At 38.0% G+C, this 72,089-nt stretch overlaps 2 protein-coding genes across 2 annotated transcripts; both read right to left on the reverse strand.

The window, feature by feature from the left end:
* Nucleotides 1-8,560: 8,560 nt before the first annotated feature.
* LOC131158696 (uncharacterized) lies at nucleotides 8,561-9,273 on the reverse strand. The gene is made up of 2 exons (XM_058113561.1): nucleotides 8,909-9,273; nucleotides 8,561-8,807 (listed from the first exon to the last, which is right to left on the reverse strand). The coding sequence occupies exons 1-2, from the start codon at nucleotides 9,271-9,273 to the stop codon at nucleotides 8,561-8,563; spliced, it is 612 nt and encodes a 203-aa protein (XP_057969544.1).
* A 2,801-nt stretch (nucleotides 9,274-12,074) lies between these two features.
* LOC131157310 (glucan endo-1,3-beta-glucosidase 13-like) lies at nucleotides 12,075-40,561 on the reverse strand. Its single transcript, XM_058111363.1, has 4 exons — nucleotides 40,119-40,561; nucleotides 13,622-14,893; nucleotides 12,725-12,755; nucleotides 12,075-12,616 (listed from the first exon to the last, which is right to left on the reverse strand). The coding sequence occupies exons 1-4, from the start codon at nucleotides 40,177-40,179 to the stop codon at nucleotides 12,502-12,504; spliced, it is 1,479 nt and encodes a 492-aa protein (XP_057967346.1). The 5' UTR covers nucleotides 40,180-40,561; the 3' UTR covers nucleotides 12,075-12,501.
* Nucleotides 40,562-72,089: the final 31,528 nt, after the last annotated feature.

Here is a 72,089-nt window from a genome sequence, read left to right on the forward strand (position 1 = left end):
GCTTGATGTACGCAATGGTATGTACGAGACCAGACATTGCCCACGCTGTAGGTGTTGTGAGCAGGTTTCTTTCCAATCCAGGGAAAGACCATTGGGAAGCTGTGAAATGGATTCTCAAGTACTTGAAAGGTACATCGGGATTATGCTTATGTTTCGGGGAAGCTGAACCAATCTTGGAGGGTTACACTGATGCAGACATGGCTGGTGATCTTGATGGAAGAAAGTCCACATCAGGTTTTTTGTTCATCTTTGCAGGGGGAGCTGTATCATGGCAGTCAAAATTGCAAAAGTGTGTTGCCCTATCCACAACAGAAGCAGAATATATTGCCGCAGCGGAAGCTGGGAAGGAGATGTTGTGGTTAAAGCGGTTTCTTCAAGAGTTAGGAGTCAAACAGGAAGAATACAAGGTACATTGTGATAGTCAGAGTGCACTGGACTTGAGCAAGAACTCAATGTACCATTCCCGAACAAAACATATTGACATTCGCTATCACTGGATACGCGAAGTGATGGAACAACAACTGTTGAAGTTAGTCAAAATTCATACTAAAGAAAATCCGGCAGACATGTTAACAAAGGGAGTAACCTATGAGAAGCTCCAGCTATGTAGGGATATAGCTGGGATGGATGTCAATTGAAGGTTAACATATTATTCTCCTCCTATGGGTATGGAGGGGGAGAATTGATGGATCCATACCCAGTCAAAGCAGATGGCTGCTACGGCTGCTGCTTCTTCAACATCTACGGCGCCGGCAGGATCTCCGTCAACCTTTGCTGCTCCACCTGCTCTGCCGGAAATGTTGACATTTCCGGCCGCCCGTTGAAGTTTTTGCTCCCGCTTGTGTATATATATGTGCTGTGTGTGGAGTTGTAAATGCAGTGTAGTGAGATATGTGAGTTGTGAGAAGTGAGTGTGGTGTGTTGCAGCGTGCATAAGAGAGTTGAGTGAGAGTTGAGTGATTGTATCCTCCTCCTCCTCTGTATCTTTCCGAGTAAATAGTAACCTCTCGCTCCCGTGGACGTAGGCCGGAATTTGGCCGAACCACGTAACTCCGGTGTCAATATTGGTATGTGTTTGTTTATTTATTTTATCCATCAATTACTTGATCTGTAAAACCCCAACAAAATCTAAATCCCTTTTTTTGCTCTCACTTTTAGCTCTTAGAGGTGCAGGAGACCATGTTTGCCTTGGGAATGGTGAGACTTCAACTCAATGGTGAAATTTTAGTCATGGTGACGATCATCGTTGGATTTTCAAGGGGTCTATTCATTTCTCAAAGATACCAACAGATAAGTTCTTTCCTAATTTCGATTTTAGTTTTTGTTTGTTTGTTCAGATTTTGTGTTTGGGATACTGGATGTGATTATAAGATGTGTTGCTCGAATTTGTTAGACCTAGGGTTCATGGTTAGGAATTCTGGCTGCGAGTTCAGGGGTGAAGAGGGAGACGAAGACGAATCAACTCGTCTTCGATCTGGTGAGTGGGTAACTGTTGACTCATATAAGCCAACTCAGCGAGTTGTGTGAACTCGAGTGACCCCGAGTGGGCCATGTGACCTCATTTACGTGTGGGTGTAGGTTAGTGTGGGCTTTTGGGTTAGATTTTGAAACAAACTGGGCTTGGGCATTCAAAATTGGGCTTAGTTCTTAAAAAGTAAATAAGCTTCAGGGGGTGATTTTTTGGGCTTGGCCTGGTTACCTTTTTTAAAACAAAACAGGCTTGAGGGTGATTTTTCAAAAGGGTTTGGCCCGGTTACATTTAAAAAAAAACAGGCTTGGGGGTGAGTTTTCAAATGGGCTTGGCTCGGTTACCTTTTTTTTTTAAACAGAACGGGCTTGGGGGTGAGTTTTCCAAAGGGCTTGACTCGGTTACCTTTTTTAAAACAAAATGGGCTTGGGGGTTCTTCAAATGGGCTTGGCCTGGTTACCTTTTTTAAAACAAAACGGCCTGGTTTTTAAAACAAAACGTGAATGGGCTGGATTTGACAGTGGTTTGGGCTATGGGGCTTCAATTAGGATGTTAGGTTGAGTGTTCGAGTTCAGAGAGTCCCCCCCCCCCCACCAGGCCTGGGTTCAAACCTAGATGTGGGGAGACTTATTTCTGAAACTTGAATCCTTATTTGGGTTTGGGTAGTTTACTGGGGCTAGTTCATACCCAATTTCAGACTTGGGTTAGAGCTAGTTTGTCTCTAGGTCAAAGGTTCTGACCCGAACATGAGGGGAGCTTACGTTCAAAACCTGAGAAGATCGGGTATATATATATTCCTAATTCATAATAAACGCGTAAATTGAACAATCTCATAAATAAGGTTTTGAATGGTTACCCTCCTCTTTCCTCCTCCTTTTGACATCTGGCTGTATCTGATCTGAGGTTTGGTCTGACTCTCTGTTCTGGTTCTCAAGTCTTGGTTCTCGGGTTCTGGTTCTCTGGCCTCTACTCTTTGTAATTCAGTACCTCTGCTCCCACGCCTCTGAATCTCAATGATTCAAAGTTTTCTCTCTACTCTTCACACTGTATAGTGTGGAGTTTCTTTCTGCTCTCAATTTAGCAGAACCCCCTATCTTTGATTCACCCTCTATCTCGGCAAAACCTTTCCCTCTCTAACTTTTTCCTCTCTCAATTTGGGCAGGGTGCTACTGTTTTCTTCTCTCTACCCTTTGCTATAGTGATAGGGAGTCTCAGGAGTTCAATTGGCGCAAAAAATTATTCCTCTCTAACAGAATTCCCTACGCTAGCAGGGAACATTTTATTCTTCCCGTGTATTTCATTTTATTTTCTTTTACTTTTGGATTTTTGTTGCTAACTAACTCTCCTTATTTTCCTTTGTGTGCAAATGATTTGAGGGACACCTCCCCTTTGGCCAGGTGGCAACGCAAGAGTGGAGGGATGGAATTTTTATTTCCTATCTTTACTTTTTCTGTACTTCTTGCATGCATGTACCCCCAGATGACTTTGCACTGCGTCACTTCTTTGTACACTTTTTCTTTCTTTGTATTTTTCAGTTTGTTTCCCTGTATGTTATTTCCTGCATTTTGCATGTACCCCCGTACTCATTCCCCTAAAACAGTAGTTTGTACCCTATAACGTTACTATTTCCCTGTATCTTGCATTTTATTTCTTGTATTCTGAATTTTGTTGTAAAACTCCTGCACGTGCTTCCCCTATCCCCCCCTTTACGTAATAAAATGTGACTTTTTTCAATTTTGACCCCAATCTCGAAGTTGACCATTTTCCAAAAGAAAATCCTGATAATAATGAATGACTTTGAGACCTCAATAAAATAACCAATTTCAAAATTAAAGACCCAATTTTAAAACTTAGGATATAAAAGCTCAATTTCAAATTGTGAAGGACTTAATAAAATAATTTATAGAAAGAAACTTAATTTGCATCCTAATTGAAGCCAAAGATTAAATTTTGAAAACTTCAAATTTTGATTTGAAGAAATCAATTTCAAGATTAAAATCAAGGACTCAGATTTATGGGATTTCAAGACTTAATACACAATACCTATCCTAATTTGAGATCACGGGACTTCAACTAATGAGATTAATTTTGCAACTTAATCAAAAACACAACCTAACAACTTGGTTTTGAAGATTTGACAAACCCTATTTCGCAAGACCCCATTTTGAAAAGATTTTTTAGAAACTCGACTGACTGAAGTCAAAAGGACCCAATTTTAAAATTACGAGGACTTATTTCACGAAACCTTATGAAAAGAGATTAATTTTGTAACTAAGGAAAACTATGCTAAGATTATACAATTCGAGTTTTAAAACTAAAATTAAAGGGACTTGAACTACTCAAAAAGACTCAATTTTTGGAAAGGGGGACTCGGGGTCTTAATTTTGAAAAAGGGGTCTATCCAGGACTCAACGTCAACCTTTATTATGCTGGATTTTATCGGGGAAGGGGCCTGGTTAAGATTGGGGTGTCTATAGTTGCCCCTCTTTGTAGGCTATGTTGCATTAATGTAACAGTAGGAATTCTACTATGTTATTTGAAGCAACAAGACTGTAAAGACAAAAGACACCTATTTTGACCAGGCCACTCGACTGCATAGAGCACATCGGGCAAAATGAGAATGTTGCACTGCCATATCCAGCCTAGTTGGTTTTGAAGTTTCGGGACCTATACCCATCAAGTAGATTAAATTTGCAACTAAAAGAATCAAAACATAAAAACTGATTAAAATCAAAAGGATTCAATTTAACGGGTTAACAAGGTGTGGACTGTGGCTTGCATCAGATGTGCTTATCCGAGCCGAAACTACTTCTTGATGGCTTGCTATGGATGTGATAATCCGAGCTACAATAGATACAGTAATCCGAGCCAAAACTTATTTATGATGGCTTGCCATAGATGTGAATATCTGAGCCACATCGGGTTCTCTGACTCGAGCCAAAATTCTCCAAGATGGCTTGCTATGAATATGAAAATCCGAGCCATGGCGGGTTCTCTAACCTAAGCCAAAACTCCCTCCTAATGACTTGCTATGAATGTGAGAATCTAAACCGTGGCGGGTTCACCAACTTGAGCCAAAATTCTCTCCTAATGACTTTCTATGAATGTGAAAATCTGAGCCACGATGGGTTCACCAACCTGAGCCAAAATTCTCCAAGATGGCTTTCAATGGATGTGAAAATCTGAGCCACAACGGGTTCACCGACTCGAGTCAAAATTCTCCATGATGGCTTGCTACAAATGTGAACGGCGGGTTCCCTGACCTGAGCCAAAATTCTCTAAGATGGCTTGATGCGGATGTGAAAATCCGAGCCACGGCGAGTTCAATGACCTAAGCTAAAACTTTCTCTTGTTGGCTTGCTACGAATGTGGAAATCCAAGCCACAACGGGTTCAATGACCCGGGCCAAAACTTTCTCCTAATGGCTTGCTACGAATGTGAAAATTTGAGCCACGAAAGGTTCAACGACCCGAGCTAAAACTTTCTCCAAGATGGCTTACTACAAATGTGAAAATTTGAGCCACAGCGGGTTCTCTGACCCAAGCCAAAATTCTCCAAGATGGCTTGCTACGAATGTGAAAATCCGAGCCGTAGCGGGTTCTCTGACCCGAGCCAAAATTCTCTAAGATGGCTTGCTACGAACGTGAAAATTCGAGCCACAGTGGATTCTCTAACTCAAGCCAAAATTCTCTTAAGATGGCTTGCTACGGATGTGAAAATCTAAGCCATAGCGGGTTCTCTAACCCGAACCAAAATTCTCTAAGATGGCTTGCTACGAATGTGAAAATCTGAGCCAAGGCGGGTTCTTTGACCCGAGACAAAATTCTCCATTATGTATTTAGGTGTAGGTTTGTAGCTTTAGAAAACGGTTACTCCAGTAGGGATGTCTACTCCGAAAGACGATCCTGAGGTCCCAAATAAATGCTCGGGTTGGTTTGTCTTTGGGGTCAGCTACCCCAGTTTCTAACAAAATAGGCATTGGTCAATTAGTTATGTCAAATGATTACTCAATAGCTTATTCAACCAGACAAGTACGAATGGTGCTTTGTGCCATGTGCATACATGTTGCTACTTATGATGCCGACGTGCGGGGACAAACATGCATGTTGATGTGATGTGCTTTGCATTTCGGATTTTTTCCATGCAATGCATGATAATGCATAAATCCTTTTTCCTGCTGCACCTATGATTGCAGCAACCCCACCTTTGATCTGGACCATGTCACCGAATTTCACAAAGGTGCGAGAATCGGCTCTACTGAACCTCAGCACGGAATCTTCCCCAGTTGCATTTATCTGCCACTGACCTTGGCGATATTTCTGACTCCATCAAACATTTGAACTTTGTCCCGGTATTTTATTTGTTACTGATCTCAACCCTATTTTCCAATTCAATGTATAAAAACATCCAAGTTGGCTCCACTAGAATTCAACACGAAATTTTCTCTTATTAGGTGTGCCTGTGCCTACTTTCGATCACGTTTTCATATGCCTCTTGAATGGGTGAGTCTTGAAATGGACTCTCCCAAAGCTTGCCACAAAATATGCCCCATTATATTGGTAATTCTGAACCCTTTTTGACTATCCATCCTTTCTTTGGAGATTTTTGGAAAACAAGCAGACTTTTGGTAACGAACATGATTATGCATTTATCACATCAATTTGTTAAATCAAGAGATCAATTTATGCAAAAACGGTTGTTTCGCTATGTTCAAAAGTTATTTTGGAAAGGCATAAACTTTACACCAATGCCCCCAAGTTCTATGATATTGACTTTAATTTATGAAATCAAACTGCTTAATCAACTAACTTTCCCCCTTTTCGCAAACTACCCCAGTTTCATAAAAGGAGACCTCGTTTTTTCTTTCATGCTATGAAACCAAACGATACTCTTTTGTCCAATTGTTTGTCCATGATCCAATTGGGTATTGCTCATGTTTCAATCTTCAGATGGTCTTAAGACTCGGGATGAAATGTTGGCTTAAGGATGTAGGTTTTCAGAAGAAAAGGAAACCAAAGCTCAAAAGTCCCCATCCCCGAATGATGTGTTTTGCCCCAGTTTGGGGTTTTCAAAGCATTAACCAAACTTGTTAATTTGAATAAGCTGTCTACGTAATTTTTTAGAATCATGTCATTACGTAGTTTAGACTCAATATTGAGCCTGACAAATCATTTAAGACAACAACATATGTCAATTTGGTCAGGTCTTTAATTCGGACCGTAATGTAGGCTCTAGATATTGGTTAAAGAAGAAATGGATATACAAGGCTCAAAATTATCGATCTTAATAGGGGGTAAATTGGTCAAAGATCACTTATAAGGTAAGTCCCTTGTTTTTTCTTCGTTTCCTCTTTTCTTTCTCTCATTCTTTTGTCATATTTTGCTTTTCCTTATACGAAGGAATCATGACTTCATTTTTCATTTGGACTTCGTTTGGGACCGAACTTGTAAATTGCCCCAGTGTGGGGTGTGACCATTTGACGGGTTAAACAAGAAATTGAATATTTTAGGCTCAATGGGAATAGAAAAAGGTATTTTCTTCCCTCAGTTTTTCTGGATAGCGAAAGATGGCCCGTCGTCCCATTGGCATTTTGTTATTGTCTCGCACAATTTTTCGGACCCTTGAAAACCCTAGCCCAGTTTAATTTTGGGAAATGACTTTTTTGAAGAAAAATGGCTTAATTTCCAAGCTTAGGGGGTTTTCCCACTAGTAAACAAAATGTTTTGTTATTTAGGGAAAAACTATTTGGTCGAAAATGGTCATCTATCATTTAACCAAAACATGAGTAGATAAAAGATCCATGGTGCAACAACATGATCATTTTATTAACTTTCTTTTCAGAGTCTACAAGGGTTCTAAGCATAGTACTTCTTGACAGCATCAGAATTGACAGGGTGTAGGAGGTCAGTTCCGTCCATGCCTGCCTGCAATAGGGCGCCTCCTGAGAATGCTTTCTTCACCACATAAGGCCCTTCATAATTAGGAGTTCATTTACCGCGAGGGTCAATATGGATGGGCAATATCTTCTTCAACACTAGATCTCTCTCTTGGAATTGGCAAAGTCGTACCTTCTTGTTGAAAGCTCTCATCATTCTCCTTTGGTACAGTTGTCTGTGGGCTATAGCGAACATTCTTTTCTCCTCAATCAGGTTCAACTAGTCATACCGAGATTTTATCCATTCTACCTCAGTCAACTCCACTTCCTTCAGGACTCGTAGAGATGGGATTTCAACTTCTATTGGGACCATGACCTCCATTCCGTACACTAGAGAGAAAGGAGTAGCTCCTATGGAGGTTCGAACTGTAGTTCTGTAGGCCAACAGGGAAAATGGGAGCTTGTCATGCCAATCTTTATAGGTTTCAGTCATCTTTTTCAAGATATTCTTGATGTTCTTATTGGCTGCTTCCACTGCCTCATTCATTTGCGGTCTATAAGGAGCTAAATTGTGATGTCTCACCTTAAACTGATTGCATAACTTTGTCATTACTTCATTGTTTAGGTTTTTGGCATTGTCCGAGATTACCCTTTCAGGGATTCCATACCAAGAGATCAATTCTCTCTTTATGAAGAGACTAATTACATTCTGCGTGACACTAGAGTACGAAGCCGCCTCTACCCATTTGGTGAAATAATCAATAGCCACAAAGATGAATCGGTGTCGATTGCTAGCCTTTGGGGTAATTGGCCCAATCATGTCCATGCCCCAAGCCGAAAAGGGTTAGGGTGCAGATAAAACATGGAGTTGGGCTGGTGGGACTTCCAGTCTCTGTCTGACATTTATGGCATTTTCAGGTGTATTCAATGCAATCCCTTTCCAAGGTCATCCAATAATATCCACTCCTAAGGATTTTTTGAGCCAACGAATGACCCCTAGCATGAGTACCACAGACCCCTTCATGGACTTAATGCATGATCTGTTGCGCCTCTTGCGCCTTTACACACCGTAGGATAGTCATATCATGGTCTCTTTTGTACAACACTTCTCCATCTAGGACGAATTTCATGGCCAGTCTCCTGATTGTTTTTTGATCGTTGCTCGTGGCCCCCTCGAGGTACTCATTTCGCTGAATGTATGTCTTAATATCATAGAACTAGGGTTTCCCATCAGCTTCTTCTGTTACTGCGTAGTATGTGGGTTCCGAGTGTACTCTGATCCGAATTGGCTCAATCTCCATTCCCGGTTCTAAGTTGACCAAGGCCTCTAGAGTGGCGAGTACATCAGGAATCAAGTTGTTTTCTCTTAGTAGGTGGGAGAAATTAATGCTGTCAAATCCTTTAATCATCTCTTGAATGTACTCTTGATATGGCACTAGCTTGGAATCCCAGGTTTCCCACTCTCTAGTCAGTTGGTGAATGACCAAGGCTGAGTCTCCCTTTACAGCTAATTCCTTGATTCCCCGATCTATGGCGCCCGAAAACCCAATATACATGCTTCATACTCTGCTATATTGGTGGTGCATGGAAAAGTAAGCTTAGTTGTGACCGGATAATGCTCTTCTTCTAGAGATATGAGTACAACCCCTATTCCATGTCCCCACACGTTGACTGTCCCATCAAACAACATTGTCCAGCCTTCGTGATCTTCTCCTTCTTGGCTTATTGTGTTAATGTCCTTATCTGAGAAGTCAAACTCCACAGGCTGATAATCCTCCACAGCTCTATCTGCCAAATATTCCGCAATAACGCTACCCTTGATAGCCTTTCTAGTTACATAGGTGATGTCATATTCGGTCAATAGCATTTGCCACAGCACCACCCGTCCTATTACTGCTGGTTTTTCAAAAACATACTTAATCGGGTCCATCCTGGAGATCAATCAGGTTGAGTAATACAATGTGTATTGTCTCAGCCTACCAACCACCCATACCAACGCACAATAGGTCTTCTCCAAGTCTAAGTACTTAGACTCATATTCTGTTAACTTTTTTCTTAGGTAGTAAATGACCCTTTATTTCCTTCTAGTCTCATCATACTGGCCTAATATGCAACCTATAGAATTTTCCAATATTGCCAGGCATAGAATCAGTGGCCTTCCAGGTACTGGGGGTATTAGTACTGGGGGGTTTAGGAGATATTCCTTTATCTTCTCGAAAGCCTCTTGGCACTCCTCATTCCATCTTTTTAGGTTATTCTTGTTCAATAACTTAAAAATGGGCTCACAGGCGGTGGTCAATTCGGATTAAAATCAGTCATGTTCTCAATTTATTCTCTATTATATCATATCATATCTCGGCATGAAGCCGGCTGAACTCGGCACACGGCCATCAATAATCATATCATAATTCCATAATTTTTACAACATTTTCTAAAATCCATATATATCCATGCCACACAATTTAAGTAACAAATCAAAATTTAATATTTGCCTAGAAAATATATATACATTTCGCAGAAAATTAAATAAATCATCATCTTTTAGGGTTTAATCAACTCCATATACCCAATTTCCTAAGCATATACTTATAATAATTATAATTCATAACCCCAAGTTTCATATACCAGAATACCCCGAAAAACATATAAATAATTTATGTAACCACATATTATAATTTAATCGATTAAATTCTTAAAAATACCTGACATAATCTATTCCTCTTACCTTATTACTAGAGTGGTGCCTAAGATCCTCAAACAACAAAACGGCTCCGATTAAGCTATTAAGAATCGAAGTTAGGATCCCGATATGGCATCGGATCGTCGATTTGGCTGAAATTTGGGGAGGAATTGAAGAGAGGGAGAGAGAGGGGAGTGTATTCGTAGGCTAGAGAGAGAGTGAGAAGGAGTAATAATTTTCCTAAAAAAATGAGTTGAAAACCTATTTATAAGCTACTGCCCCTGACAAAACCGTCAACGATTTGGTTTTTAACCAAACTGATTTTTACCGTTTTACCTTTACTTAGCCCCAGCAATACAAAACTGTTGATAATTTTCCTCTAAGCTCACGAAACCGTCGACGATTTGGTCCCGCACCAAATCAATTTCTCATTTTTCTTTATTATTATTTTCCGGATCTCTACACCAATTTTGCAGTCCCTTTTTCTTTCAATTTCAATCTCCCTTCTATTTCAAATTCTTCTTTTAAAATTCCAACCGCTCAATGTTCCTTTCTTTTTAATTTCTCTGTCTTTTCCTTCAATTTCAACTCCCCCAACTTTTGAATCTCTCATTTTATAAGCAAGCTGGCTTACGGGAAATGGGTGAAGGTGGCCGCTAGCTATCTTGAAAATGGTTGCATAGGAAAGAGAAAAGGCATGCATGCTTACCATGGGGAACAGTCGTGACAAAGGTTGCTGGGGTTGGCCTCATTACCACCCTTGGCCTAACTTGGGCTAGATCTTTCAAAATTGGGCCCAAAGTGGGCCCACATTATTACCTAAATACCAAAGTGGCTCGAAATGAGCCCAATTTGCTTAGCATATGAACTAATATCGAAATTTCTCCCTTGTGTGTGCACGTGGATGGAAAAGGCCCAATAATGTGAGCCCAAGACATGACAACCAATTTTTACTTCTTTTTTTTTTTTTGTATTTTCTGAAAAAATATATTTGTAATGCTCAAAATTTATGAATGCAAAACAATTTGTACAAAATGCCTAATGGAAACTCAATTTCGAACGGTAAGGTTGAGAGATCCCATCTAGATGAAAACTTTAGCTGACACCCAAAAAATGATGACTAAAAAAAACTATAATAAAATATAAAAAATAAACAAAAAATTAAAAAAAAAAAAAAACACCTCAATTTGGCTATATAATGAATGACCTGACAAAATGAAGTGCCTATAAATATGATAATTATATGTTATAAATATAAATTAAGAACAAGATTTTTGTTAACCAAAAAAATGCTATAATATCTTTTACTTTATCAAAATATTTAAATATTAGTTAAAAATAATAGTTAACATAATTATTAATTAAAATATTAATTAAAAATTAACCATATATTATTTTATTATGCTTTATAGCATATTAATTACAAATAAAATATAACTTAATTATGAAATGAATAAAAAGACCTATCTATAAATTTAAATTGACATTAAATCGACTAAATATTTTAATTTAGTTATTAAAACTTATATTAATAACAAGATTGTTGTTAATAAAAAATATTTAAACTTAAATTATAAATAGTTAAAATAATTATCAATAAAATTATTAATTAAAAAATGTTAATATTTATAATTTAAAATATATTTAAAAATAATCAACCCTATAATAAAAGTATTCAAATACCACCTACTTTAAATACAACCAAACACCACTAATAAATTTCAGTATTAAATTCAACATTTTTTTTCTAAAAAAGCACATAAATTAACAATTTAGGAGTAACCTGGTTCATCAAGAGATCAACAATCACACAACACATTAAACTGGTGGTTTGGAAGCCCACAACCAATACAAGTGTTTCAGGTTTATGTTATTCTTCAGTTTTTTTCATTAACCAAACTCCTTAGTGCCAAAACTAGATCAATGTGTCTGATTCAACGAATTTTACATCATCAAAACTTTCAGACTCTTCTCTCCTAGCCAGTACTTCAACATCATAGCTACAATGCAAAAACCCAACATCTGAAAACCAGGAGCTTAGACATCAGTGATTACATGAGACAAGTTATGAACTATTTTTTCAACAAAAAATGTATTTTACATGGCATTAACTACAGCTTTTGCAGCCCTCTTCAACATGACATAAAACAAGAAACACAAATCTGGAGCCACAGCTCGAATTCAGGAACCTTGATGTGGGCAAAACTGCAAATACAGGTCCTAGAATTCCACTAGAAATAATTCATGATTAGCCTTGCATAGCTTCCCAACTAAATACCTACCATACACAAAACTAGGTGGATCGGATCACTCTTTCATCAGGGACATGCTTCATGCAATTTAAGAAAAATCTTTGCATTATACTTTTCCATGCACATTCCAAATTGCACCAACTCTCTCTGTTACTTACCATCCCCCACCACCTTTTTTTCTGGGGTGACTCAAAAACTGCTTACAAAGTGCTGACACTTAGAAGAGTCAGAGAAAGAACAGAAGCAACCAACCAGAAATCCATGTAGAAAATCCGCTTTGTATGGAGGAAGAAGCTGAGGGAACAGTTGCTGTCGCATTACTTGCAGCACTTTTGTTGCTCCTGCACAAAGATTGCAAAACCAAATCCAGCTTTAAAAATGAGCAGGACTAGGATGTGTAATATTAGAGTCAAAATTTGAAACCGGGGATTTTCTAGAGGCAAACTTACCCCGATGACATATACAGGCAATTATCATAACCTGCATAAATAAACACAAATAAGCTCATTAATGACTCCTCCATCTATAAATGGATCCTGCATCTGTGCCATAGCGCATAACTGGATCCCCAATATGACTTCATGAATGTGAAAATGAGTTTGAGCATGTGCCAATATATAATAGCCATCTGTAAAATTGACCTTTCTTTCTCAATTTTACAGATGGCTATAAAATTGACCTTTCTTTTAGGGCCCCACTTAGAACATGGCAAATATCATACAAAGGAAAGGAAATAGAGACACAGACAGATTCCACAATTTCTTGTTGGTTATCAAGGAAAACAAGAATATGAAATACAGTCAATCCATGAACAAAAAATTTATTGCATGGGTCATTTACATTTCATTTTTCTTAATTTTTAATCAATGCAAACAAATTTTCACTCAAGAGAAAATGCAATGGCAAATTGATTTCCTCTCTTTTCTCACAAAATCTTAATCCAACATAGCCTTAAGAGAGAAGCCACAAGTATGCATAAAAATGTCAAATGTTATAACAGGCAAAGTCCAACCTATCAAGTATTTATGATTTGATTTGACTTTTCAAATAATTTTTTGTGCCTTTGAAAGAAAAAATTGCATTTGGCATTCCAAATCGAAAGGAAAAAAAAAACGCTCAGATTGAGGACAAAATACAATTTTTTTTCACATACTCAGGTTTTCTGCAGACAATGAAACATTTGGGAAACCCTGTTGACATGATCCGCAGGGGAACAAGTAAGATTTGTTTTCCCCGAATGGTTAAAGAGTCCACGAGCATATTCATATAAAATCAGAATGGCCAGACAAGAGAAAGAAATTAAGTCCAAAATAAATGATTGAATTTTACTGTTCTAGCATACATACTTGGGTTCTTATCGACTTTTACTCCCGTCCCTCCAAAGCTGCAGGCAATATCAGTTGCTCCATTTTGCTGGTAATAACTGTTGAATGCATAAGAAGCATGAGAAACTACACTATCTGGCTCAAAGCATGGCTGACTAGGCTGAATAGCAGAACAATCCACATTCCCTGAACCACAAGCCCAATCTAAGGCATTCTGCAACTCCTTTTCAGAAGCCTTTGACGAGGCGATGCACCATGTTCCATTTGAACTGGTAACATTTGCCTCCGTGGTCATGGTTACAGCACCTTTTCCAGTCAAATCAAGGTTATAGACACTTGTTTGGTCTGGATAAAATAACCCCCAGTTCCTTTCAGATTCCAACCCAGGCTTCCTATTCTCGTTAAATAATGAGAATATATACACATCCAGCTCCTCTCCAACCTTTGCAGGAGTACCAGTATCGTTTATGACATGGCGAATCAGATTGGTATTGTATATCTGAGCATTATCAGGAGTTGCAGCTTTCTCCTTGGGAGATCCTTTGGTAGGCCAGCCTGTCTCAGTGACCATAACTTTGATTGTTCTGAAATTTAAAGCCATTAGTGCAAAATAGATGGCATCAATCTGGGCATCAAACATGTTTGTGTAAAGCAAACCAGTGTTTGAATCAATAACTTCCGATGATGATTCAAATAAAGCATAATCTAGAGAAACATTGTGGGGGGAATCTCTATAGGCATAATAAGGATATACATTAACCATGAAAGGTGAACGATTCTCAGCAAGGAATTCCAACATAGGCCTCAGAAAGAATGCAAAGCTGCTATTAAAAGCCCCAGCAGAGGGTGGGAATGATCGGGACAAAATTCCAAGAGAATGCGTACTTGAAACTTTAATCTTCTTATGCAAACCAGCTTTTCTCAGAGCAGTGAAGACATTTTGCATCGCAGGCATAACTAGTGCAGAGACATTATTGGGGCTTTCTGTGACTTCAGCACCAACAGTTATGTGTGTGATCTTTGTAGCTGGGTAGTAAGGGAGGATACTGTTCTTTAGCCAAGTGTCTGCATTTGATTGGAACTGGGAGAATGGCAACAAATCAGAATTTGGAATCCCAATCATGAGTTCAATTCCCGTATTTGCAAAGGCCTTGAGAACCTGAATATTAGAATCATAGATTCTTAAATACTTAATTTTTTGAAGTTGAGACAACTGTGCTACTTTGTCAGGTGTAGGAAGGTCATCAGCATTTCTTCCGTAGCAAACCCCAACTGTGCTTCCCCAACAAGTCTCTGTACAAAAAAAGACAAAATTCAGAGCTCTGAACCGAAGGTGCTATGGCATTTAAGATAGAGCAAGCACATAATCTCCCCAACTATGATCATTCTATTTATATGAATAGACACTCTGCAAACCAATAAGCCTAAAACATTAATTTGCCAGCATTGCTAATAAAACTGACGCAAATTTTGATCAAATCACTACAAGCAAATCAAATCCCTTGTCAAAAACTTAAGAAAGAGGCAAACAATAAATTGAGAATCCCACAAAACCGCTGACTCCTCTTCAGCATTTCAATGAACAAGCTTGCAATTGCGTTTGGGTTCTCAAGCAACTCTTTAGTGCCTCGCTTCCACAGAGCCAGCATTACACAGGATATTTAGCATACCAACTATGTAGAAGCTAATCAAAATGTTATTGGCATCAGGCCGGCAATTTCACTTTCTTTAACCATTGAAATCCTGTTCATTGCACTGCTCTACCTTCACACTATGTTAATGACACGACAAGCCTGAAACATGAGTTTTACACATCAAGTGCAGCTGCTAAATAAATTGATCCAGTGCTTCAAATCAATGTTTTAAAAGGCATAGGCTTAAGGCAAGGCGTTTTAACCCTCAAGAGGCAAGGCATGTGTAAGCCTTATGAGAATTTTATTTTTAGATAAAGATATGTAAATACAAATATTTTAAAAATTAATAAAATCAAAAATATAATGTAAAAAATCAAACATAATTTGAAAACTGCTTGTTGGCCATTCAAAAATCACCAACTTGAAAGAGACAGCTATAATACTATAAAAATCAAATCATTTTCAAGATCTACGATACAACTCTCAATTATTTTGGAAAGGTTGGGGTTCAAGCCTTTCAGAAATTAAGTCATATTATGAAATTGCTTTATGTAAGCATGGTTTTAAAAATTTCTACCCAAATCTAACTTGAGAATCATACAACCAAAATGCATTAGCCTCAACTAAAAAGGCGCAAAAGGCGTGCCTTTTGTACCAGTGTTTTAAAAGGCGTTCGTGCAGCATGCCTTGAGGTGTTTTGGGCTTAAAACACCCTAAGGCGTAAGTGGAAATGCAAAAATCCAAAAAGGCGCATGCCTGGACAAGGCATACGCCTCAGGTGTAAATACTTGCCTTCAAATCAAATGTAAGGCGTACGCATTTTGGGCTGCTTGATTTAAAACATAAATTAAAAAAAAAAAAAAACAAAGATGAGTGAGAAGGGACTAGGTGTAGCGGATTTGAAGCCCCACCCCAGAATTAACACACACAAAGAGACACCAAATTTTAACGTGATTCAGCCAATACTGCCTATGTCCATGGTTGCACTGCAACAATCCACTAATCAGTTGAGAAAAATAATTATAGGGAGTAATTTCTCTCACAAAAGGAAGACACAGATGAAACTAATTTCTCTCATTTGTTCAAACACTAACAACGTGACGAGCTTGATTTTCAAAGATGTTCAGCATGTACCGTTTTTTATTGCACTTGATATCGCCTTTGAGGTTTGATGATGATGGGTATTGTAATACCTTTTGTAATGGCCAATGGAAGCTCTCAAAAGGGCACTTGTAGTTGCTCAAGGGAGGAAGTCATCTAGCTTTTATGTAATGCAAGTTTCGATCTCTACCAACTCTGTGAACGCGATTGATGTTGTTGGTTCTTCAAAGTTGTGGCACAAGCAGCTCGGCCACATGAGCGAGAAGGGAGTATAGGGGATTTGAAGCCCCACCCAAAATTAACACACACAAAGAGAGACCAAATTTTAACGTGGTTCAGCCAATATTGCCTATGTCCATGGTTGCACTGCGACAATCCACTAATCAATTGAGAAAAATAATTATAGAAAGTAATTTCTCTCACAAAAGGAAGAAACAGATGAAACTAATTTCTCTCTATTTTTTTCTCCCGATGGATATCTCACTGGTTGATCATTGTAGATCCAACCAATACATTTCCAACTAATGGAGTCCCATATTTATAGGACAAGGGGTGGAAACAATTCTCTTCTCTCGTCAACAAAATACAGCCACCTAACTTGAACTTTCTTCAGGTCAACCATGGCCCCTCTCAATCAAGTCTGGTGTACTTCTAGACTGGCAACTTCAACACTAGTAGGCATGGTTTAAAATAAAGGTCGCGACCGTTACGTAACGCCGTTACTTAACAGTTTTTTGGATTACCGATACTATTACATACCGCGAAATCGGTGGGAAGAAAAACCACGGCCATAGCGGTCGTTACAGACCGCAATTGTTACGTAAATGCTGCTAGGGCCGTTACATAACCGTTACAGAACTACTACACCAAAAAATTATTTTATTTTTTACTTTTTATTCTCACTTTTTCCCTCTCTTTCATATATCATTCTCAATAGACCATGTGGGAAGAGGGGGAAAAGATTATAAAGAGGATGACAATGATACAAAATTTTCTTTTCAACTATTTTATATTTGTATTATTTGTATGTCTTATAAGTCTAATAGATTAATGGTGTATAATGTATTTTGTTTTATTAATTAATTTAGCACACATAAAATTTATCACAAATAAGAAAAATGAGAAGTATAAATAAGCACACATGTAATTTTTCTATCAATGGTGGTTTAAAACAAATGTAAACTTGTTGCCCTTACCAAATAACTTAGTTACTCGAACTAAAGGATCCAAAATACACTAAAACTCTTTCCAAGAAAAGCTAAAAGCTTAAAACATGCAAGTACGCTAATATGAACAGTGTTGTGCGTGCTTCAAAAACATTCACGGTCGTTACACCCGCTTCCTGTTATGTAACATCCGCTACTCCTGCTTCCCGTTACACCCATTACCATTACATTACGCTACCCACGACCGCGATTTAAAACCATGCTAGTGGTCTATGAAATACCTAACAATTCTCCCCCTCCATACCCACCAGAGGAGAATGCTATTGTGAGGTATTACTTTTGTCATTCAAACGAGTGGACTAATAGCAGGAACCCATTTCAGCCAGTTCCCCTACAAAGTTCAAACTTATTGTGACGTATTACTTTTGTCATCATGTCTAAACCATTGTCATCAATATGAATCTTTTCAAGCTCCAACAACTTTGAGTCTAGAACATTCCATATCCAATGATACCAATCATCAATGTGCTTCAACCGTCCGTTAAAAGTAGAATTTTTGCTGAGGTGTATAGCACTCTGACCATCGCAAAACAAAACATACCTCTTATGCTTAAAACCAAGTTCGCTTATGAACTTCTTCATCCACAACATCTCTTCACATGCCTTTGTCACAGCAATAAACTCAGCCTCCGACGTAGACAAGGCAACACACTTCTGCAACTTAGATTGCCAAGACACAGCTTCCCCTGCAAAGGTAATCATGTAACCTGAAGTAGACTTCCTTGTGTCAATATCATCAGCCATATCTAAATCAGCCTCAAGCACAAGCTTGCTAGTGCTAGTGCCAAAAACCAAACTTTACTTGGAAGTACCACATACATATCTTAATATCCAATGTAAACAAACTTTACTTGGAAGTACCACATACATATCTTAATATCCAATGTACTGCATTCCAATGCTCCTTTCCCGAATTGGACATAAAACGGCTCACTGTACCAACTCCGTATGCAATGTCATGCCTAGTGCACGCCATGGAATACATAAGACTACCAACTGCTGATGTATAAGGAACATTTTGCATATACTCCTTGTCAGCATCACTCAAGGGAGCTTGTTTCTTACTAAGTTTAAAGTGAGTAGTAAGCGGTGTACTAATTACATTTGCTTTATCCATGTGGAATCGCTGAAGTACCTTGTCAATGTACTTCTCTTGAGATAGCCATAACCACTTACTCTTCCTGTCACGAACAAGAGAAATTCTGAGAATCTGTCTCACAAGACCCAAGTATTTCATAGCAAATACTTTGTGTTGCTCCATCTTTAACTAACTGACCCCTAAGAACCTCTACACAAACACACAATGATCTGAAGTAGTCTTCATATAACATTGTTGAGCCATAAACTACTCAAACTTTTTGTAGCACTACCTAGAGCCTGTTTCAAGTCATACAAATTCTTCTTCAACTTGCAGACATAGTACTCCTTGCCTTGGGCAAGAAAACCCTCTGGTTGCTCCATATATATCCTCCATCAAATCACCATGAAAGGAAGTTGTCTTCACATCCATCTACTCAACCTCCAGGTCAAGGTTGGCTGTCAAACTCAAAACAGCTTGGATTGAAGACAATTTACCACAAAAGAGAAAATCTTCTCAAAATCTACACCTTTCTTTTGACCAAAGTCTTTCACAACAAGTCTAGCTTTGTATTGTGGACGTTAAGTGTCACTTTCATGCTTCATTGACCAAAGCCTTTCACAAGAAGTCTAGCTTTGTATTGTGGACGTGAAGTGTCACTTTCATGCTTTTCTACCCCTTAGACAATTTCTCCAACTAAAATGTATGGTTGTCTTATAAGGATTTCATTTCATCCTCCATAGCTTCAACCCACTCTGATTTCTATTCACTCTCAACTACCTCTGTGTAGCATGTAGGTTCTCCCCCGTCAGTGAGGAGCACATGTCACTTTCATGCTTCATTGACCAAAGCCTTTCACAACAAATCTAGCTTTGTATTGTGGACGTGAAGTGTCACTTTCATGCTTTTCTACCCCTTAGACAATTTCTCCAACTAAAATGTATGGTTGTCTTATAAGGATTTCATTTCATCCTCCATAGCTTCAACCCACTCTGATTTCTATTCACTCTCAACTACCTCTGTGTAGCATGTAGGTTCTCCCCCGTCAGTGAGGAGCACATGTCACTTTCATGCTTCATTGACCAAAGCCTTTCACAACAAATCTAGCTTTGTATTGTGGACGTGAAGTGTCACTTTCATGCTTCACCCTGTAAACCCATCGATTCTACAAAGCTTTTCTACCCTTAGACAATTTCTCCAACTAAAATGTATGGTTGTCTTGTAAGGATTTCATTTCATCCTCCATACCTTCAACCCACTCTGATTTCTATTCACTCTCAACTACCTCTGTGTAGCATGCAGGTTCTCCCCCATCAGTGAGGAGCACATACTCTTCCGATGAATACTGTGTGGAGGGTTGACTGTTTCTCAAACCTCCTGGCTCTACAGTAGGAACCTCCTGCTGAACATCATCAGCCTCTAGCGAAATATCCATGCCCTTGGCAGTTTCATGATCACCCTCAGCCTGATCATCTTGAACATGAACTGGCGCATCATTATGGTCATTGATGCCTTCTACACCTGTTGACTTTGAAATAGGAGCTAGATTCAAATCAGTCAAAATATCATAAATTCGAGTTTCTAATTTCTTAGCTTTGTCAATGTTTTCAATGGTTTGGTCTTCCATAAAGACAACATCACGACTTCTAACAAGCCTTTTAGAAATAGGATCATACAGTCTATTCATCCTCTCTACTAAACCATTCAGCTGAGGAGTCTTTGGTGGTGTCCTTTGATGTCTAATCCCTTGTTGCTTACAATAAGCATCGAATGGTCCACAGTGCTCGCCACCATTATTGGTGCAAGCACACTTTAGTTTCTTCCCTGTTTGATGTTCAACGGAGGCTTGAAACTTTTTGAACTTGTCAAGAACCTAACTGATCTATGGATCTCAATGCATAAACCCACAATTTCCTGAAATGATAGTTTATGAAAGTAACAAAATATAATGCACCACCTATTGTTCGTACCTTCATAAGACCGCATACATCCGAATGTACCAATTCAAGTTTGCATGGTTTCCTAGAAGGAGAATGACTCTTGAAGGAAACCGTTTTTGCTTTCCCAGCAAGGCAATGAGCACATTTGCTCAACTTTGCATCTTTCAGCTCTAGAAGCAAATTCTTCTTAACTAGGCAACCTAGTGTTAGGTATTCCATAGCCAACCAGTGTTGAAGTCAGAACCACACCAGACTTAACTGGGAGGGGCTGCTACAGCCATTGTTAACCTGAAAAAAGTTCAAGTTAGGTGGCTGTATATTGTTGACGGGGAAAGAAAATTGCCTCCTCCCCTTGTCCTATAAATATGGGAATTCATTTGTTGGAAATGTATCGGTTGGATCAACAAGGATCAACCAGTGAGATATCCACCAAGAGAAAAAAATAGAGAAAAATTAGTTTCTTCTGTTTCTTCCTTTTGTGAGAAAGTTACTCCCTGTAATTATTTTTCTCAACTGATTAATTGATTGTTGCAATGCAACCGTGGACGTAGGCAATATTGTCATAACCACATTAAAATTTGGTGTCTCTTTGTGTGTGTTAATTCTGGGTGGGGCTTCAAATCCCCTACAAACTGATATTAGAGCCATATTAGGCTAGATCAGAGTCATTTGTGGCAAATTGGAACTGGAAACTCCAGTTGCATAAAAGAGACTCATAAAAAGAGGTTGCTCTAATCAGAGTTTGGAGCATATCAATTTGTTCTCCTCAGTGAGATGCCAAATCGGGGCCCAAACGATGGAGTAATCGGTTCAGAAATTTTATGGACCCCGCACTACTGTTGTTCTTCAAATTTAAAGAAGTTGTAGGGGATTAGTGGATTGTTGTGGTGCAACTGTGGGCATAGGCAATATTGGCCGAACCACACTAAAATTTAGTCTCTCTTTGTGTGTGTTATTTTTGGGTGGGGCTTTAAATCCCCTACAGCTTCTTCTCCATCTAAACTTTGTTGATTTAGATTTAGATTTACAAATTTGCAATTTATGAAACTTTAGAAATATTAGAGTATTATTCCGTTATGATAGAGCAATTTATGACATTACGACGACGCCACGCTTACGTCAGTGCTTTAGATGCTCCCTTCTCCTTTTTTTTAAAAAAAATAAAAGAAACTTCTCCTAAAAGAACAAAGGGGAACGAAAAAAAAACCTTTGCAATTTGAAGAACTACTCCATCGTCTGGGCTCCGATTTGGCTTCCATCAAGTGTGTTGGAATCGTCTCACCGAGGAGAACAAATTGGTATGCTCCAAAACTCTTATTAGAGCAACGTTTTTTAATGGATCACTTTTGTGCAACTGGAGTTTTCAATTCCGATCTGCTACAAATGATTCTAATCTAGCCTAATCTGGCTCTAATACCAATTTGTATAGGGGATTTGAAGCCCCACCCAAAGTTAACACACACAAAGGGACACAAAATTTTAACGTGGTTCGGACAATATTGCCTACGTCCACTGTTGCACTACAACAATCCACTAATCAATTGAGAAAAATAATTACAGGGAGTAATTTCTCTCACAAAAGGAAGAAACAGATGAAACTAATTTCTCCTTATTTTTTTCTCCTGATGGATATCTCACTAGTTGATCCTTGTTGATCCAACGTCATTTCCAACAAATGGAATCTCGGGGGAGAAGATAATTTTTTTCTCCCGTCGACAAAATGCAATCACCTAACTTGAACTTTCTTCAGGTCAACAATGGCTGCAACAACCCCACTCAGTTAAGTCTGGTGTGCTTCTAGGTTAGCGGCATCAACACTGGTGGGCTATGGAATACCAAACACTAGGTTGCTTAGTCAAGAAGAATTTGCTTCCAGAGCTTAAAACTGCAAAGTTGAGCAAATGTGCTCATTGCCATGTCAAGAAGCAGAAATGAGTTTCCTTCAAGAGTCATTCTCCTTCTAGGAAACTAGACAAACTTGAATTGGTACATTCGGATGTATGCAGTCCTATGAAGGTACGAGGTGATGCATTATATTTTGTTTCATAGCATTATTCCAGGAAATTGTGGGTTTTATTCCAGGAAATTGTGGGTTTATAAGCATTGAGATCCAAGGATCGGGTTCTTAACAAGTTCAAAGAGTTTCAAGCCTCTGTTGAACTTCAAACAGGAAGAAACTAAAATGCGTTGGCACCGATAATGGTGGCAAGTACTGTGGACCATTCGATGTTTATTGTAAGCAACAAGGAATTAGACATCAAAAGACACCACCAAAGACTCCTCGGCTGAATGGTTTAGCAAAGAGGATGAATAGGACGTTGATGAAGAGAGTTAGATGCTTGCTTTCTAAAGCTAAGCTACTGAGTTCTTTCTGTGGCGAGGCACTATACACAGCCGCCTATGTTATTAACTTATCTCCAGCTATTGCCTTGAATACAGATGTTCCTGACAGAGCGTGGTATGAAAAGGATATTTCCTATGATCCATTGCGAGTGTTTGGGTGCAATGCTTTTGTACATGTACCCAAAGATGAAAGATTCAAGCTAGACGTCAAGACAAAACGGTGTATTTTCATCGGCTATGGGTAGAATGAGTTTGGCTATAGTTTGGCTATAGACTGTATGATCCTATTTTTAAAAGGCTTGTTAGAAGTTGTGATGTTGTCTTTATGGAAGACCAAACCATTGAAGACATTGACAAAGCTGAGAAATCAGAAACTCGAAGTTACGATATTTTGACTGATTTTGAATCCAACTCATGTTTCACAGTCAACAGGTCTAGCATCAATGACCCTAATGATGCACCAGTTGATGTCTGAGGGTAATCATGAAACTGCCGAGAGCATGGATATTTCACCAAGGTTCCTACCGTAGAGCCAAGAGGTTTGAGAAACCGTCGACCCACCACACGGTATTCACCGAAAGAGTATGTGCTCCTCACTGCGGGGGAGAGAACCTGCATGCTACAAAGAGGCAGTTGAGAGTGAACAGAAATCATACATTTGAGCTGGTGAAATTTGCCTAGGTATTAAAGCTTTGAAGAATCGGTGGGTTTACAAGGTGAAGCACGAAAGTGACACTTCACGTCCACGATACAAAGTTGGACTTGTTGTGAAAGGCTTTGATCAAAAGAAAGGTGTAGATTTTGAGGAGATCTTCAATCCGAGTTGTTTTGAGTTTGAGCAGATGGATGTGAAGACAGCTTTCCTTCATTGTGATTTGATGGAAGAGATATACATGGAGCAACCAGAGGGTTTTCTTGCCAAAGGAAAGGAGGATTATGTCTACAAGTTGAAGAAGAGTCTGTATGGCTTGAAACAGGCTCCTAAGCAATGGTACAAAAAGTTTGAGCAGTTTATAGCTCAACAAGGCTCTATGAAGACTACTTCAGATCACTGTGCATTTTTGTAGAGGTTCTCTTATCTATGTCGACGATATGCTTATTGTTGGACACAAATCCTCAAGGATCAGTCAATTAAAGATGGAGTTAAACAAAGTATTTGCTATGAAAGACTTGGGTCCTACAAGACAAAATCTTGGAATTTCTATTGTTCGCGACAGGAAGAGTAAGCCATTATGGCCAATCTCAAGAGATAAATTAAGAAGGTACTTCAGCAATTCCGCATGAATAAAGCTAAAGTAGTTAGTACACCTCTTGCTACTCACTTTGAACTTAGTAAGCAACAAGCTCCCTTGAGTGATGCTAACAAGGAGTATATGCAAAATGTTCCTTATACATCAACAATTGGTAGTCTTATGTATGTCATGGTGTGCATCAGGCCTGACATTGCATACATAGTTGGTACAGTGAGCCATTTTATGTCCAATCCAGAAAAGGAGCATTGAAATGCAGTACAATGGATATCAAATCTACGTGGTACTTCCAAGTTAAGTTTGGTTTTTGGCACTGTCAAGCCCGAGCTTGAAGGCTACACTAATTCAGATATGGCCGATGATATTGACACAAGGAAGACTACTTCAGGTTACATGATTACCTTTGCAAGGGAAGCTGTGTCTTGGCAATCTAAGTTGCAGAAGAGATGTTGTGGATGAAGAAGTTCATAAGTGAACTTGGTTTTAATAAAAAGAGGTATGTTTTGTTTTGCGATAGTCAGAGTGCTATACACCTCAACAAGAATTCAACTTTTCACGGACGGTCAAAGCACATTGATTTTCGGTATCATTGGATATGGAATGTTCTGGACTCAAAGTTGCTAGAGCTTGAGAAGATTCATACTAATGACAATGGTTCAGACATGATGACAAAAGTAATACCTCACAATAAGTATGAACTTTGCAAGGAACTGGCCAAAATGGGTTCCTGCTAGAAGTACACTCGTTTGAATGAGCATTCTCCTCCGATGGGTATGGAGGGGGAAAATTGTTAGGTATTCCATAGCTCACCAGTGTTGAAGCCGCCAGTCTAGAAGCACACTAGACTTGACTGAGAGAGGCTACTGCAACCATTATTGAAGCATTTGTTGGCAAAATGTCTATATAATGTCTCTTATATTTGGCCTCTGTTGAACTTTAGGTAAAGGTTTCAAAATCCTGTGCATGAGATTATGTGCGTCTATCTGTTTGTAATGTTTTAAAGCAGCTCGCAACCCCCAGTTTAAATTTCAAGTTTTAATAGGAGTTAGATGCTTTGGTGGATGTGCTGAATTGCACTTCAATTCAATTCAACATCGAATTTTAATTATGGGAATTGAGTTATATATGGTATTTATTTATATATAGATTCATTAAGAATTTCCATGTTGTGTGGAGGACATAGTTGGCAAATGGCTGCATGGTGGCCTTTGGTTTTTGAGTTAATAATTTTAAACAAGTATTATAAATTCAACAAACAGTTTTTAAGCTGGAAAGTTCTTGTTCTAGCATTCTAAACTAAGACGAGATAAGTTTTTGCTTCGGACTTTGAAGTAGTTAAAATTTTAAAAATTTATTATTTTTATTGTGATTTAATGGAGTCATAAAATTTGACACGGATATATGGAAAGACTGCCAAAATAAATAAATAAATAAAAATGCGATGCATAATGCAGTAATATGTTGTCTTGGAACCCACTTTTGTTGTGTTTTGAAACATGTCCTTTTCAAATTTGAATTCTATTATAAAATGTTGCATGCTAGAGCTGTTAGGCGTAAGCCTCAACTAAACAGACGCAAAAAGCATTCTTTTTTGTAAAAACGCGTTGGAATATGGTGTTTTAGATTGAGCATCAATGCGTTTTAAGCATGCCTTACGTTGAGGCGGGCCTCGATTGAGCCTTTTAAAACATTAAAAAGTACCATTAACAAAAATTAATAACGAATATACAGTTGAATATATTGTATTCCGGCGACGGTGTCTGATGCATGGTTTGTGATATGTTGGATGGGAAAATGTTTTGTTTATAGACGGCATGCTGCCTAATTTTTTATAAAATTTTTCCCACCCAAAATATTCAAAGTATATAAACCAAGTGCCGAATGATTAACAGATCAACATGCTAACGGCATGCTGCCGAAATTTTTATAAAATTTTTCCCACCCAAAATATTCAAAGTCTATAAACCAAGTGCCGAATGATTAACAAATCAACATGCTATTACGTTGAGGCGGGCCTCAATTGAGCCTTTTAAAACATTAAAAAGTACCATTAACAAAAATTAATAACGAATATACAGTTGAATATACTGTATTCCGTTGACGGTGTCTAGTGCATGGTTTGTGATATGTCAGATGGGAAAATGTTTTGTTTATAGACGGCATGCTGCCGAATTTTTTATAAAATTTTTCCCACCCAAAATATTCAAAGTATATAAACCAAGTGCCGAATGATTAACAGATCAACATGCTAGACTTTATTCTAAAGGATTATTGCATAATTAATGCAGTCATGATTATAGTTGATTAACTCACCATGAATGAAAAGAGTTGTTTTTTGTAGGTCTTTACTATTTCCTGAGGGTCGATCTAAATGGCATGAAGCTCAAGTAGTGTTCCAGTGATGGTATTGTTGTCTATAGGGGGGAAATTATCACCAGAGTAGAAGGTGTTAGTTATTACGCTGATTCGATCAATTCGAATTGGCCATAGGTGTAAATTAAATAAACTGTATTCGAAAATATACAAATATTTGGATCAATATGCAATGCAGGTGACTGCAAGATACCCTATGCGAGGGTTCAATGGTACAGTCTTCTATGAGGTTGTTCCTGTAACTGATGATTACAACGAACATTGTGTTCGATGCACACTGTGTAGGTCTGACTTATTTAACTACGCAGTTATATGTTGAAACTATTCCTCAAATGGGTGTCACCCCGAATAGGCAGCCAGGGGCACCCCGGAGCATTTGGTCAGTGGAGGAAAAGACCCAACAAACACGTCATATTGACATGAGTGCGGGAGTTGGTGATATGCCTACAATGGATTTCAATGAATGTTCAGGATCGTCGTTCGAGCCGCCGACGTACGAAACACCTGTTCTTGACACGGATGATCGGGGAGGTTGTGAAGAAATTCTGATAAAGGGTCCAGGATCGTTGTTTGCCATTGCGGACGACGCATTAGACGAGGGGATGAACATTGCGAATGATATTAATCTTCAAGATGATGACACGTACGAGCAGGAAATGGGTGAAGGGGTAAATGAGCTCCCTGATGATGTGAACCCACCCTCCTGAGAAACGAATGATGCCACATACGACGCCCAATTTATGAACGAACCTCCAATGTACGGTCATGTTGACGTAGATGTTGCAGATTTAACTGCGGAAGGGGAGGTTCCTATACGGGCGACTCGTTGGGATGAATCCTCTGAGTTGAGTAAGGGGATGCTATTCGGGTCGAATGATCAGTGGATAGCGGCAGTACGAATATATCACGCTCGAACCCACCATAACTTCCACGTTGTGCGATCTACCCCAGTATTATGGGTTATTTGGTGTAAGGAGTTCGATTGCGGATGGAGAGTGCGTGCAATGTATCGGATGAAACACCGATTATTCGAAATCACCTAATATGATGGTTCGCATAAGTGTTTGAACGAACTTCTTTCGCAGGACCATAACCAAATCACATCGTCTCTCATTGCCAAAGAGATGGTGAATATAATAAGGGGAGATGTGTCGACATCAATCGTCACATTGAAAGAGTTCATAGATAGTTATTTTGGCTATTCAATCTCATATAAGAAGGTTTTATTAGGCAAACAGAAGACAATTGCCCAAGTATTCGGTGATTGGGAGATGTCCTACCAAACGTTGTCAAAGTGGATGGAAGCAATGCACGCGTACAAACCTGAAACTATAGTTAAGTGGAGGCAGACCCCAATTCCAGGTAGCGAGAACACTACAACATTTGTATCCGTATTTTGATCATTTACAACATCTATTCAGGGTTTTCGTCACTGCCCTCCCATCATATGTGTAGACGGGATACACTTGTACGGTAAGTATAAGGGCAAACTTCTAATTGCGACATGCCCGGATGCAAATAAACATATTTCCCCTTACATTTTCTATTGTCCAAGAGAAAAGCCTAGACACATGGAATTGGCAACCACCATGTGCCCACCACCGATTCTCCCTTCAACACGTGGTCAGCAACTTTAATACGAAAGTACGGAGTGTCAATCTTAAGCTTATGGTCGGGAAGGGAGCATCAGATAAGAAAATTTAACAAGTGCATAGAGAGGATATTCGATGAGAGTGGAGAACCAGCAAAGTCATTTTTCGATCAAATCCCTGCTCACATGTGAACTCAGTGCCACGACGGTGGAAGAAGGTATGGAAACATAACCTACCTTGTGGAATGTTTCAACGTCGTCCTGAAAGGCGAAGCTTCCCAACAACGACCCTTATGCAACTAACATTTTATTGCGTTGCACATTATTTCAATATCCGACGGGAGGCTGCTCGTAACGCAATATATGGAGGAAATGTATTCACTCCGCATATCTTGCTAGCGATGGAACGAAAGAAGCTGAAAGCAACTGGACATCGAGTCACAACGTTCAACCTGTTTAGGGGTAGTTTTGGCATCACAACCGCGCAAATTGGGGCCACATAAAGGAAACAACGTCCAAACTTTGAGCATTTAAGGTAGGCGCGAATGCTACCCAATATGTTGAATCATGTTGGAGCACTACATAGCACTATGCGAATCATGCCGCGGTTTTTCATCCGATTATGCACAAGGCGGTATTGGCCAACATTCTCGTTGCCGACTTTGCAGAAAATCTTACATATGCTCGACATAAAGGTAGGCCTAGAAGTTCACGTATATACAATGAGATGGACGCAAGGGAAAATAGGAAGAACGTGCAGCGTCATCATCAAGAAGGTCATAACCGCACAAGGTGTAAGAGAACACAACCTGGGGATGCAACTGAACCTTCGCACTCACTTACCACTTGTAGGGTTCCGTGTAGATGTCATATTATTAGTATATTGATTGTATTTCATTGGTACCTTTTGTAGGATTCGACCCAGGGTCGTCTGATGCTAGTATACTGTCGAGAGGGCACGTAGTTAGTCCATGATCTGATAGATGCAGGTGTCTACCTCGTTAGATGGATACGAGATGCGGGCTTCTATAGGATTTATCAGATTGGCCATATCCAGCTGGATTGACATCTAGTGACTGCTTTTGTGGAGCGATGGAGACCAGAGACGCACACGTTCCACCTACCGCACGAGGAGGCGACTATCACCCTCCGGGACGTTGCGGTTTTGTTCAAACTGCCGATTGATGGGAGGTCTGTCACTGATCGTACTACTGGACCAGTAAAGCAGAGAGCAGCCGGTTAGGGAGGAGCAATGACCAGCTGCCGATTGATGGAGACTAAGTTATGTGTCAGTTTGGCTATCGGCAAGGCATTCCCAACCGCTTTTTGACCTCAGGGCTAGATGCACATGGGGAGGACCTACATGAGATTGATGGATGCGGCGCAATGCTCCTCCCTGACAGGCTGTTCTCTACTCTACTAGTCCTGCAGTACGACCAGTGATGGGTCTCCCATCAATCAGCAACCCGAACAAACCACAACGTCCTAGAGGGTTATAGTCGCCTTCCCGTGCAATAGATGCAATGTGTGCATCTTTGGTTTCCATCGCCCCACAAAGGCAATCACTAGATGTCAATCCAGTTAGATATGGTCAATCTAATAAATCTCATAGAAACCCGCATCTCGTATCCATCTAACAATGCAAGCATCTGCATCTATCCAGTCGTGGACTAACTACGTGCCCCCTCGACAATATAAGGGGTCGACATGAGAATCGGTCCACGCTCGACTGGACCGATGCTGATCCCCCATCGTCAGGACACTGGCATCAATATAATATTTATATGACATACAAAACCCTATAAGTGGTAAGTTAGTGCGAAGGCCCAGCTGCACCCTCAGGTTGTGTCCTTCTCGAACACCTTGTGCGGTTATGTCCTTCTTGATGACATATGTTGCACATGATATTTTTCCTACCTTCCCTTGCGTCCATCTCATTATGTATACGTGAACTTCTAGGCCGACCTTTATGTCGAACATATGCAAGATTTGCCTGCAAAGTTGGTAGCGAGGACGCTGGCCAATACGCCTCATGCATAATCGGATGAAAATTCGCGGCATATGTCGCATAGTGCTCGGCAGTGCTCCAACATGACTCAACATACTGGACAGCGTTTAGCTGTGTCTCTACACATGCAGCGAGAAGGTGGGAGCAGAGAAAGTGTAAAGCTTGCCACTTCTCACATGCTCATTCACATCTACCATGAATGCTCAAAGTTTGGACGTTGTTTCCTTTATGTGACCCCGATTGTGCAGTTGTGATGCTAAAAACTACCCCTGGACTGCTTGAACGTCATGACTCGATGTCCGGTCGCCTTCAACTTCCTTCGTTCCACCGCTAGTAGGATATGCGAAGTGAATACATTTCCTCAAGATATTGCGTTACAAGCAGGCTCCCGTCGGATATTGAAATAATATGCAACGCGAGCCGTTATTAGGAGGCTACGAGCACCTTTCAAGATGGCGTTGAAACATTCTACAAGGTTAGTGGGTCATGTTTTCATACCTTCTTCCACCGTCATGGCACTGAGTCTACATATGAGAAGGGATTTGATCGAAAAACGACTTTATTGGTTCTCCATCCTCATCGAATATCCTCTCCATCCACTTGTCAAATTTTCTTATATGATGCTCCCTTCCCACTCGCTCAGTCATACGCTTAAGATTGACACTCCGTACTTTCCCATTAAAGTTGGTGACCACATGTCGAAGACAAAATCGGTGGTGGGCACGTGGTGGTTGTCAATCAAGATTGCGTTGCACTGCAGCGAGAATTCCTAGATGCTGATCTGATACAAGGCAAATGTCATCCCTATCGGTAATGGAACGAAGACAACACAAAAACCAATTCCATGTGTTCAGGCTTTCTTCTTGAACAATAACAAATGCAATGAAAAATATTTGCCTATTTTCATCCGGGCACGTCGCAATTAGGAGTTTGCCCTTGTACTTACCATACAAGTTTGTCTCGTTCACACATGACAGGAGGGCAGTGACGAAAACCCTGAATAGACGCTGCAAACGACCAAAATACGAATACAAATGTTACAATGTTCTCGTTACCTGGAACAGAAGTCCACCTCCACTTAACTACAGTCCCAAGATTGAACGCGCATATCGCTTCCATCCACTTTGATAACGTTTGCTAGGACATCTCCCAATCGCCAAATACTTGGGCAATTACATTTTGTTTGCCCAACCAAACCTTTTTATACGAGATCAAATAGTCAAAGCGACGATCTATGAACTCTTTCAATGTGGGGATTGATGTCAACACATCTTCCCTTATTATATTCATTATCTTTCTAGCAATGAAAGATGATGTAATTTGGTTATGGTCCTACGAGAGAAATTCGTTCAAACACGTGTGCGACCACCATATTGGGTGATTCAAATAATCGGTGTTTCATCCGATACATTGCACGCACTCTCCATCCACAATCAAACTCCTTACACCTAGCAACCCATAATACTGGGGTAGATCGCACAACGTGGAAGTCATGGTGAGGTTCAAGCATGATACATTCGCACTGCCGCTATCAACTAATCCTTTGACCCGAATATCATCCCCTTACTCAGCTCAGAAGATTCATCCCAACAAGTCGCTCGTATAGGAGCTCCTCTTCCGCAATTAAATATATAGCATCTACGTCAATATGATCGTACATCGGAGGTTCGTCCATAAACTGGATGTCGTACGTGGCATCATTCGTTTCACGGGAGGGTGAGTTCACATCATCGGGGAACTCATTTGACTCTTCACCCTTTTCCTGCTCGTACGTGTCATCATCTTGAAGATTAACATCATTTGCAATGTTCATCCCCTCGTCTAATGCATTGTCTGCAATGGCGAACAACGATCCCGGACCCTCTGTCGAAACTTCTTCACAATCTCCCAGATCATCCGTGTCAAAAACAGGTATTTCATAGGTCGGCGACTCGAACGATGATCCCGGACATTCGTTGAAATCCACCTTAGCCATACCACCAACCTCCGCACTTATATCAATATGACATGTTTGTTGGGTCTCTTCCTCCACCTCAGTCAAATGCTCTAGGGGCACCCCCGACTGCCTATCCGGAGCAACACCAATTTGAGGAATGGTTTCGACATATAACTGCACAGTTAAATAAGTCGGTGAAAGAAGAAAAGATTGGAAAAATATTTCTTTCATACTTTTGTTCTTACGTACAATCCAATATATAATACAATAACCTATTCTAATCAAGGAAACAATTTCCTATTAAATGATATCAAATCCCCCATAATTACTCACTTTCCTAATTTCTATTTTATTTACAAAGATATTCTGGGTTGACATTTTAACACTCCCCCTCAAGTTGGATCATAAATATTAATCATCTCCAACTTGTTAATAAATCATCAAAACTCTATCGTCTCAAGCCTTTAGTAAGGATATCTGCAGTTTGTTCCTTGGTTGGTACATAAGTCATACATATAATTCCTTCTTCAATTTTTTCTTTGATGAAGTGTCTTTCTACCTCCACATGTTTAGTCCTGTCACGTTGGACAGGATTAAGAGAGATGCTAATAGCTGCCTTATTGTCACTGTAGAGTTTGATAGGAAGGTTCACCGGTACCCGTAATTCCTCCAATAGTTTTCGTAACCACAATCCTTCACAAATCCCTTAAGCGATTGCCCTGAATTCAGCTTCAGCACTACTACGAGCCACCACATTCTGTTTTTTGCTTCTCCAAGTCACGAGATTTCTCCAGACGAATGTACAATATCTTGTGGTGGACCTTCTATCTTCCACTGATCCTGCCCAATCTGCATCTATAAAGATCTCAATTCCCTTGCTTTCACATTTCTTAAAGAAGAGTCCTCTTCCTGGGGATCCTGGGGATCCCTTGAGGTATCTAAGGATCTTGTATACGGCATCGAAGTGAACTTCCTTTGGTGAATGCATATGTTGACTTACTACACTAACTGCAAATGCAATATCTGGTCTAGTATGTAATAGGTAGATCAGTTTACCAACCAATCTCTGATACCTCTCCTTTTCTACTGGTTTTCCACAATCTTCAACCCTCTTTACAGTTTCTATCGGGGTTTCGCTGGGTTTGCACCCTAGCATGCCAGTTTCAACTAGGAGGTCAGTAACATACTTTCGCTGTAAAACACTAATCCCTTTTTTTGTTCTTGCCACTTCCATGCCCAAGAAATACCGCATCTGTCCCAAGTCTTTAACTTCAAATTCAGTAGCCAGAACCTTCTTCAATCTCTCCATTTCTACAGTATCATCACTAGTAAGAATTACATCATCAACATACACTATTAGAACTGTTTTCTTATCACCTTCAGACTGTTGGAAGAATAGTGTATGGTCTGATTGCCCTTGTCGATACCCTTGATTCTTTAGTACCTTTGCGAATCTGTCGAACCACGCTCTCGGAGATTGTTTGAGGCCATATAACGATTTTTTTAGTTTACACACTCTATTTTCTTCACCTGTGCTACTGAATCCTAGTGGTATAGTCATGTAAACTTCCTCTTCTAATTCTCCATTTAAGAAAGCATTTTTAATATCAAGTTGTTGTAGTGGGCAATCTAAATTGGTTGCCAGGGACAAGAGAATCCGAACTGTATTTAAGTTTGTCACTGGTGCAAATGTCTCAGTAAAGCCTTTTGCAACAAGTCTAGCTTTATATCTTTCAACTGTTCCATCAGATTTACATTTCACTGTGAAAACCCATTTACAACCTACTGGCTTCTTCCCTTTCGGTAGATCTGTCAACTTCCAAGTTCCATTTTTTTCTAGGGCTCGCATTTCCTCCAAGACTGCCTCTCTCCATTCTGGTATTTCTAGAGCTTCCTAAATGTTTTTTGGTACTTTCATCCTGTCCAAATTAGAGACAAATGCACGATATCCTGTAGACAAGCTTTTATAAGACATGTATTTTGACCAAGGATATTGAGTACATGACCTGGTTTGTTTTCTGATTGCAATAGGTAGATTGATATCATCAGGTGCAGAATTGTCAGAGGAAGACTCAATTACCAGATCATGATTATTCGGAGCCATCACCGGGTCCAACGCTCTTGGTGCCTCAGGTATGAGATTCTCCTTCTCCTTTGTTTTCGACTTTCTTGAGTAAACCAGTATGTCTGCGTTGTTTTGTTCTCCTGCATCTCCCCCTGAGGGTAAGTGTTCAGTTGTGTTTGCAGATCGGGAAGTACTGTCATGGAAGACTCAATAGATGGGTCAGGGAATGAAGTAACTGGAGTATCCACAGATTCAATAGTAAAAGGATCAACCGATCTTCACTCCTCCATTTCTCCCCCTGAAGAGAGGGCTTTGAGAAATAAGGAGTGGTTTCAAAAAAAGTGACATCAAGACTAACGACGAACAGTCGTTTTGAGACCGGGTCATAGCCATTTGTAGCCTTTTTGGGTAGGTGGATAACCAATGAAAACACATTTAATGGCACGAGGATCCAATTTATCGCGATGGTGTGCATGGACATGAACAAACGCAGTACAGCCAAAAATTTTCAGTGGGAGACTGGAAGAGAGTCAAGAGAGGTAGGAAAGTTTTCCTGAAATTTCTGCAGAGGAGTGACAAATGAGAGTGCTCGACTTGGCATTCGATTAATGAGATGTGTGGCTGTTAAGATGGCATCGCCCCAAAAATAATGTTTCATGTGGGTAGTAAACATTAAAGCCCCGACTTCAAGTATATGTCTATTTTTCCGTTCAGCAACCCCATTTTGTTGAGGGGTATCCACACAAGAACTTTGATGAACAATCCCATGATTTTGAAGATAAGTTCCCAGGATGGTATTGAAATATTCCGTACCATTATCAGTACGTAGGATCTAAATATGAGTCTGGAACTGTGTATGAATCATGGTATGAAAATTGATAAAAATGGAGCTGACTTCAATTTTGTCTTTTGGTAAGTAGACCCAACAAAGACGAGTATGGTCATCGATAAAGGTCACAAACCATTTTGCATTGGTGCGATTTAGGGAACATGAGGGACCCCATACATCACTGTGAAACATAGCAAATGGGCGAGATGGTTTGTATATGAAGGATGGAAAAGAAGTACAACGATGTTTAGCAAGCTCACACACTTCACATTGAAACTCAGAGGCCATTTTATTTGAACAAAGGGAAGAAAACAAACGTTTTAAATATTGAAAATTGGGATGACCCATCCGTGAATGCCATAACAAAAGTTCACTAATTTTAGAAGTAAATGCAGAATCACAAATTGCAGTATTACACAATTCACTCAAACTTGCCTCCTCAAAGTAGTAGAGTCCCTTATACGCTTTAGCAGTGCCAATCGTCTTCCCCGATGATAGGTCCTGAAAAACACAATGGGAGGAAACAAATTTAGCGGAACAATTCGAGTCTTTTGTTAACTGACTGATAGATAGCAAATTGCAGGATAACTTGGGGACATGTAAGACTGATTGTAAAGTTAAGGAATCAGATATGCGAATACTTCCTTTTCCAGCAACTGGTGAGAGAGATCCATCTGCAATTTTTACCTTCAAATTCCCGGCATATGGGGAGTACGATGAAAAATATTGATACGACCCAGTCATATGATCGGATGCACCCGAATCAATTATCCAAGGGCATTTGTAACAAGATGTGGTTTTTAAAGCTAACAGATGATTACCTCGATGAGCCAGAGAACCAGAGGAGGACTGACCCGATGTTTGCATCGATGAAAACATCTTATATAACTTATCCAACTGTTCAGGACTGAAGACACTGCCGGATGGGGTATCATTGTTCTCTCCTTGTGATTTTTCAATTGATCCGCTAGTGTTGGCCTGGTACCGACAATTTTTGTGGTATTGTCTCGATTTCCAGTCTGCCGATTTTCCATGAATCTCCCAGCAGGTATTTTTTGAATGACCTGTTTTTCGATAATGTTCACACCATATTTTTCCTCTTTGTGGCCGTTGACTAGGTCCTCCTGGGCCTTTTAATGCAAGAGTTGAGGTTCGGCCCAGCATGCTGCCCATCTAATTTTTGGGCAGATCCATGTACAGCCGGGTCCAGCCCAACGGATTCATTTTGGGATCGCAACATTACCCATCTCCTGTTCTCCTCCCACCTGACCTCTGCGAAGACTTCTCGGGTTGAAGGGAGAGGTTGCCGACCAAGGATCCGTCCCCTCACGTAGTCGAGCTCTCGATTCAGGCCGGCAAGAAACTTGAAGACCCTCTCGTTTTCTAGCCTTCTTCGGTGTCGCGTGCTATCTTCAAAGCAATCCCACTCTTCATCGATGCTCAGATCGAGCTCATGCCAGAGATGACTCATCTCCATGAAATACTCAGTAACCCCTCGCTCGCCTTGCCTCATCTGCCACAATCGGGTCTTGAGGTCGAAGATTTGAGAATATCTTTCGCCATCGGAGTACGTCTCACGTACGGCTTCCCAGACCTCCTTCGCCGTCGGCAAAAACAAATAAATTTTTCCAATTGATGGTTGCATTGAATTGACGAGCCAAGCCATGACCATGGAATTTTCGGACCTCCATCTTTGCAAGGCTATGGCGTCGAAAGGATATGGTTTCCTTCACTCACCGATAAGGTATCCAATCTTTCCTTTTCCCTCAATCACCACTGAGCCCATTCACGGAAATTTTTTCCGTTTAGTTTTTCCAATGAGAGTGGAAAAACTGTGTTATCATTCGTACTCAAACCGGACGTAACCTCTAAATCGCCGGTGATGTTTGCAAAGGAGGTAGAGTCTCTGCTGTCAGCCATTGTTTAGTTGGGTTTAAGAAACCCTAGCTCTAATACCATGAAAGAAGAAAAGATTGGAAAAAATATTTCTTTCATACTTTTGTTCTTACGTACAATCCAAAATATAATACAATAACCTATTCTAATCAAGGAAACAATTTCCTATTAAATGATATCAAATCCCCCATAATTACTTACTTTCCTAATTTCTATTTTATTTACAAAGATATTCTGGGTTGACATTTTAACGGTCGGACCTACACAGTGTGCATCTAAAACAATGCGCAAACCGTAATCATCAGTTACGGGAACAACCTCATAGAAGACTGTACCATTGATCCCTCGCATAGGTTAGTATTTTGCGGTCACCCACAATGTATATTGATCTGGATCAATATGTAAATATTTATATATCTTCGAATACAGTTTATTTAATTTACACCTATGGTCAATTCGAATTGGTCAAACCAGCCGACTACTATATAACTAACACCTTCTACTCCGGTAATATATACAACAACACCGTCACCAGAACACTGCTTGAGCTTCCTACCATTTAGATCAATCCTCAAGAAATAGAAAAAACTTATAAAAAACAAAATTGTATACTTAGGCACATGGAATAACAGCTCTTTTCATTCATGGTAAGCTAATTAACTATAATCATGACTGCATTAATTATGTAGTAATCCTTTAAAATAAAGTTTAGCATGCAGCATCTGTTAATCATTTGGCACATGGTTTATACACTTTAAATATTTTGGGTGAAAAAAATATTATAAAAAATTCGACAACATACCGTCTATAAATAGAACATTTTCCCATCCTACATATCACAAACCATGCACCAGACACCGTCACCGAAATACAATATATTCAACTATATATTCGTTATTAATTTTTGTTAATGGTATTTTTTAATGTTTTAAAAGGCTCAATCAACGCAAGGCATGCTTAAAACGCATTGAGTCTCAATCTAAAATATCATATTCCAACACATTTTTACAAATAAGAACGTTTTTTGCACCTTTTTTAGTTGAGGCCGCATAACATCTTGCGCCTTTTCTGAAAAGGACATGTTTCCTAAACACAACAAGTGGGTTTCAAGACAACATATTACTGCATTATGCATCGCATTTTTATTTATTTATTTATTTTGGCAGTCTTTCCATATATCCGTGTCAAATTTTATGACTCCACTAAATCACAGTAAAAATAATAAATTTTTAAAATTTTAACTACTTCAAAGTCCGAAGAAAAAACTTATCTCGTCCTAGTTGACACCTTACATAATTAAAATCAAGGTCTTTCAGTGTAGAATGTTAGAACAAGAACTACCCAGCTTAAAAACTGTTTGTTGAATTTATAATACTTGTTAAAGTGCAATTCAGCACATCCATCAAAGCATCTAACTCCTATTAAAACTTGAAATTTAAACCGGTAGTTGCAAGCTGCTTTAAAACATTACAAACAAACAGACGCACATAATCTCACGCACATTATACAGACCAGGATTTTGAAACCTTTACCGTTCAACAAAGACCAAATATAAGAGACATTTTGCCAACAAATGTTTCATAAAAGAGCAAGAAATATTAGGAGGAAGGATAAAAAAATCAAGCGAGCAATAATGAAAACAGAACGAAATTTCTTTATTTCTTGAATTCTAAATCACGTACATCCTAATCAATATATAATAAATCAATATATAACAATTTTAATTTAATAAAATACAAATAATGAAATAAAAGCCTTACCTCAGATGGGGGTTCCGGATGCACCTTCTAAACAACAAATCGAAATGCAAAATACTATATTGTGAATCTAGGTATAACAAATCTTCAATACGAACGTCAAATTAATAAGAAGAATCAATGAAAATAAAAAATATTTTGGATAAGAAAAACATAACCCATTTCTCCGAATTTTATAGCTTACTCGAGCTCGAACAGTTACCTGCCACGACCAACAGCCACCTACTAGCCTCCTGCTGCTGTCGTCCTCCTCCCTGCTAGAATCTCTACTCTCTCTGCACCATGCGTTCATGAGTGAAGCGAAGGAGACAAGGAGGAGTAGAAGGCAGTCAAGGCAAATCTAGCCGGACCAAGCAGCGAGATTTGCCACGCATCACAAACCGATCGACCGTTCATTTCCCAGGCAAATCAAGACCCAAGTGCCTGGCCCCATTTAAATCTCGCTGGACCAAGCAGCGAGATTACGTGAGCATCCTTTTGGGAAATGTTTTCCCAAATAGGGTATTATTTAATATATTATTTAAAATTAAAGATAAAACGGGGGAAAACTCGAATGTCATGAGCCTAAATGAGCCAAGCACAATATCGAGCTCAGCTAATTTAATAGAAAAGCTTCAAAAATAGGATTGTTTATCAATGAGCCAATAAATGGAATGTCATGAGCCTAAATGAGCCAGGCTCGGTATCAAGCTCAGCTTTTTTAATAGAAAAAGCTTCAAAAATAGGATTGTTTATCGCTCATTTTTGCAAATGAGCAAACACGAGCCCTTTCCGAGCTGAGCTACCAAGCTGCTAAATGTTAACTTGATTTGTTTGCAACCCTCACTTTACTTTTCTGGAAGTTCAAAAACATCATTAGGCAAGATATTTACTTTTCATGATGTTCATACAAATTATTAATGGTTAGCACAGTCAAAGACTGGATTGACTCAATGTCCAACTTCCATGTAAGGTGTTCTACTTTGATAAGAATTTTGAAGTGCCAGCACAACTGGGTAGAGCTGCAACAAAACATGAATACACTTACCATGACGTGTTGTTACTCTACAGTTCAGAAAGAGGTAACAAACCAAAAGCAAGAACAAAAATCTGGATACCGAGCAGTAATCTTACATACTTAAACAAATAAACACAGATTAAAGATATGAAAAATAGTACAAACTACAAACTGACGACTTTAGGCCAGACGAATGAGAAATACAGAGGAGAAATTGACTTTCTTGAGCACTCTCCAAAAACCAGGCACAGACTTAAATAGTTAGGGTAACATTGAAAAGAAAAAGAAAAAAAAGACAAATGGGATCTCAGAAAGAAGGAAAAGACTACATAATTCATTGTTCAAAATGGGAGAGAAGAATTAATGAAGATAGAGCAATCAATGCAAGGGATAAACACAAACCCATTACCTCAAACATCACGAAAATTAATTCCAAGCACAACAAGGAGGCAAAAATTGAAGAATGATTAACTAATGAAGAAAGGAATACGGACCCAGAAGAGTTAGCAGCAGCGAAGTGGCAAACAAAAGTCTTAAAAAGCCTCTCATCGCCATTAAAGCTCCCTACCAGCTACCTTCCCTTATCTCCACCCCGCAAGGACCTTCCTTCTTCTCCACCTTCTTCTTCGTCCGTGCTTGTAAGTTGTTATCGTTCTTCTTCTTCTGCTTTGCGTCTCTCCATGTTAAGTGTCCTCCGCAGCATAAAAAGGCTCTTTCCTCTCAGGTCTGGTCTCGCAGCTCGAGAGAGAAGACAAGCAGAGAGAGAGAGAGAGAGTGAGGTGGAGGAAGTCGATTGGGGGGGTGGTGTACGGAGAGTGGTGTGGTCCGTTGGCGGTGTCAGAGTGGCAGCGGTCGGACCGGACCTCAGATATGTTTGTGAAATTGGGCTTATAGAAACGTCTCGATTCCGCTGCTTTGCATGTCTGTTCCTCCCCCAACTTAGCTTTTTGTTTTTGGCATTTTTATATTGCCGTTGATCACTGCCCCCAACGGTAAAATTTGAGGCAAATTTTAGCACAAGATTTGAATTTGAGAACACTTTAAAATTTTAGACAATAGAATCCCTAAAGAATAAACTTTAGTACAAGGTCTCCTTTCTAAGTACATAATTCAGTAGAATTGTAAGGAATGAAAGAAAAAAAGATATTATATTCTTTTTAAGGATGTTACATTTTCTTCTTCAAATGTGGGAACATATTTGACAGGAGTTTAGTATAAAGATTTATATTTAAAATACATAAAATTACATATTTTGGAATAGTTAAAATATATATATATATATATATAATGAGTAAGAATTAAAATAGGTTGAAATTATTGTCAACAATTATAAATTAAAAATCAGCAGCATATTTATTTAATATCTATAAAATTAAAATAAATTAAAATTCTATTTGAACAAATGCTCAATTTTGTCATTAAATTTAATAAAAATAAAAAAATATGATTAAAATAATATAAATTTAAAATAGCATAATAAATTATGTTTCAAAATTCACTTTGCCAAAGTAATCATATTGCACATGACAATTATATATTTTTCAAATAAATTTATTGTTTTTATTTTTTTTAAATCTTATGAATATTTTTCTTTTAATTATATTTTAAATTTTATTAAAAATTATGTATAAAATAAATTATTTAATGCACAATTTTAATCCTAAAATTTGATGACCCAAAAATATATATACGGTTAAAATATAATAATAATAATAATAATAATAATAATAATGGTCATTGAAACAAAAGTGTTTTTCAATAGAATCTTTGAGTTCATGTTTGATACCTAAGAAATACATTATCTTAGCGAGTGTTTAGAAACTATTACGGTTCAGTCACTCCCTAGAAGTCGAAATCATTAAAATAGAATTTCATAAGATAAATAAGATAGATACTGTTTATACATGTAAATAAGTATATATACATAAAATAGTATTTTGACAAACATAAATTATAAAAATATATGGTAAAATAATAATAATAATAACGGTGTCCTATGTGGGGCCCACATGAGTCCCAAAACTATGTAGAGCTCATCAAATCGTATGAGAACTATTAAAGTTACGTATGACCCACTTGAGTCTCGAAATTGTGTAGTACTAACAAGACCATGTGGGACCCACATAAGTTTTCAAAATTCAAATTTAATTATTTTTCAAAAAAAAATTCTAAAACATAACTTAAAAATAATAACAATGATGATAATAATAACAATAATTTTAAAAAAATTAAAATTAATTAATTAATTAAAAATTAATTAAATGGGATTGTCAACAAGCACTCTCATTTCTCCCACATGACCTCCATTCTTATCTCATACCTAATTCATCCATGCCAATTTCTTAATTTTAAAAAACTATAATTTCACCTCTCTTCCCACACTTTTACAAATTTAATTTTTTTCCCTAAAATTTTCTTATAAATAGGAAACTCTCGACATTCATTTTTGACAAAAAAAAATTTCAAAAAAAAAGAATGATTAGTAAGTGAAAGAATTAGTGGTGGAGGGAGAATTTTTACTATAATTAAAATTCTCATTCACCCACTCTTTCCGATCTCATTTTTAAAAAAAATATTCGTTGTGATCGTAGCACAATATTAAGTAAGAAGTAAGTAAATTTGATTATATTAAACTTTTATTAAAATTCATACCCAAATTTATTTTTAATATACTTGTATTTATTTTTTAGTCAGTAAATATTCTAAACATTTCGGGTATTTTACAACATTAATTTTTATTCAGGAAAATATTGAACACGGAAATTGTGTGACATGACCTTATTTTTACATTACATATTTTACAAAAATATGAGTAAAAATGACATGAGTTTATTTTTACGTTACATATTTCACGAAAATATGAGTAAAAATGAGATTTTTATGATATTATTATAATTTTATAAATTCTATAATAAGATGTTTTCAAAAATCCTTATGGCATAGACGATACAAAAAATTACGAATGTTTGGTACCGTAACTTAAAGTTTAAACGAATCAGAGTGCACCTACGTTGTTTACAAAATAATTTTGTGGTAAAGAATTTCTCCTGAGTGCAAACCTGTGTCGGATCACGGTTTAATAAGGAAAATCTCACGTAATGATGATATACGTTGATTTAATTTGATCGGCCGGAAAAGTCTAGTTTTCGGACCACACAACTAAGTCATGGGGGTAAGCATGACTTACGATTAATAGGCTTAAGGGTGATTTTTTTACAGTACCTGTATATACATATTTAATTACGTATATAGAACTATTAATGAATTGAAGAAAAAATATATATTTACGTGAACGGTGGCATTTTTGTGCCTAGATAATGGTTTAATAAGGAAAACTATATATACATGATTGAGAATTATAATTATAGTTTTAAAAGTTAAAATGTTTAGTTTAACAGTTATAGTATATGATTATAAAATTTTACTGTCATAAATAATAGTAAAAGTTTTATATAGAAATTTTTAAATTTATATTTATTTTTAAAACAACTTTGAAGTTATAGTATTAAATATTATTTTACGAAATTAAAATATTATGAAAGTTCATTTTTGCCACACACTAAAATAATCTTATTTACTTACTGAGCGTCGTCTCACCCCAATCATTATTTTACATTTCAAATCATTTTGAAGAGTGTATTAAAAATCTGGCGTATCAAGTGCATGGACGGGAATAGAAAGAGTATAATAGAATAAAAATTTAATATAATATAATTTTAAATATGTTTGTGTATTTTGGAATTTTAGAAATTTGCATTTTAATAGTTGAGACATATATTTGTAATAAAACTAGTTAATGCTCTGGTAATAAAAATAATTTAGATTTATTTGCGTCCGCTGAAAAATTTATATATAGGAACTCACTCGGGTTCGGATCCTTACATGGAAAATGGGATATTTTAGTCACTTGTTGTGCAAATAATTAAAAATTATAAAATTTGATTTTCAATTTTTCAAAAACAGCTGAAAATTGACAATAAAAGTTAGAAAACTAACAACATAAACAATTGCATTTCCATAATATATTTCTTCAATTCATAGAAATAAAAAAAATAAAAAAACATAAATAATACCAAGCAAATCCTTATCTTATAAACTATCACTATAATACTACATTTTGTCAAAATATTTAGTCGCCAGCTCGAGCAACCTTCAAGAAGTCTTCTTTCATTGATTATTCAATATGGAATTAATCTCTTTTAGGTAGTATTGGAAGCATGAATTTTAAAGTTTGTATTTGAATTTACGTGATTTTTAAATAAAGTCAATGTATTTTTATATTACGTTTTATCTAAATTCAGATAAATTTAAATTCAAGATCTAAATTTCATGTTATGAATCATATTTAGAGTATTTGCTTGTAAATTCCTCTTTAATCTTTTTTCTCTTCTTTGGGACAAGTGTCTTTTCCTCCCCTAAATTGATTATTGTTTTTAAAAATGAAATAATAAATTACATTATTAATATTTGTATTCAATTTGTGTTCGAACAAGTAATTCAAGTTTAGCTTTTTGAAAACAAAAACAAAAAATGTGCTTGTACAATTATTCTTCCTTTTTTTTTTCCTTCCTATTTTCCTTTTCCTTCATTTTCTCAAATATAATTTTTTGACTTAAATGGAACCTAAATGATAAGTGTTCAACGCTTGGTTATGACAATAATAGTGATCAACATGAATAGATAGTGTCAAAGACGAAAGAAGAAAATGATCAAACGTAATTGATATTAAAATTCACTTTAAAAGAACAATCTTATGATATATGATAATTAAATATAGTAAAAAAATATTTTATAAATATTTTTTTATAATTTTACAGACATTTATTATTTTAATTATATTTTAAATTCATATAATCATTTTATTTTTATTTTAATTAAAAAGTATAGGTAAAATGAATTATCTATTTTAAAAAGTTAATTTTGGGTACTAAAATATTTTGACACTAAAAAAGAAATTTTAAATTTTTTCTTTACAAACAGCCAAAAACCACTAATAAAAATAAAAAAACAACAAGGTAAACAAATGCAATGTCATAATTGAATGAAAACACAAATTATACCAAACAAGCCAAAGATTTTCAATCTCACATTCCCAAAAGAAATTTTTGAAAATTTTGTAAAATAAATAATTTACTAAAATGAATAATAAAAATCATGTGTTATAAACACGATTTCATATCAAAATTAATAAAGAAGCTAAATACATTTTAGCCATATAAGATTTGACAAATTTCATTTTATTTAGTTCAAAATTACAAGTCAATTACCTGACATTGTCAAAGTTTTATCACCCACTTATATATTTACGTATTTATGTGCATAAGGGTTAAGTGTAAATTGAATAATGATGAAAACAAAATTAGATCAAATCATTGGTGTGTAAATGAGATGATTACATTTGATTCAATAATGGAGTAATAGTTTAGGAAGATAAAAAAACAAATAACATGCAAAATTCAGTACTATCCAACTATGGGATAACATAAAAGTAGACCTTGTTATTATCAATTTTGAGAATAGTTATATATAATTTATTCCATACTTATTAAAATAACACTTAGGCCCATTTACTTGTTAAAAATAGTTTCATTTTTCATTTTCAATCTTTCAAAAAATTAAAAAATACCATTTTATTTTTTAATTTTATAAAAATTTTTATTAATAAATTTGAGAACATATTTTGTTGTTTTCTATATTTGATATAAAAAATTTAGAAAACCAAAAAATAAGGCAACATTTGCTTTTGTTTCTATTTAGAAATTTAAAATTAAAACCAAAAATTTATTTTCCCCTTAACTTTTACATGCTAATTTGCTTTTAAATAACACCTAATACACAGTTGATATTTCATTAATGTCTTCCATGTTTTTTCTTTTTTTGGAAACTAAAGGTGCAATAATGGTACATTGTCATAGTTCATTAGCACAATATTTAAGATCTTCGTGAAACCTATTCAACACACTTTTTGGAAGAAAGAGAAATTGTATCAAATTTTAAAGCAAGAAATTCATATTTAACTAATAATGTAGTAAAAGATACCAATTTTTCTTGAAATTTAGTAAAAAAAAAAAAAACCTCTAATGAAATTTCAAATATTGCATACACCTTTTTTGACATTTTAAAAATTCTATAGACTTGTCTAGACATTTGATGCTTGTGATACTTGTATTCATCGAAAAAATTTTACTAAATATAAGAGAAAGTCAGTGTCTTTTTGACAAATTATAAAGGAAGTCCGTAAAATTTATGAAACTTTAGGAGAGGTAACTCAATTTTTTAAAACTTAAAAGGAAGTCTTTATTTTTTTGCCAAACCTTATGAGAAGTCAATATCTTTTATCTTTAAAAAAAAGAACCTATCATGTGTTTGAAATTTAAAGTTTAAACCTTAAATTTAAACTTATGTGAATTCAGACAAAACGAAATACAAAAGTATATCTGAGTTTTATCAAAGTTACAAATTTTAAATTGAAGCTTTGGTGTCAAGTGCTAGCCTCTATGGTAAAAAAAAATGCAATGAAGAATGAACAAGTGAATTACCTTTAACATTGGGGGAATAAATGATGCTAACTTCTTTGGTCAAAAAAAGAATATTGAGAGGGGCCTTGCTGATGTTGAACAAATCTTGTGTTTCACACTTGACTTTTGAATGTCCCTTCAAAAATAGGAATTGTAGTTTTAAATGGCAAAAGAAATTTTTTCTTTTTATTGTGGATGAAAGATCCTTGTAATGATTTCTTACCGAGCTTTAATTTTTTTTTAGTGAGATAGTAAACTAATTCTTGTACTGTTAATGGATATATATTTTAATGCTCGTACTTTGATCAACATAATTAGGAACTTGTGACCTACTATTTTTATTCAATTAAAATTATCATGTAAAATAATTAAATGAATAGTGAACCACCTCTAATATGTTTTATCATAAGTGTCATTAAATGAATAGCCTATTGGAGGTGGATTTCCGAACTACTTCTAATTTAATAGTGAGCCTAAATCTATAAATAATATGTGGGGAGTGAGAAATGGAGTTTCTTTTACAGTAATATTAAGAAAAATAAAAAATAAAAAAATACAAATATAGGGTAGGTGTAACAACCCGGAAAATACTGAGATTTAAATATTAAAGAGAGAGAAAAATGGAAACATGAACAGAAGGAGGCCGTAGACTTCGTTGACGACATTGCATTTTAGAAATAATAATAATAGTAATTTCAAAGAAATTGTCAGAATTCGTCGACGAATACAGGGGTTCGTCGATGAGAAAATACCGAGAGAGCTTCTGGGGCAGCCTGAATTTCGTCGACGAATATAGGGAGTCATCGACGAATTTACTGAACGATTCATCGACGAAGTGACGTGTCTCGTTGACGAATCTGGCAATATAAATAGTGGAAACCGAGATATTTTGTCATTTTCAGCACCCCTCTCTCTCTCCTACGACTCTCTCTCCTTCTCTCTTCTTTTCTAGGCTAGTTTTACGTCGAATCGACAAACCTAAGTCACCACGACGCTCCTGGGGAAGTTCTCTCCAAATCCGTCAAAGCGGATCGTTGGTGAAAGCGAGTTGGAAATCATCCCTGAGTTGAGATAAGGCTTTTTAAGCCGTATTTAGTCTTGGGATAGTTATAGGAAATGATGTACGCATAGAAATACTAAAGTTTAATACCGAGAATTTTCAGTTTCAGGGTATTGGTCAGAAAATCCTACGGGAATTAGACTAGATTGTTTTGGGGGGCTTTCTCAGTAGCCAGATAAGGGAATAAACTAAGCTAGTATCTTATGAAAAATGTGGGTATATTTATAGCACTTGATTTCTGGAAAGAAAGTATGATTATATATATATATATATATATATATGATTTATATTTGGGAAATACGGTTAAAATGATGGTATGTTAAATATGTGAAAAATCTGTTTAGTGTGGCATGAGTATAAAATGTTATAAGATACTGTTTTCTGGAATTGTGATTATGATACGGATTTTTATATTGGGAAAACCGGCTTACGGGCCGAGATTTTTAAGATGTGATTTGCTGGTGCACGGGTCGTGCTATGATATGATTTGTCGGCATACAGGTCGTGCTATGATGTGATTTGCTAGCGTACGGGTTGTGCTATGTTTGCCAGCGTACGAATGGTGCTATGATGTGATTTGCCAGCGTAAGGCCTGTGCTATGTTTGTCGGCGTACGAGCTGTGCTATGATGTGATTTGCCAGCGTAAGGCCTGTGCTATGTTTGTCGGCGTACGAGCTGTGCTATGATGTGATTTGCCAATGTACGGGTTGTGCTATGATTTGCTAGCTTGCGGGCCGAGCTATGATAAAATGTGTAATATTAGCGTACGGGCCGAAGATTTTCATGATACACGTATATATACAAAATAATATGATTGATGTGAAAATAAATGATATGAGATATCTATGTATCACAATTTTAGTATATATTATATGATATCAAAACCTGGTTGGCTTAGTCTAGGCTAGTACTTGCACGGTACCGTTGCTATGTGTCCATGGTGATCATGATATTTGTGTTAACGCCGCTGTACGGAGTGATGTGAGATTGGATGGTCGATGTGGTTATTAATAAGTGTGTGTAATCGCCCCTGGTGTACGGACCAGGTTAGGCAGACCCATCGAACTTACAAACTGTATGTTTAACTTGGCAGTGGTCGGCCAACCATTGTCAGGTCCCGCCTTCGGGCCACACAACCCAGTCATGTAGGAGTAATACATGACAACAGCCAGCTAACCTACTAGGATTGTTTTTATGTAATTATTATTATATGAGATGAAATATGCCTATGAAAATGTTATATGTTCTGCCATGATTTGATATGTATGTGTTTTCCCAAATTTGACAAAACAGTTATTAGACATGTTCTGTATGGGATATGTATAACACAGTTTACTCATGTTGTCATATACTAGTATTAGTTTATTTCCCTTACTGAGAGGTGTCTCACCCCTAAATTTTATAACTTTTCAGGAGCCCCAGATAGGAAAACGGAAAAAACCCGCTGAGCTAAAGTTGTTTATGAGCCCTCTGTGAAGGGTAAGTTTTTGTAGGGACAGTAGATTTTGGGGGAAATGTCCCTAGATATGATTTTTTGGATGTATATACTGAGATACAGTGATTGTAGTAACTCTGTTATATTGTGATATATGGTATTGAGATGTGTATGATTGTATGTTTTCTGCTGCTTAGGCTTCCGTATTGTAGTCTAATGTATCCCTGGAACCCACGGGTCCAGGTGGATTATGATCTGCTGAGTTGGAATATGAGATATTGATTTTATTATTATTATTATTATTATTATTATTATTATTATTATTATTATTATAAAAAAAATGTGGAAATAAGTAGGTCGTCATAGTGTGGTATCAGAGCCTAGGTTGCTAGGTTCTGTAGACTTTAGAATACAGTGGAAACAATATCAGAGTTTAGGAAATGATTTGAGGTTTTGTTCTACAGTCTAGAGGTAGGACTTCCATAGTAGTTTCTGTGTTTTTCCTGAGGCGACAATTTTAGGAAAACCATAGTAAGCTATTGTCGGGTTGTGTTCCTAGAATATAGGGCTGGGGATTAGAAATGAGTTGGAAATGTTGAGATAAATGGTGAGGATAGGTGGGTAAATTATAAGGATAGAATTTCTAAGTTGTGTTTGTTATTTCTAGGATGGATCTAGAAGGAAATAGTGCCCATGCGAGTGGCAGTGATGGAGTAGGACCATCAGGTGCAGCTGGGACTAACTCTGATGCGGTATTACGTAGCGTGGCTCGGCAGGTTATGGCTGAGATCGCTAGGAGCTCGAGGGAGCAGAGTAATCCATCTGAAGACCATGGGTGCACCATAAAGAAGTTTACGAAGATGAATCCTCCGGCGTTCTCAGGTGGAGTTGATCCTGTAGCCGCTGAGAATTGGATGTAGGAGATCGAGAAAATCTTGGTTGTATTGCAGTGTACTGAGGAATAGAGGGTCCTTTTCACAACCTATAGTCTGAAAGGAGAGGTTGAGAGGTGGTGGACTGCGATGAGACTATTGGAGCAGTAGAGGGTGACTCCGATAGCCATGACATTGGACCGATTTAAAGATTTATTCTTTGACAGATATATTCCAGCTACTGTGAGGGAGGCTAAGGTAGAAGAGTTCCTAAGTTTGAAGCAGGGACAGCTATCCGTCCAACAGTATGCAGCACGTTTTATCAAGCTCTCTCGTTTCTCCCCATATATTGTTCCCGATGAAGTGAAGAAGGTGAGGCAGTTTGAAAGAGGCTTGAGACGGAGCATATTCAAGCAGGTGGTGGTATTGTGGATCTAGGACTTTGCTGAGTTAGTCGACAGGGCGGCCTTGGTAGATATTGGTAAGCTTCTTGATGCAGAGGAGCAGGGACAGAGGAAGAGATCTGCATCTACCAACTACCAGCAGTGTCATAGAACTAGTCAGTGGAGGAGAGGAAATCATGGTAGAGGACGGAGGGAGGAGACGGGAGGACGTGAGGTGTAGGCAGGGCAAGGTCCTCCAGTCTGTCAGACTTGTGGAAGGAGGCATTAGGGGGAGTGTCGAGCTAGTGGTATGGTGTGCTATCGTTGCGGTAGATCGGGGCATATGGTAAGAGACTGTCCTACCCCACCAGATGGTGGTGTGGTGTGGTGTGTTATCGCTGCGGTTAATCGGGACACATGGTGCGAGATTGCCCTACCCCAACAGATGTAGTTCCAACTCCTAGACCATACCGCGGAGGTTATCAGGCACCATGAGGGGGCCAGCAAAGGAATACAGCTCTAGCCAGGGTGTTTACTTTGACGTCGGGTGAGGCTGAGATGGCGGGTGACATGGTGACAGGTATGGTTGCTACGTTTTCTTTTAAAGCTATTGCATTATTTGATTCAGGAGCTACGCACTCGTTCGTGTCTTCGGGGTGTATTAAATTATGTGGGGCTGAAACACAATCATTAGATGTTGAATTTTTGGTATCTACACCGACTAGGTTAGCAGTGAGGTGTAATTTGTCAGCTGATTTGATAGTGCTGGACATGCATGAGTTCGATGTTATATTTGGCATGGATTGGCTAGCAACTAATTTTGTCAGCATAGATTGTCGAGCACGAGAAGTGATATTTAGATCTTTAGGGGAAGCAGAATTCAAGTTCGTAGGGTCGCGAGTGCAATCCCTGCCTCAGCTAGTTTCAACTATTCAGGCCAGAAGATTACTGTTTAGTGGTTGTTAGGGATTTGTGGCGGTTGTGAAGGAGATGTCAGAGAGTGAATTGAAACTTGCCAGCACACCTGTAGTAAAGGAGTGTACAGATGTTTTCCGAGACGAGTTACCAGGCTTGCCACTTGATTGTGAGGTAGATTTCCCTATTAATCTACTTCCAGGTACAGCGCCGATTTCTAAAGTACCGTACCGGATGGCGCCCGTAGAGTTGGCAGAATTGAAGAATCAGTTGCAAGATCTACTTGATAAAGGCTTCATATGACCCAGTGTATCTCCGTGGGGAGCTCCAGTCTTATTTGTGAAGAAGAAAGATGGGACCATGAGGATGTGTATAGACTATAGAGAGATTAATAAAGTGACAATCAAGAACAAGTATCCTCTACCCCGTATTGATGATTTGTTTTACCAGCTCTAGGGTACACGGGTGTATTCAAAGATTGACCTCAGATCCGGCTACCATCAAGTAAAAGTGAAAGCAGAAGACGTCTCGAAGACGGCCTTTAGGACCAGGTACGGGCATTACGAGTTTCTTGTTATGCCGTTTAGTCTGACGAATGCTCCTGCTGTATTTATGGACTTGATAAACAGAGTCTTCCACCAATATCTAGACCAGTTTGTTATTATTTTTATTGATGATGTACTAGTCTATTTGAAGAGTTATGAGGAGTATGAGACGCACTTGAGGCAGGTTTTACAAACACTTCGAGAAAAGAAGTTATACGCCAAGTTCAGTAAATGTGAATTTTGGCTTGAGAAGGTCATGTTCTTGGGGCATGTTATATCTGGAGATGGTATTTCTGTGGATCCTAGTAAGATTGAGGTTGTAGTGAATTGGGCTAGACCGAGAAATGTCCAGGAGATCAGGAGTTTCTTGGGGCTAGCGGGCCGTTTCGTTGAGGGATTCTCAGCTTTGTCAGGACCTTTGACACGACTGACGAGGAAGAATATCATATTTGAGTGGGACGACAGCTATAAGCAGAGTTTTCAGGAACTGAAGCGGAGGTTAGTCACAGCACCAGTATTGGTTATTCCGTCTGGGGGTGAGGGGTATGTCCATTATAGTGATGCGTCCTTGAAGGGACTTGACTGTGTATTGATGCAGCATGGCAGGGTAGTGGCGTATGCGTCCAGACAGTTGAAAGAATATGAAAAGAACTACCCCACACATGATCTTGAATTGGCTGCAGTGGTACACGCATTGAAAATTTAGAGGCATTATCTATACGGTGAGCAGTGTGAGATTTTCTCCTACCACAAGAGCTTAAAGTATTTCTTCACGCAAAAGGAACTAAATATGAGGCAGAGAAGGTAGTTGGAGCTGATAAAAGATTTTGATTGTACCATCAGTTATCACTCGGGCAAAGCAAACGTGGTAGCTGATGTGTTGAGTAGGAAATCCAGGGAACCAGTGTTGGCAGCTATGGAGATCCAGCATCCGATCATGATGGATCTGGAGAGACTCGGCATAGAGTTGGTGGAGAGTGATCTTCCAGTGTGTATTGCCAACTTAGTAGTACAGCCTACTATGCAGGAAAGAATTAAAACCACTTAAAAGGAAGACCCAAAATTAGCAAAGGTGATGGATAGAGTGCAAAATGGTCAGGGAGAGGGATTCAATATTGCAGACGATGAGGTTTTGCGGTTTCATTCCAGATTATGCGTTCCTGCTGATACTGAGATCAGGAAGACTATTTTAGAAGAGGCTCACAGATTCTTGTATACAGTTCATCCTGGTAGTACGAAGATGTACAGGGATCTGCGAGAGTCGTACTGGTGGAGTAGCATGAAGAGAGAGTATGTAGCCCAGTGTTTGACGTGCCAGCAGGTAAAGGCTGAGCACCAGAGGCCGGCAGGGCAATTGTAGCCATTATTTATCCCGGAGTGGAAGTGGGATCATATATCTATGGACTTCGTATCAGGACTGCCGATGACATTACATGACCAGAATGTCATTTAGGTGATTGTTGATCGTTTGATGAAGACCGCCCACTTTATGCCTATCAAGATCAGCTACTTCCTCAGCCGTTTATAGGAGATCTACATTCAGGAGATAGTTCGTTCTCATAAAGTACCAGTATCGATTGTGTCAGATAGAGACCCGCGTTTTACATCACGCTTTTGGAAGAGTTTGCAGGAGGCTCTGGGGTCTCAGTTATCATTTAGTACGACATTCCATCCTCAGTCATACGGGCAGACTGAGAGGACAATACAGATACTAGAGGATATGCTCCGTGCATGCGTATTAGACTTTGGGGGTAGTTTGACTCAGTTTATACCGCTGGTAGAGTTCACGTATAATAATAGTTACCAGTTTAGTATTGGCATGGCATCGTTCGAGGCACTATACGGTAGGAGATGTCGAACTCCTTTGTTTTGGGATGAAGTGGGTGAGCGGCGAATAGTGGGGCCAGAGTTGGTGCAACAAGCATGTGATAAAGTTCGGCTTATCAGGGACAGGATTAATGCAGCACAGAGCCAACAGAAAAGTTACGCTGATAATCACTGCAGGAATCTGGAATTTGATGTGGGTAATCATGTGTTTCTGAAGATAGCTCCGATGAAAAGGGTTATGCAATTTAGGAAGAAGGGTAAACTTAGTCCTAGGTTTATCGGTCCATTTGAGATTCTAGATAAAGTGGGACCGGTAGCCTACAAGCTAGCTTTGCCACCTGTGTTGTCTAGGATCCACAACGTATTCCATGTTACTATGTTGAGAAAATACGTCTCAGATCCTTCTCATATCATCAGTTATGATGAGTTGGAGCCCAGTGATTCAGTGGGATATGAGGAGGTACCAGTACAGATTCTGGATAGGAAAGTACAAGAGCTGCGTAACAAGAAGACTCCTCAGGTAAAATTTTTGCGGAGGAATCACGCAATTGAAGAGGCTTCATGGGAATCTGAGGAACAGATGAAACAGAAGTATCCGCATCTATTCCAAGAAGTTTAATTGGGTAAATGGTAAGTAATTAGGTAGTATTTTCTTTTACAGGTACATGTAATGGTTTAATTTGTGTAGCATTTTAGTTTTGGGAGAAGTTTCTTTTGTATATGTAATCTTCCAAGACTCGGAATGTAACCACGGTATTCCTCCGCCATAAGCGAGGGTAAGTAATAAGATAAGTAGACCTTTTCTTGTTAAGAGATGACGAATTACGTGAATAGTAAATTTTGAGGACGAAATTTTTATAAGGAGGGGAGAATGTAACGACCCGAAAAATACTGAGATTTAAATATTAAAGAGAGAGAAAAATGGAAACATGAATAGAAGGAGGCCGTAGACTTCGTCGACAACATCGCATTTTGGAAATAATAATAATAATAATTTCAAAGAAATTGCCAAAATTCGTCGATGAATACAGGGGTTCGTCGACGAGTGCATGAAGGAATTCGTCGATGAATATAGGGGTTCATCGACAAGAAAATACCGAGAGAGGTTCTGGGGCAGCCAGAATTTCGTCAACGAATACAGGGAGTCGTCGACAAATTTACTGAAGGATTCGTCAACGAAGTGACGTGTCTCGTCGACGAATCTGGTAGTATAAATAGTGGAAAATCGGGATATTTTGTCATTTTCAGCGCCCCTCTCTCTCTCCTCTCTCTCTTCTACGACTCTCTCTCCTTCTCTCTTCGTTTCCAGGCTAGTTTACGCTGGATCGACAAACCAAAGTCACCACAACACTCTTGGGGAATTTATCTCCAAATCTGCCGGAGCGGATCGTTGGTGAAAGCGAGTTGGAAATCATCCCTGAGTTGAGATAAGACTTTTTAAACCATATTTGGTCTTGCGATAGTTATAGGAAATGATGTACGCATGGAAATACTAAAGTTTAATATTGGAAATTTTCAGTTTCAGGGTATTGGTCAGGAAATCCTACGGGAGTTAGGCTAGATTGTTTTTGGGGCTTTCTTAGTAGCCAAGTAAGGGAATAAACTAAGCTAGTATCTTATGAAAAATGTAGGTATATTTATAGCACTTGATTTCTGGAAAGAAAGTAGGATTATATATATATATATATGATTTATAGTTGGGAAATACGATTAAAATGATGGTGTGTTAAATATATGGAAAATTTGTTCAGTGTGGCATGAGTATAAAATGTTATGAGATACTGTTTTCTGGAATTGTGATTATGATACGGATTTTTATATTGGGAAAACCGGCGTAGAGGCTGAGATTTTTATGATGTGATTTACCGGCGTACGAGCCGTGCTATGATATGATTTGCCGGCGTACGGGTCGTGCTATGATGTGATTTGCTAGCGTACGGGCTGTGCTATGTTTGTCGGCGTACGAGCCGTGCTATGAAGTGATTTGCCAGCGTATGGGTTGTGCTATGGTTGTCGGCGTACGAGCCGTGCTATGATGTGATTTGCCAGTGTACGGGCTATGCTACAATTTTTTGGCGTGTGGGCCGAGCTATGATCAAATGTGTAATATCGGCATACGAGCTGATGATTTTCATGATACACGTATATATGCAAAATGATATGATTGATGTGAAAATAAATGATATGAGATATCTATGTATCACAGTTTTAGTATATGTTGTATGATATCAGAACCTAGTTGGCTTGGTCTAGGCTAGCACTTGCACGGTACTGTTGCTATGTGTCCATAGTCTTCGTGATCATGATATTTGTGTTAACGCCACTGTATGGAGTGGTGTGAGATTGGATGGTCGATGTGGTTATTAAGAAGTGTGTGTGATCGCCCCTGGTGTGCGGACCAGGTCAGGTAGACCCATCGAACTTATAGACTGTATGTTTGATTTGGCAGTGATCGGCCAACCATTGTTAGGTCCCGCTTTCGGGCCACACAACCCAGTTATGTAGGGGTAATACATGACAACAGTTAACTAACCTACCAGGATTGTTTTTATGTTATTATTATTATATAAGATGAAATATGCCTATGAAAATGCTATATGTTCTGCCATGATTTGATATGTATGTGTTTTCCCAGATTTGACAAAACTATTATTGGATATGTTCTGTATGGGATAAGTATAACACAGTTTACTCATGTTGCCACACATTAGTATTAGTTTATTTCACTTACTGAGAGGTGTCTCACCCCTAAATTTTATAACTTTTCATGAGCCTAAGATAGGAAAGCGGGAAAAACCCGCTGAGCTAGAGTTGTTTATCTGCCCTCTGTGAAGGGTAAGTTTTTGTAGGAACAGTAGATTTTGGGGAAAATGTCCCTCGATATGATTTTTGGGATGTATATACTGAGATACAGTGATTGTAGTAACTCTGATATATTGTGATATATGGTATTGAGATGTGTATGATTGTATGTTTTCTGCTGCTTAGGCTTCCGTATTGTGGTCTTATGTATCCTTGGAACCCACGGGTCCAGGTGGATTATGATCTGCTGAGCTAGAATATGAGATATTGATTTTATTATTATTAAATTATATAAAAATAAAAATAAAAAAAATGTGGAAATAAGCAGGTCGTCACAGTAGGTGGTCCTATATTTACGGTTTTGAGCTCGATCGACTTTCCAAAAGTCAGTTTGAGTATTAAAAAAATAAACAAAAAGCATAACCAACTCCCCAAAAGTTGATTTTGCACTTCTTGAGGCACTGATCTACGCAAAAAAAAAAAAAAAAAAGTTAACCAATATGGACATTTGGAAAGTTAGTTATGGCACGCCACACCACTTGACCTCCCCCCCCCCCCCCCACTCAGTCCCCTACCTAGCCTGCTCCCCCCCCCCCCAACCTGCGTGGCCTGTGCCCTCTTGCACCCCCCTCCCCTCGCATGCCCCCTCTCCCCCAACCCCTATTTGATCTTCCCTCCATTTCCTTATCCATCCCACTTGTGCTTATCTTTTCTTCTTCCTTTCTCATGTAACCTCCCCCACCACATTCACAAATTTCTAGTGTTTACTTTGATTTTATACATTAATTTCATTTAATATTGAGGTATGTTTATGATTATGGTATATTTAATACAAATTTTGTAATACTTAATAATCGTTTTTATTAACCATACTAAAAAGTAAGGTGTACTCCCAATAAGGTAGTAAATTGGGATTAAAAAATTTCTTTACAAACTCTTTTTATGAGTTCCTTTAATTAATTTTGAATCCCAGCTATCTTTCTTTTCAGCTGTCACACACAAACACAATGATCAAGAATCTTTTGAACTTTGACCAATAATTATACCAAGTTCAATATTAAAGACCAGCTTAGCAATAAAAATAATTCAGATTTATATATGCAAAAAAATAAAGAGGGTAGGGTAAGGAGAGTGACAGTGTATTTTTACAAGGTTCGGTCCAAGACTTACGTCCATACCCCAAGCAAACCGCTGTGAGGATTTCCCTTTCCAACTTTTTTATTTGGCCAAAGTTACAACCTCTCTAACAAGAATCCTTTCTCATTAGTCCAACGATCCAATCCTTGAACTATCAACAAATCTCTCTAGCAAGAATCCCCTCTCGCTAATCCAACAATTCAATAACCTGAGTCATTAAGAATCAACAAGAAACGATTTGGTGTACAATGACACTCTCAAAAGAGTTAATTAGTACAATTGAAAGCGCAATAAATATATTTTAATTAAATGTCAATATAGAAAGAAATGAAACTCAAAAATTTATCACCAGGTTCTTTCTTAAGTTTGAATTTCTCGGTAATTTAGCAATGAATTGTGTGATTTGATTAGCAAGAACTTCCGCAAAGTGTTTGCAATAAGGTTTTAAAGAGTATGAACAATATAGCTTGATTGGTGATTGTAATTGTTGGTGTGTAAAATCTTTAGGTTTTCCCTTGTATTTATAGATGGAAAAAGCTTCTATTTCGTGTTCCCCAAGTTGGTTTGAGTATTTCCCAAGTTATTACAAAGATTAGGGTCCAAGTAATCATATTTGGAAAGTTTTCTTCGCTATTTAAATTTGACCATTATGAAGTTCAGTCGACTGGACTGTCGGGGTCAGTCGCCTGATCTTTTAAAATCCAGCAAAATTTCAAAGTTAGAATGGGGTTAGTTTCCTGAATTCATAGGGACAGTCGACTGGGCCTATTATGTTTTTCCAATTTATTTCAGCATAAAAAGGTCAATCGCCTGACCAGAACAAGTCAGTCGTCTGATCATGCAACAACGTATGCTTTTACAATTTTGTTTCCAAAAACTTTTGTTAACTTTTATACTTGCCATATTGCTTTGAGACATTTGAAAATATTTTTAGTGGTTTTCAAATTTTGGTCTCTAAGTCAATAATAAAACCTAAAAGCTTCAATGCATCCATATCGACATTAAATGAAGTACTTATAGAAGACTTCTTAAGACTTAAAACATTTTAAGCACTAAGTCTTCATGCTTATCTTTCTTTGAATCCATCTTGTCTTCAAGCTTTAATATACTTTAAGCTTCATCAGATTTTTCTATCTTTGAATCCAAGCTTTAAATATACTTTAAGCTTTCATTTGACCATCTATCTTTGGAGTGTAAACTTTCAATAAAGCTTGTGAGCACTTGATCTTGAATTCATATACTTGATTCCTGAAACATCACCACTTAACCAAAACATGTTAAGTTCCCTTGTTTTGTTATCATCAAAATAAGATTCGTAAGTCTTGTTAAGCCAACACATACTTTTACTTTTTTATATGTTTGCATAGCATGGATCCTGGTCCTTCTGATCCTTCTATATTGTCGTTGAGGGCCCATCATCCCTCTTATAGGGCATGGGAGAGGGATCATTATGATGCCTTTAAAGGGCGTCAGTGTACACACACATTAGAGGTGCAATGGCATGTTGATGCTAGAATTATTCCGTGGATTCAACAGGTGTTTTTCTATCCACTGTACCAGATTCGGTACATTCGACTTGACCACCATTTAATAACGCATTGCTGGAGTGCTGGAGGCCTTAAAGGCACACATTTCATTTTTCCTGCGACGAGGTGACAATAACACTACAGGATGTCTCCATTATTACAGGATTACCTGTAGACAGCGATGTTGTTATGGGAATGACATAGTAGAACTAGCCCAGCTTGTAGAGACTCGAAAATTAGAATAATAAAAATAATAAGGGAAAAATGGAATTTGGTTTGGTACAGGACCAAACCATTGACGGTTTCAGGAGCTTTAGGAAAATCATTGACGATTTTGAATTACTGAGGCTTAGTAAAGGTAAAATAGTAGAAAGCGGTTCAGTTAAAAAGCCAAACCGTCGACGGTTTCCTCTAGGCCAATAGCATATAAATAGGCTTCTAGTTCATTTTTCATGCAAAACTTCATTCTCTCTCTCCCTCTCTCTCTAGGGTTGCGAGATACACACACTCTCTCTCTCCTCAATTTCTCTCTCATAACTCTACCAATTTGAAGTAGAAACACCATTTCGGGATCTCGACTTCGATCCTAAGCGGTTTAATCAGAGTGAATTCGTTTTTTGAGGATCCTAGGCACCACTTCAAGGTTAAGGTAAGGGGAGTGGATTATGTCAGTTAATTTTAGAAATTTAACCGATTAAATTATAGTATCTGATTACAAAGATAGTATATATGATTTTCTGGGTATTCATGCATATGGAAATGATAGATGTTGAAATTATTATATGTATGTTTTGGGGAAAAACTTGGTATATGGATTTGAATAAACCCTAAGAAAGTTTACACCGATATTTTCAGCAGAATAAAATAGTTTTTCAGGTAGATTATTATATAATGAAATATTTACGTAAATTGTGTGGCATGAGTAATAAAATTATGATAGAGTTATTCCTTAATTTTGATATGATAGATTTATATAGAAATTATGATGTAATAGATTTATACAAAAATTATGATATGATAGCTTTATACATGATTTACGAAATTACAGATTTATTTTCATAATTCATGATATGACAAAATTATATAGAAACATGACATGCAGAGTTATGAAATGACAGTTGTAAGCCGAGTATGATATGTTATGCCAATTTTATACCGAGACAGATATGATATGACAGTGAAAACATGATTTATACAAATTCATGAAATGATGATTATGAAATGAGATCACGTTTACACATATATTATATAAAATGTACTATATGATATCAGAACCCTGATGAATTAAGTATTGACTCACTCAAAAAATGAGCAGCTCGGAATCTATCCTAAGTATAGGAGTTCAGTCATGTAATAATTAGCCCAAGGGTCAGATCATTTCCTCAGGGGATGAAATTTTTGTGGATCCCCATAAAATTGATGCGGTAGTAAATTGGGCTAGACTGAGGAATGTTTAGGAGATTAGGAGTTTCTTGGGGTTAGTTGGATATTAACATCGTTTTGTTGAGGGGTTCTTAGTATTATCAGGGCCTCTAACACGACTGACTATAAAGAATGTCATATTTGAGTGGGATGATAGCTGTGAGTAGAGTTTTCAGGAATTGAAACAGAGACTTGTCACGACACCAATGTTGATCATCCCGTCAGGGGGTAAGGGTTATACTATCTACAATGATGCGTCCTTGAAGGGACTTGGTTGTGTACTGATGCAACATGGTAGAGTGGTAGCGTATGCTTCCAGGCAGTTGAAAGAATATGAAAGGAACTACCCTACCCATGATCTTGAATTAGCTGCAGTGGTACATGCATTGAAGATTTAGAGGCATTGCTTGTACGACGAGCGGTGTGAGATTTTCTCCGACCATAAAAGTTTGAAGTATTTTTTCACTCAGAAGGAACTGAATATGATACAGAGAAGGTGGTTGGAGCTTATTAAAGATTTTGATTGTACCATCAGTTATCACCCAGAAAAAGCAAATGTGGTAGCTGATGTGTTGAGCAAGAAGTCTGCAAGACCAGTGGTAGCAGCTATGGAGATCTAGTATTCGATTATGATGGATCCAGAGAGACTCGGCATAGAGTTGGTAAAGAGTGATCCTCCAGTATGTATCGCCAGTTTAGTGGTACAACCTACTATGTAGAAAAGAATTAAAGCTACTCAAAAGGAAGATATAGAATTAGCAGAGGTATTAATCAAAGTGCAAAATGGTCAGGGGGAGGAATTCTGTTTGTCAGATGACAGAACTTTGCGGTTTCATTCTAGGTTATGTGTTATTGATGATGCTGACATTAGGAAGACTATCTTAGAGGGGGCTCATAGATCTTTATACACAGTTCATCCCGGCAATACGAAAATATATAGGTATCTACGAGAGTTTTACTAGTGAAGTGGTATGAAGAAGGAAATTGTCGAGTATGTGGCGCAGTGTCTGACGTGCCAGCAGGTAAAAGTTGAGCACCAGAGGCCGGCGGGTCAGTTGCAGCCGCTATTTATCCCAGAGTGGAAGTGAGATCATATATCCATGGACTTTGTTTTAGGGGTGTCATCGGCGTTACATGGCCAGAATGCTATTTGGGTGATTGTAGATCAATTGACTAAGACTGCCCATTGAACCTATAAAGATCAACTATTACCTTAACCATCTAATGGAGGTGTATGTTCAGGAGATAGTCCGTTCTCACGGAGTGCTTGTATCCATAGTTTCAGATCGAGATCCACGTTTCACATCACGTTTCTGGAGGAGTTTGTAGGAAGCTTTAGGGTCTCAGTTGTCTTTTAGCATGACATTCCATCTTCAGTCAGACGGACAGACTGAGAGGACGATATAGATATTAGAAGATATGCTTCAAGCGTGCATACTGTACTTTGGGAGTAGTTGGACTCAGTTCATGCCGCTGGTGGAGTTCACATATAATAGTAGTTATTAGGCCAGCATTGGTATGGCGCCATTTGAGGCACTGTACGGTAGGAGATGCCATTCTCCGTTATATTGGAATGAGATGGGTGGGCGGCAAGTTGTGGGACCAAAGCTTGTGCAGTAGGCGTACGATAAGGTTCGACTCATTAGAGATAGAATCAATGCAGCTTAGAGTCGACATAAGAGTTATGCCGATAATCGCCGCAAGAAATTAGAATTTGATATTGGTGATCATGTATTTTTGAAAATAGCTCCGTTAAAAGGGGTTATGAGGTTTGGAAGGAAGGGTAAACTTAGCCTTAGGTTTATCGGTCCATTTGATATTTTAGAGAAAGTAGGGTCGGTTGTCTACAGGTTAGCTTTACCACCTGCATTATCTAGGATGCACGACGTATTCCATGTTTCCATGTTGAGAAAATACGTCCCAAACCCTTATATTATCAGTTATGGTGAATTAAAACTCAGTGATTCACTAGTATATGAGGAGGTACCCGTACAGATATTGGATAGAAGGGAACATGAATTGCGTAACAAGAAGATTCCTCTGGTAAAGGTTCTATGGAGAAATCACGCGATAGAAGAGGTTTCTTGGGAGTTCGAGGAACAGATAAGACAAAAATACCCGCAGTTGTTCCTCGGGCTTCATTCATGACCAAAGAAAATGTAAGTGATTGTATAATGTTTCTTTTGCAGGCACATATAATAATTTAGTTAATAAGTAATATTTTAGTTTTGGGGAAATTTTTATTTTACTTATGTAATCTCCAAGGACTTAGAATGTAACCACGGTATTCCTTCGTCATAAGTGAGGATAAGTAATAAAATAAGTAAACCATTTTGCCTTTAAGGGATGATGAGTTACATGAATAACAAATTTCGAGGACGAAATTTTATAAAGAGGGGAGAATGTAATGACCCAAAGAATAATGGTATTTAAATAATAAAAAGAGAGAGAGAGAGAGAGAGAGAGAGGAAAATGGAAATTGTAAAAAAGGGAGGTAACTGGAGACGTTCGTAGACGACGTGGCATTTTGGGCTCATCGACGAGGGTGTGCTTCGTCAACAAGAATATACCGAAAGGCTATTTTTTTCAGCTTTGAATTTCATCGACGAGGAATAGTATTTGTCGACAAATTTCCTTCTTAACCTCGTCGACGAAGTGACGTGGCTCGTCGACGAAGGCCAGTGTATAAATAGGCCTAACTCTCATTTTTGGCCAAAAATTGTGCAAAAACTTCTCTCTCTCTCCTCCATTCTTCCCTCCTCCCATCTTTCTAAGATCTCGGGCCAGATTCTCGCCGGCTCGACGATCTGAAGCCACCACAACGCTCCTGGGAAAGTTCTCTACAAACTTACCAGAGTGGATCGCCAGTGGAGCTACTTTGGAATTCATGCCTGGTTTAAGGTAAAACTTTTTATTTAAAATTTGGTTTTTCCATCGTTATTGGAAATGTTATACATGAAAAAATATTGAAATTTAGTTCTGAGAGATGTTGATTTCAGGGTGTTGAACGGGGAACCCTGCGGATGTAGGAGTATATTTTAGGGGGTTTCTTTTCAAAAATCGGGTAAGGGAATAAACTGAAGCTGTTATTTATTTTCATGAAAATTTTTATTAAATTATTAGAAGAATTATGTTCAGAAAAACATGTATTATATTTGTATATTATTGAAAAAATGCATATTTGGGAAAATACTGCTATGATACTGAAATGTATGTATTAGTAAGAAATGCCAGAAAATATGATTTTAGTATGGAATATATGGTATTATTCAGCATTGTGTGGCATGAATATTATTTTATGTGAAGAATATTATATTAAGGTAATTTTACAGATAAAGTATGTTTTCTAGAAAATAAGAAATAATGCAATACATTACGATTTTGCAATACATGATAATTAACATGTTTATTCAGATTATTATTTATGAAATGTTCGGTGCAAGGCCGTATTTATGAAATGTTCGACACAAGGCTGCAGATGTGAAAGTAATTGGCGCAAGGTCGTATGTATTTATGTTATTACAAAAAATGTTATCAACCTACTTACGTTAAACTGTATATTATCATGTATTATATATTATTAGAACCCAGATGATAGTTCAGTTTAGTTTCAGGAGCACGATATTGTAGTTATACAGATCAGATTATTATGTTTCAGACTTGTGCTAACCGCCCCTTCAAGTGGAGGGGGTGGGAGATGGATAGTCGATGTGACTTTCAATGTAGAGTTGTAGACGTCCACTTGGCAGTCCGGACTAGGGTGTGGCGGGCCCATCGTACTTACAAATATTTTTGAATCGGAAGTGGTCGGCCAGCCATTGTCGGGTCCCGCCTTCGGGCTACACAAACCATCATGGGGGGTCATACATAACATCAGCTAGCTATACATCCTGGGTAAATTTCAGTTTTCTTAGTTATATCAGACAAGTTATGAACAGTATAATTTATGAGAATTATGAAATTATATGCTTACTCAGCTATGTTATGAACAATATTTTCTAGTATGCAAAATGTACTATATATCTATATTAGCATTAAATATTCATGCTGCCACACAACTGTATTTAGTTTATTTTCCCTTACTGAAAGGTGTCTCACCCCAGTTTAAATAATTTTCAAGAAACCAAGAGAAATCGGTGGAGCGAGGCCGATGTTGAGTCAGTTGTGCTACCCCGTTAGGAGGGTAGGTTTGAGCTAGGATCAGAAGATTTTGATGTGGGATCCTAGAGATATTTTTGAATATTTTGGGGATTGGGTTTGAGTATAGTATTATTGTGGATTGTAGTTAACTCTGGCATTATTTTTTTTATGGTTTGATGGATGTTATCTATATTTACTTCTGCATAGGTTTCTGTTGTGTATGTCAGGTGTACCCCGCTACCCATGAGTTTGGGATCACTTTGTTAATTACGTTTAATTATATAGTAAGTGACGCAAGTTGTTACAACGTAGCTTATGTAAAGAAGGCACCAAGAGTAGAATTAAAGCTTATTGATATTCCAGTGGTTAGGGAATTACCAAATGTCTTTCCAGAGGAATTACCTGGCCTACCACCCGATTGTGAGATTGAGTTTGCGGTAGATTTACTTCCAGTTATGGTGCCAATATCCAAAGCACCTTACTGAATGGCGCCAGCTGAATTGAAAGAATTGAAAGATCAGTTGGACAAAGGGTTTATCAAGCCTAGCGTATCACCCTAGGGAGCACTGGTACTATTTGTGAAAAAGAAAGATGGGACTATGAAGATGTGCATAGTTTATAGAGAAATAAATAAAGTGACATTTAAGAATAGATATCCTCTTCACAGAATCGACAATTTATTTGACCAGCTCCAGGGGACCCCAGTCTATTCTAAGACTGACCTTCGGTCAGGGTACCACCAGGTGAAAGTTAGAGCAGAGGACATTATGAAAATAGTTTTCCGAACCAGATATGAGCACTACGAGTTCTTGGTAATGTCTTTCGGATTGACTAATGCACCAACAGTATTTATGGATTTAATGAATCAGATATTTCATCAGTACTTAGACCAGTTTGTTGTGGTATTTATTAATGATATACTGGTCTACTCGAGGAATTTTTAGGAGCATGAAAATCATCTGAGACTGGTTTTGTAGATATCGAGGGAAAAGAAATTATTCACTAAATTCAAGAAATGTGAATTCTGGTTGAAGCAGGTCGCTTTCCTCAGGCATGTGATCTCCGGGGATGGCATATCAATAGATTCGAGTAAAATAGAAGCTGTGGTGAATTGGTCACTTTCCTCAGGCATGTGATCTCCGGGGATGGCATATCAATAGATCCGAGTAAAATAGAAGCTGTGGTGAATTGGGTGAAACCAAGAAATGTTCAAGAGGTCAGAAGCTTTCTAGGTCTGGCAGGGTACTACCGACGTCTTGTGGATGGCTTTTCTAGATTATCGGGTCCACTGGCATGGCTCACGAGAAAAAAAGTGAAGTTTGAATGGACCGATGATTGTGAGCAGAGCTTCTAGAAGTTGAAGCGCCGATTGGTTACTACACCGGTGTTATCAATTCCATCAGGAGAGGATAGATTTGTCATATACAGTGATGCATCACAGAAGGGACTCAGTTGCTTGCTAATGCAGCATGAGAGGGTTATTGCCTATGCATCCAGTAGCTTAAAGAATATGAAAAGAACTACCCAGTGCATGATTTAGAATTAGCTGCAATGGTGTACGCTATGAAGATCTAGAGGCATTATCTTTATGCGGGAAGATGTGAAATCATCACGGGTCATAAAAGCTTGAAATATTTCTTCACCCAGAAAGAATTGAATATGAGGCAAAGGAGATGGCTAAAACTCATTGAATATTATAATTGCACCATCAGCTACCACATAGGAAAAGCAAACGGGGTGGCTAATACACTGAGCCGGAAATCAGTACGTGCAGCATTGTCAGCAGTGGAGGTTCAACATCCAATCCAGCTGGATTTGGAGAGGCTTGGCGTGGAGCTGATAGAGGGTGACCCACAGGAATTCATCGCTAGCTTGGTAATACAACCTACACTATATGAAAGAATTAAAGCTGCTCAAAGAAATGACCCGGAATTTGTAGAGCTGATAGAGAAGGTGCATGATCGACAGTGGGAGGAGTTCAGTATTTCTGACAATGGAGCTCTGAGGTTCCGTACTAGACTGTGCGTTCCTGCGGATGTTGAGATTAGGAGGACTATCCTAGAGAAGGCACACAAGTCCCTTTACACAGTACATCCATGAAGCACTAAGATGTATCGGGACATCCAGGAATCATTCTGGTGGAGTGGTATGAAGAGGGAGATAGTCGAGTTTGTTGAACAATGTTTGACGTGCCAACAAGTAAAAACTGAACACCAGAGACCGGTAGGACAGTTGCAGCCACTCCACATTCCTGAGTGGAAGTGGGACCATATATCTATGGATTTTTTCATAGGTTTACCGCCAGCGCTACACAGATAGAATGCCATTTGGGTGATTGTAGATCGACTGATGAAGACTACCCACTTCCTACCTATTAAAGTTAGCTACCCTATGAACAGACGGACATAAATATATATTCAAGAGATAGTACAACTGCATGGGGTGCCAGTATCCATAGTTTCAGGTCGAGACTCACAATTTATATCGCAGTTTTGGAGGAGTTTACAGGAGGCTTTGGGGTCTTAGTTATCATTTAGCATAACTTTTCATCCTCAGACTGATGGGCAGACAGAGAGGATGATCCAGATACTTGAGGATATGCTATGAGCGTGTGTGCTGAATTTTTGGGTTAGTTGGACCTAGTTTATGCTGTTAGTTGAGTTCGCGTATAATAACAACTATTAGGCCAGCATCGACATGGCACCATACGAGGCGTTATATGGTAGGAGGTGTTGTTCTCCACTATACTGGAATAAAGTAGGTAAGAGGCAAGTGTTGGGACTAGGATTGGTGCAGCAGGTGTACGATAAAGTTCAACTCATTAAAGACAGAATTAGAGCAGCCTAGAGTCGGAAAGAAAGTTACGCAGATACCCCACACCGGAAATTGGAGTTTGATTTGGGAGATCAAGTATTTTTGAAGGTAGCACCACTGAGTGCAGCTATGAGATTTGGAAGGAAGGGCAAGTTGATCCCTAAGTTTTGGTTTACGGGATATAGTGGGTTTTGGGAGAATTTTGGTTGGATATTGTAAACTCCTAGAACCATATATGTAACCATGGTATTCCTCCACCACAAGTGAGGGTAATTAATAAAATAAGTAGTCAATTTTTCTTAGGGGATGGTATTTAACTCAAATAGCAAATTTCGAGGAAGAAATTTTATAAGGAGGGGAGAATGTAGAGATCCGGGAAATAATAATAAAAAAATAATGAAGAGAAAGGAAAATTTAAAGGAGGTAAAGCAGGGTTCATCAATGAATGCCCTGGCTTCGTCGACGAACGCCTTGTTCGGTTTGTGGACAAATTTCAGGTTTCATCGACGAAGAGAAACCGAGAGGGGGTACTTCAGACCCATTGGTTCGTCGATGATCTCTTCGCCTTTGTTGACGAAGCCACGTGACCAGCCACCTATAAATATGCAAAAATCACATTTTTAGTGAAGGATTTCTTTCTCTCTTGTTTCTCTCTCTAGAAAACGGCCCTCCCACCTTCTCTCTAATATTTTGGTTTTGTTTCTCCTCGGTTCGACGATCAGAAGCTACCACGGTGATCCTAGGGAGATTCTCTACATCTTAGCCGAAGCAGAATCTTAGTTTGGAGAGTTTGGGCATTATCCCAAAATTAGGGTAAGTGAGATATTTTAGAATTTTTATAGTTATTGGGCTTTTTTGAATCCAGATTTATTATTAGATGTTGATATACTGGTGTTTGGGATGATTAAACTGAGGTGTTATGATTTCAGGGTTTAGGTTTCCAAACACCGCATGCATGAGTTAGGATTCCAAAGAGTGTTATTTCAGAAACCTAGGTAAATGACAAATAGTTTATAAACTGGAAATTATGGATATGCGGATTTGGGGAAAATGTGAATGTAATAATTATTCTGGTAAATTCAGTTGATTGACTAGGGATTATATGTGTGTTATTCCAAGGTGTTGAAATTATGAATGTCGCATGCATGATATTGTAAAATAATACCTAGTGCAGATAGTCAGGTAAGGGGAATACATGTTATGCTAGCTTTATTAGAAACTTTACCAATAAAGTATAGTATTTGATCACAAGTATTAGAATATGATTTTTGAACATATTAGAGCTTGAAATTTATATAGTTTTACGAAGTATGTTTATAGAGTTTTTATTTAGTTGTGTGGCATGAGAAATACTGAATTATTATAGAAAATTCATACAGAGTTTCAAAATCATGTTTATATAGTTTCCACAGAAATACGTTATATGGATTTACAAAAACATAGTTATATAGTTTTTACAGAATTATGATATATAACTTATACAGTTTTATTTACAGAGTTACGACTATACAGTGCTCTACAAAATTACAGTATATATGGTTATACAGAATTATGATATACAGTAGTTTACATAATCATGTTTATACAATATGTTACAGAATCATGATTACATAGTGTATTACAAAATATGATTATACGATGTTTTTATAACCATGGTTATACAGAATTATGCAGAACCATGATTATACAGAATTATGTAGAACCATGAGTATACAAAATTTTATAGAACCATGATATACAAAGCATAGAGTCATGACATATAGAATTACAAAATTACAGAATATATAAATATATAGTTATTACAGCGTCATGGCTATACAAAAAATTACAGAATCATAGTTAATATAGTTGATATAGAATCATGGTTAAATAGATAGATGTTATTTAGATATATTATTATATAATATCAGACCCTGATGGAACAAAGCAGTATATAGAATAGTATATAGAGCACGGTACCATTGCTATACAGAGTGTACCCATATGTCTCAGATAGAGTATGGTATTGCCGATTGTGCCCACAGGTGGAGTTGAGAGCTCACTAGCATCTGGACCAGGTGGAGCGGGCCTTTCGTGCTATAACATCCAGATATGCATATAGTAAGGCTAGCACTAGAGGGCCAACCAGTGTTTAGCCCTGCCTATAGGACGCACAACCCTATCATGAGGGGTTAAATCATGACATACAGGTATCAAGGGAAGTTTTCAGAGTTATGTATATGTATGGTACACACAGTAAATAGAGATTATATATTATAGATAGTAGTATTTTGAATAGAAAACTCAGGCTAATGTATTTTTAAAAATGTCATAAATGTGATTTACTATATAGTCATTTTTATATAATATTCCATGTACGGTTTAGTTAAAGATATTATTATGAGCTTTAACTCATATGCCACACACTGGTAATAACATGTTTTTCCTTACTAAGAGGTGTCACACCCCAACATTATAAACATTTCAGGCAATCCAGAAAGAAGTGTGGGGCCGGCTCAAAGGTAGAGGAGGCAGGAGAGATGGCGTAGATTTGGGGTGAGTCTTGTGTTGAGTTATACAGTCCTCAGCATTTTGAGGTTTTTGGGGTAATGATGTGTATGTGTATATATAGGTGGATTTGTAGCACTATGGTATTGTGTATTTTGGAATATGGTTTGAATGTTTATGTTTTCTACTGCATAGGTATTATATAGGATATGTTCAGGTTACCACAGCTCCCACTCCGGGCCATGATGATGACTGTAACACCCCAACCTAGGTCTGCCAGGGAGCACTGCATCTCTCGTCCTCCACCTAGACCATACAACAGGGGGGCAGGCCTTATCGGACTAATGACTGGCCCCACAGATCAACATGTGTCCTTTTCAATGTGTTTTGTCCTCACTCACACACTTCCTGAGAACACTTTCCAAAAGGTTATCCATCCCAATATTGCTTAAAGGCAAGCACGCTTAACCGTGGTGTTCTTATGGGAAAACTCTCGAAAAGAAATGTGCACCTTGTTGATATGGGTAGTAACATTTAATTATTTTAAGTTTTTTCATTCGTGGGGTATCAAATTCTCACCCACTTATAGAATGCAATGTCCTCGTTACAAACCCACATTTCCATACCCAGGCGATGTGAATCTCATCACACTTCCGGCTGGGTGTTGGCTCTAATACTATTTGTAACGCCCCAACCTAGGTCTGCCAGGGAGCATTGCATCTCTCCTCCTCCACCTAGACCGGACAACAGGAGGGCGGGCCTTATCGAACTAATAACTGGCCCCACAGATCAACACATGTCCTTTTCAGTCTGTTTTGTCCTCACTCACACACTTCCTGAGAAAACTTCCCAGGAGATCACCCATCCCAATATTGTTCTAAGGCAAGTACGCTTAACCATTGAGTTCTTATGGGAAAGCTCCCAAAAAGAAAGGCGCACCTTGTTGATATGGGTAGTAACATCTAATCTTTTTAAGTCTTTTCATCCATGGGGTATCATAATGACAAATATATATATATATATATGTGGTTTTTATATAAAAAAAAATGGTATGAATTTTTAGGTCGTTACACTTACAATACCATCAAACATTTTTATCTTTACATTTCCCATGTCAATGATTTTGCAAGAAGTATCATTGCCCATAAGAACTGATTTAGAATTCACTAACTTGTAAGTGCTGAACCACTCTTTGTTCGGAGTTATGTGATAAGAACATGCCGAGTCAAGTATCTAAGAGTCTATTAGATTATCCGACCCCGCTGAGACTAATAGAACATCACCATCACTACACGTTGACCTTCTTCTTGAACAACATTCACTGATTTTGAAGTACCCTCATGTTTCTCAAAATTTCCCTTCTTCCAATCCGGACACTCTGGTTTCACATGCCCCTTTTTACCACATTTATAACACTGGATTTCTTTCTTCTTCTTGGATTAATTTCGTGATTTTTGACTTGATTCATGTTTGGATTTTTCCTTACCTTGCTCATTATTACCCTTTATTACAAGTCCTTCTCCTTCATAACATATTTTCAATCTTTGATAAAAATTTAGCAAGACAATTGTTACCTCTTCTAGATCAAGAGTTTCTTTTCCCCATGTAAGAGTGGTCACAAAATTTTCATAGGTATGAGTCGAGGGCAAAGAGTTTAACAATATCAAAGTTTTGTCATCCTCATCAAACTTAACATCAACTCTTGTCAAATCACTAATTATTTGATTAAAAGCATTAATGTGTTCATCTAAGTTTGATCCTTCAACCATCTTAAGCCAATACAAATGTTGCCTAAGAAAAAGTTTATTATTAAGAGATTTGGACATGTATCGGCTCTCTTGTTTTCAAATCTGCCTATGTTGCCTTATCCATTCATTTCGGTTGAGTATCAAGTGGAGACTTAGTCATTCCTTGTTGCACAACAATGTCCTTCACTCTCCTCTGCCATAAACTAAAGTTCCCAGTTCCATCAAATTTGACGATGTCAAATCTTGTAGAAGATGATCCCGATGTCATAACAACAATCGCTCTAATATTAATTTATTGTGATATGAATCGAATAATTAAGATGCATAGCGGAATAAAAACAATAAGTAAATGCAACACAACCAAAATAGGAATAACAACAAGGTTTATGTGGTTCGGCAAAGCCTACATCCATGGAAGTAATGACATAAATTTCACTATGGAAATCACAAAGTACACAATACACTTTTCAAAATGATCACTCTTATCTCAATACATGCCCAGAATGACATATAAAACACTTTCTTGGAGGTTTCCCTCCGTTTACCCAACCATCCCAACGTTCAAATTCAAAATTCAAAAAATTGCTCACAGCCCAGAACTTCTCGTCGACGAGAACAGGGAATTTGTCGACGAGACCAAGAAGAACAGTCGTTGACGAATCATTCCACTCGTTGACGATCCCATTTTTTTTGCTCTTGGTATCTTAGAAACTCTGAAATTTTGGGCCTCTCGGGATCTTCTCGTCAACGAGCACATGACACTCATCGACGAGTCCTTACTGTTTTCTCATCGACGATCACAGGGCACTCGTTGACGAGCTCCTACTGTGCTG

Source organism: Malania oleifera, chromosome 6, assembly GCF_029873635.1.
Source record: "Malania oleifera isolate guangnan ecotype guangnan chromosome 6, ASM2987363v1, whole genome shotgun sequence".
In the NCBI taxonomy this organism is placed as follows: domain Eukaryota; kingdom Viridiplantae; phylum Streptophyta; class Magnoliopsida; order Santalales; family Ximeniaceae; genus Malania; species Malania oleifera.

Coding starts and splice junctions, on each gene's coding strand:
- LOC131158696 (XM_058113561.1), bottom strand. CDS start 9,273: ATGGACCCGATTAAGTATGTTTTTGAAAAACCAGCAGTAATAGGACGG. Junction 8,808..8,908: donor TGCACCACCAATATAGCAGA/GTATGAAGCATG, acceptor CCAACTGACTAG/AGAGTGGGAAACCTGGGATT.
- LOC131157310 (XM_058111363.1), bottom strand. CDS start 40,179: ATGGCGATGAGAGGCTTTTTAAGACTTTTGTTTGCCACTTCGCTGCTG. Junction 12,756..13,621: donor AAAAGTCGATAAGAACCCAA/GTATGTATGCTA, acceptor TTATTTATGCAG/GTTATGATAATTGCCTGTAT. Junction 12,617..12,724: donor TGCCTGTATATGTCATCGGG/GTAAGTTTGCCT, acceptor ATCTTTGTGCAG/GAGCAACAAAAGTGCTGCAA.